A 72089-nucleotide genomic window follows, 5' to 3' on the forward strand; every position below is an offset into this window, starting at 1 on the left:
TGTCCGACAATAAAAGCTGAGCAACATCTGAAAAGCAACCTCACAATAGAGATTTCAAATATTAATGCCATTAAAGTGAATGGTGCAAGAGCAAACAAAGTTAACAAAGCCTTTATCCTGTTTCAGAAACATTTACAGTCTTAGAAGATGCTTTTATGAGTACGAATTATTGTTAAATATCATTTTACTGCAAAACAGGCATATGACAATGTGTACAGCACAATACTGAGACCAAGCAGAGCTATGCAAAATAACCATAGAATTCAAATAAAGCATCCTTTGCATCTTCTTGTTCAGGCTATTCTTGTTCAATATGGAAAATTAACAATTTTGCTGAACCATAAAATACTGTTTCTTATAATGATTAGTCTTCTAAATTTTTAACATTTATTTTACTTCTATTCAAGTTTTTTGAAATCACATATTTAAATTGCAAAAATTATAATACAATTATTATTAAAAATTATTTTATAAATAAAATATGCTATACACATGGTAAATGATTATTGTATTTATATAAATAACAATAATTGTGATGATTATTATTGCTACTATTTTTCTTATGCTTTAATTATTATTATTTTCTAATTCATCTTCTGCTTCACTAATGCGGTAGATAAGCAGTGTTCCCAAATCTTCATCTAGCCTCTCTTGAATCTGTTGAATTCCATGTTTGGCTGTACATACTGCAGTGCCTGACCATCTTTGAAACACATTTGCTCTCATACGCTCCTCCCCCTCATTGCTTTCCCTGCTTTAACTACAAGCGAGTTGCTTGGACATTCCAGCAATGACTAATATTTTTCTGGCTCAGAGAAGTGAAGCCCATTGGAAAAGAAATAGTGGAGCCGCCATTTAAAGAAACCTTGTTATTCAGCCTAATAAATATACTGTATGTATACAATACACCTTAACTGCCACAACCCTTTCTGGGTTTGAAGTAGATGTCAAACTTATATGACTCTGTCTGTACAGACGTCATTAACACTAGTGACAATAATAGGTGTGAGTTACTGTGTGTGTTACAGTCGTGCTGAGGAGTCCAATTAAGCACTCATAGTCTATGAACTTTCCCATCCTGTCCAACCATTTAAACAGTGGGTGGGCTGTAACAGACCTCAGGAGTTTATTACACTGAAGAAAACAAACATGCTTGCACATCAGTTATCATTACTGAGTTTCTATTTACACTTTTTACACCTTTACTGGTGATTTTGTGAGTTTATGTGCATGTGTGAGCCTCGGTTTCCATGTATTCATCAACATAACAGTGCCACTTGCAGTTTACTGACAATAGAATATTACTGTAAACTACACAGAAATATCCTGTAGCCAATAACAACTGATGCTTTTAATCAGTGTGGGATACCTGTTTAGCTGTCTAGCCTACAGCCAGATAAAAAAACACCATTATTAATGATCAAAAGCTTGAAAGCATATGCATTTTACTCATTTTTTGCAGTGTTCCTATTGGTAGTAATTTTAGATTGGAAGAAAATTTAGATTGAATAAGATTGAAACACACACTTGTAGACACAGTAAATGTATGTTTTGGTGAACATACCATAGGGTTTGTGCGCTTTCAAGCTCCACATTCTGCAGAGGACTAAGTGGTGGATTCTGGCTGCAGACATGTCTGGTCCTGTGGCCAGAGCTGTACTGAGGAAAGCAGGATCTGAAATTAGATCTCATAGACTGTCCTTGGACTTCTGTCTAAAAGTGAGCAAAATTGTCTCTCAGAAGAGTTTGAACAATAAAGAAAAAAGCCTGGGGCTAGCCAGTTGGTCTTTAATGTATGGGTAAATGACAAATAAGAATGATAAAAAATGGAAATCCTTACTTTAAAAAATCTACCAATAGGTTAAGGTTAAAGTTTTCAAACATAATGTTCCAACATATTAGACAAAACCTGACTCTTCATAAAAATGACAAAAAAATTTAATATTTTAAAGTCATTTTTAAGTCATGAGGGTCTAAAGGGGTCGTCACTGTTTTTCTTGTCACATGACAACAAAATGGCTTCCTGCATGTCAGTTATGCCACACTGACTTTTTCACACTGATTTGCAAGAGAAATTTTTATTTTATTATTCGTAATATTTTAACAAATTGCTCCACTGCTTATTTTTTTTATAAATAATAACTCAACAATAAATCAATCCCAAATGTCAAACAATGTAAAATTTTGTACTTTTTCTCTGTCTTTTTTTTTTTTTTTTTTACCATTTCAGTATTTTTTATTTATTATTGTCCTATTATTATTGTTTTTAAATGTCTTACTTTTTTTTTTTAATGTCTGGACAGTTACACGACCCGGACTTATATTAAGCCCCACAAAGAAACATTCATCACTGAAATAGTCATTTCTGTCTGAATTCCATGAATGTAATTCTTAATAACGTCATAGATCCAGGGGAAAAAGATCGTCACATCATTGACCCATACAGCCTAACAGTACACTGTATGGTTTAGTAGAGCTTTACTTTAGACAAAGTCAAAATTAATTGCAGGCTATGGCAGTCTGCATAGTGCACACATTAAACGAAAAAAAAGTGAGGATTTCAGTGTGGTATCTGTATGCAGAGCAGATCAATTTAATGCATAATGAAAGGGAAAAAGATGCCAGAGTTCCGTTCAAACTCTTGCGCGTAATGGTGACCTGATCATACAGTGATGCGCGTTTTTACATTTCAAATCGATATGCCGAAGCCTGCATATAGCGAGTTTTCTTCAGTTAGATATCTCTCCGTGAATCCGGGGTCAGGAGCGCATTGTGAAGATGCGTCAAATGCGCAAAACGTGCCATAAGTGTCCGCTGGACGCGCTCGGGCCCATCCGTTCCACATGAGCTATAAGCCCCATTGAAAAGCCTGAGAAAAACGGTAAGCTTTTCTCTTATAAAGATCGACCATGTCCACGTCCTCAAAAGAATGGATCTAATTAAAACGTTGTACTCGTCATCATTGTCTGAGCATTGCCAAAGTCTGAGAGAGAGGCAGAGATGAGGGCAGTGCTAGGATGAGAGTCATATAGAGTCTCTCTCTCCCATTGGTTTGGGGGCTCACTCTGGACACGCAGTCAAGGGAACCTCCTGCCATATAAATAAGGCTGGTTGGTCTTTATTATTCTAGCATCAAGGCAGCAGGTTCCTGCTAAGTTTGGAGTTTATACCACAACTGTATGCCTGCTTGAAGTGGTTAAACCAGGGCACTGCAGCACAAGGAGTCTGCATGTCGGTTTAGACATGCTCAGCTTTGTGGATACCCGGATTCTGTTGCTGCTTGCAGTGACTTCGTACCTAGCATCATGTCAATGTAAGTTTGAAATATGCTTTTTTGTCTAACCAAGGATCTTAAGGCTTTTTCTTTCTTCTACTGGATTTGCTGCGCTTGCTTGGTTGAACCTTGCTGGGAAATTACCTCAAGGAAAGCTAGAACTGCATCTGAAGAATTGAGGCGTTTCCTTTTGGCTTGCCACTGTAAAATCCAGCGGATCTTTTTAATGGATTCTTCGTGGTCTTGGATATTTTCATCTGTTGCAATTGAGAAACGGAAACATATGGCATAGTTATTAAAAAGTATTAGCAAAAAAGTACAAAAATATAGACAAATTACGGACAGCTGGTTAAATGTCTTTATTTTTAAAGTCTAGGTTAGGGCGCTGTACCTCATCATTGTCCCAGACTCCAGGAGTGTGTTTTTTTTTTTTATGGGGGGGGGTCTGTAAAATCCGCCCCCTGCTGGCTAAAGTCTGTAAAATCTTCTTTTAAGCAACGTCCTATAAAACTGTTAATCTTATTTAAATTAAGTGCTTTCAGTATAAATAATAAAAGAGTTACTATAAATAATACCTATAGTTAAACAAAAACTTCACATTTAGGCCTAGCATAAATTTGATGTTATGCCTCTAAAACATAAATGCATTTTAGAAAAAAAAAGATTTGATAAAACAGATTTTCCTTAAATTTTTTTAGCTGATTTTAGAAAACAGAATTGGCATTAGGTCATCGCCCAGCAATCAAATGCGCCACCTGGTGGAGAATAAGTGACATGACACGTAGCTGCTCCTACTGGATGAAAACTATTTAGTTCAAGTGGGAGTCATACCTGGCATGGCAACCGGAAGGCCTAAACATGTAAACAATTACTGATAACTTCTACAGGGTTAGTAGTAGCTGACAACCACTGCCTGTGACTCATTTGCTATAATAAATCAATAAATAAATTCAGCCTAGGACAATATTATATATGTACTATGCAACAGGATATATTTAAAACTATATATATATAATCAAAAGATTTTATATTTGTTCATCCACCTGTAAGAAATTATATTTTGAGAAAAACATTACTATGATTTTTCACACATTAATTAGACTCAATAAAGTAATTCAAACAAATAAAAAGCTGATTAGTACATTTAAGTACATAAGTATATAAATTAGGATTTCGAGATAATATTTTCAGCAAATGCACTATACTACAGTTTTCCATTCTTGCAGATGCTCAATCATAAAATCAAATTTAACCCTAAGTTATTAATCTAGACACACTTTATTGTTTTTCAGCAAGACATAATTAAAATTCATAATCCAGGCCTACTAAAATCTGGTCTTCTTATTTTGGCAACAATGCAAAAAATTTAAATAAAACGAAGACAACTCCTGTGCATAATTTTTCTTTTTAACACACAAATATTTGCATGAGGGGACTGTATTTTTTTCTGTTCAGATTCTTCTGAAATGCTTAGACTGAGTAAATATTAGCCTAGAATAATGAATAGTAGACTTTTATAAATGTTTTTTTAGAACTGTTACGTATTTCAACATATGGATTGCATAACTAATCGATCATCTCTGTCTGTCTCTCTCTCCTTCTCTCTCTTTCTGTTTTCTTCCTCCACCCCCATCTTCATCATACAGCGGTCAGTACACTTGCATGAAGTTATTTCAATTGTATTAATAGAGAAATTTACCTTATCTGATCCCAAATCTCCAAATGGATGATGATATTCGGTGAGAAGATCCTTTGGTCAATCTCAAATATGCCAGAGCATTTCGGACTATCAGAATTTCTGGGGTTTTTCCTTCTTGCCTGTGACGGGAAGGAGGAAAGCGCCATTGGCTCGAGCAAATGTCAGTGAAACTAGAGACCACCCTATCCTGCCTACCAGACAACCTGGGCACAATGGATCTTTTTAGATGGCCTGCTGAAGAGGTGTACTCAAAGTAACAAAATCAACATGCCGCAGAAATTCCTCCAGCCTGGTGGATTTCGCCCAGCAGTTCCCTCAAGTGGACATGCATAGCATAGATTATTAAAATTGGCATAAATATTGAATGTTATTTGGGATTGAATCAAATTGCTCACCTGAATATCACACAAATCACTAATAACAGAAGGTGCTTAAAGGAACGTAATGAGAAACAGCAAATTTTGGTCAGTGGGACAGGTTCAGTGTCCTGTCCGTGCGATGTAAACTAGGCCTCTGAGCTCCTTAAAGTACCTTGGTTGAATGTGGCATCACATGACTAGTGCATTGCTACCTTCATTAATATCTAATTAAGTTGCATGCATGACGTTAGTGGTAGTTAGTGATACATACTGCACTGTGCATGTTATAATAGTTTTGCAAGATTAATTTGCATGTTTGTAGTTTTAAGAATACAAGAAATGCTTTTGATATGAGCTATTGCATATCAAATGACATAAGAATCTTAGAAAGGTGGAATAAATAAATCCTGTATTTATTTATTCACTTTTCTATGTCCAATTATATGAAGATAAGCATTGCTTCTAATGTTCATGTTTATGACTGTGCACCGCACATGTAAATGTGACTTAAATCTGGAAAACATCTTTTTTTTTTTCTTTTTTTTTGCTATAACCCTGAACATGCATATAAAAAAGCAAGTGGTCTTCATATGAAGGAGTATTAATATACAGTTGGACTTTAAAACAGTTGTCTGGTTATACTTTTCTGTAAATAGAGCCCCAGGGGACCAAAAGGACCCAGAGGTGAGAGGGTAAGTTTATCCCGTCATTTTTCAGCAATATAGTCATATTTAATATAGGCCAAAGAGATTATTATAAGGTGTTTAACTTAACCATCATCTATAATAGCATGGATAGGAAAAAGCTATTCTGTATATTTTTGGTATCAGTTTCATTAGGTTAGCATGGTGGCTAGTTTACATCAACACAACAGATTAAACTCACATTTTAAAACAATAGAACAATCACAACTAGCTTAATTTTGTTATTTGTTCTTGTTCTCCATAGGGTCCTAAAGGACCAGATGGAAAGCCCGGCAGACCTGGACTTCAAGGGCCTCCCGGCCCCCCTGGCCCCCCTGGTCTTGGTGGAGTAAGTTTCCATTTCGAACAAAAACCTTTTCCATAGACCTAAACCTGTGCATTGCATAGCGAAAGCTTGCGGGTAGTTATAGTTGAATCTCATGATCCTCCTATTACCCCTTGACCCAGTCATTTGACCTATTTAACATTTGACCTTTAACCTTTGCCCTGAACCTTGGCTTCAAAATGGCTTCCAAAAGTGTGAGCTGTATTTATTTTCAATACAAGCCTAGAAACAGCTTTCCATTTTTTTTCTGAATGTTTTAAATGATATTGGAAATATAAAGTTAATATTAAAATATTGTATTATTGAAATAAAAGAAAACAATAATCACTCAAAAAAAATAATGTATTATTATTGCTCAATATTTTTTATTTATGCTAAATATTTTGCGTAATTTCTTCTGTAGAACTTTGCTGCTCAATATGATGGCGCTAAAGGACCTGACGCTGGCCCTGGACCTATGGTGAGCTCATGTGATTTAATATCAGCTTCTTTTCTGTTCAGTTTCATTTCAGTTGATGTGAATCCTCTCTGCTATTAAATATATTAACATCACATTTATATTAAGAGTATATTAAAAACTTGAACAGTTTACTACTCAAGTATGATGACATCCAAAACTGATTTTTCTTGCCATAATTTGTTACTATTGATCTATATTATTTCATATTTTATAAACTATTAATTAATTGAGTCCTCAGGCCACTCATTTTTACTTTCACTTTCTCTTTTTCAGGGTTTGGTGGGACCTAGAGGCCCAGCTGGACCTCCCGGTGCCCCTGTGAGTATTTGTTTAACCATCTGATTGAAGTATTGATTCCTTTTCAATAAAATTTGGAAATAAAAATGTGTTTATGGCTCTAAAAAAATAAATGTAACATTTCTTCCTTTTTCTGTGAATATATAGGGATCTCAAGGATTCCAAGGACATGCTGGTGAGCCTGGAGAGCCCGGACAGGCTGTAAGTACTCTTGGTCAACACAGTTTTTTTTTTCCTTCACACAGTTTGGAAATGACTTTTCAACTTTAATGTTGATTTCTCTCTCTATCATCTCATTACAGGGAGCTGTTGGTGCTCGTGGACCTCCTGGACCTCCTGGCAAAAATGGTGAAGATGTGAGTACTATAAAACATATACTAAAACTGAGCTTCTAACTCGACCATGCATTGCCCCGTTTATAAACGCTGTGTCTTGACATCCTCTTTTATATTCTTCTCAAAGGGTAACAATGGCAGACCTGGAAAACCTGGAGACAGAGGAGTCCCTGGAGTACAGGTAAGGGCATCAAAATGCACTCTTTTGTTCAAATCAAGGATGTTTGTATCTACCTCAGTCATTTTTCTTACAAGGAACATCATCTTTGCTCTTTCTTCTACAGGGCGCCCGTGGTTTCCCCGGAACTCCTGGACTTCCTGGCATGAAGGGACACAGAGTAAGTGCTTAGTATTGAGGACTCATGAGAAGACATTAATTCCAAAAAACAACATTTCTCATAGAAGATGAGACTTAACATGTCGTTTCAATTGCTTACCAAGTAAATCTCCTAAGTAACCATGATCTTAATTTCTTGTTCCTCAGGGTTACACCGGTCTTGATGGACGCAAAGGAGAGCCTGGTGCCGCTGGTCTTAAGGTAGTAATCAAAGGTTTACATCTTAAAACATCTCAGACTATAAAGAAATGCGCCTGCCACTGTAAAAATACATAAAACAATACCCTTTGGTGAAATCAAAGTGCAATTGAAAAGACCCAACTGCACTTGCTGATGCTTCACATAAATACTCTGACTTGTGAAGCTGCATTATGTGTATTAAGGTGCTGTACAAATAAAATACATTATTATTACTATTAGTACTGATTTTATTACTCATAAAGTACAGCACACTTACCACATTTTATAATGCATAAAATGAATCCAGTCAAATATATTTTGTCATATTTTAAAGGCTTATGTTTGTCTTTTTTCAACAGGGTGAGAATGGTGCTGCTGGATCAAATGGAACCCCTGGACAGAGAGTAAGTCAAACATTAAAATTTTTGAAAGTGTCTTCAGTGTACTGTATATCCCAATTCTACCTCCAGCACAAATGACTCAATCAGCTCAAATGGCCTTAAATACATACCTACTTCAACTCTTTATATTAAGTACATATGTCATTCCTCTTGTTGCACAGGGTGGTCGTGGTCTTCCTGGTGAGAGAGGTCGTGTTGGTCCTTCTGGCCCAGCTGGTGCTCGCGGTGCTGATGGCAACACTGGTCCTGCTGGCCCTGCTGTGAGTGGACTAGCTGCCCTCTGACCTCTCTGTCTCCTAAAATGTGCCTTATGGCATAGTCCTAATGTAGACACATTTTTTCTCCCTTTAGGGTCCTTTGGGAGCAGCTGGTCCTCCCGGTTTCCCTGGTGCCCCTGGACCTAAGGTATGAGTGACAGCTGGTGAAATCAAAACTGAATAAATTCGACTAAATCTGACACCTGCCTGGCACCTCTGCATAAAACAATGTGCCAGAAGATTAATAGGCATGCTAGCCAATAATGCCAGTTCATTTGATTAGATCTCATGCTCTACATATACAATACCTTTCCTTAATTCATCATAGCAACCTTTTCTCTTTTGCCATCAGAAATTTACAGTGTCTATAATATTTGACAGGGAGAAATTGGACCCGCTGGTCCCACTGGCCCATCTGGACCTCAGGGACAAAGAGGAGAGCCAGGCACGAACGGTGCTGTGGGCCCAGTTGGACCCCCTGTAAGTGCATTTTAAATATTTGCAGATAAATTAATCTGATTTTCTTGAATAAAAATAATAATAATATATCTCTCTTTGAACTTTTACAGGGTAACCCTGGTGCTAATGGTATCAACGGTGCTAAGGGAGCAGCTGTAAGTTTCCATATTATTCATACTAAATAATTGAACTGAAAATAAAATAAAATAATTGAATTTTAAAGTAAAATTGCATTGGAATTGTAGGAAATAACTGCCTAATAGTTGTGAAACAAATCATGTCTGTATTTTAATACTATATATATATATTATTTTTAATTTTTTTACCTTTTTTCATTTATTTTTCATTTTTACACAGCAGTTACTATACATTGCAATCACAAATCACAATCAACTAGCTGAAGTTTCAAAATTACTTTTAAAACAGATCACTTTACAGTTACTTTACCATCTTGAATCACTGAAAGCTGTATGCTTTATCTTAAAGTAACACTTCTATAAATTCAATTTTTGTGTGAAAGTGTATGTTCTTCTTAGTTTTTTTTTTTTTTCAAATGTATTTTTGGTGTATTCCACAGGGCCTCCCTGGAATTGCTGGTGCCCCTGGTTTCCCTGGCCCTAGAGGCGGCCCTGGCCCCCAGGGACCTTCTGGAGCCTCTGGTCCTAGAGGTCTTGCTGTAAGTACCATCTGATTAGTCTTAGTTGCCATTTTTGGGTTTGTGGCTGAAAGAAAAAACAGGCAGGAAAGTTTTATAGAAACCGTTACCTTTAACAGATTCATTATCAGAAAGGTTGACATCATAAAACCAGCTTTGAGTGAAGTAATCCAGGTTTAATTAGATGTCATTTAAACTCTGGCCAGAAAAGAGGTCACGTTTTCAGTTGAAGAGACAATGCCATTGCACAACAGTCATGATATGGAAGTATTTTACAGTCAACTTAATATTATATATATCAATACTAACATTATTACTTAAGTTGGACAGTTAAACAATATCTTAAAAAGATATTTAAACAATAGTAGTTAAACAATATCTTAAAAAGTAGTTCAAAAGTTAAAAGAGTTAAAAAGAGCCTAGATTTTAATGAGAAGTAACACCAGCTAAGGGAAAAACTTTAAGTTTTGTATTTAACTTTAAGTATTATGTATTTTACAGAAAAAAGGAAGTACGTTATTCTATTAAATTCTATTAAGTTATTTTATTAAATTATTCCAAGCACAACATAATTTAATATTTTCTGTTTTATTTTTCATTTTGGTGCATGACTCTATTTATGTGCATATTCTTTTTTTATACATTTTTAATAGGGAATTTCAGATATGTACATCTTATAAAATGGTCTAACCTTTGAACTGCTTTGATGCTCAGGGTGACCCTGGACCCGTAGGAGTGAAGGGAGATACTGGTGTCAAGGGTGAGCCTGTGAGTATACACGCTGACATCCATCTCAACAATTTATAAAGCATATAGTCTGTGCTATGGCTGAATGTCCTTGTTCACTTCCTTCTTCTCCTTTTCCTATACAGGGTAGTGCTGGTCCTCAGGGACTCCCTGGTCCTTCTGGTGAAGAGGGCAAGAGAGGCTCAACTGGTGAGCAGGGAGCTACTGGACCTGCTGGATTGCGTGGACCTAGAGTAAGTTTGATCTTATTAATAAAATGTTAATTTCAATATGTTAGGGGCATCTCCATTTTAATTGGTAAGTGTCAGAGAGAGAATGGAATCTTCACTTATAAGAGCCTCCCACTCCCACAAATAAATACAAACGTATGATCACCACTTTTAGTTGGTTAGTGGGCCAAGGATTTGAAAGAAAAAGTACAAGATGTACAGAACAACAGTACAAAATATTGAAAAAAAAGTAAAAATCCAGTGGACTATGTGAGGGGTCTTGCTGTAAGAATAATACTAAACATTTATAAAGCACAATACAATGGTTCATTTTTCTGCATTATGGTTATGTTTTTTTATTATTTATTTTTGCTATGTTTACTGATGTTTCTTGCAGGGAGCTGCTGGTACTCGTGGTCTGCCTGGTCTGGCTGGCAGATCGGGCCCAATGGTAAGATTCAAGTGATTTAAAAAGATCTCTTTTGTACTGAAAGGAGCTATGGAGTGTATATAGAATGTGACAGTGGTTTAGCTGCTTTGGATAAATAAAAAAATATGTATAAATATACAGTTTATGATAGTTTTTCTGCTAAATCCATGCAATTATACATTGTTCTGATGCTTTATTGAAGACACTGATCTATGAATCTTGTACCTTAGGGCATGCCTGGTGCCCGTGGTGCTACTGGTGCCTCTGGAGCCCGTGGACCTCCTGGAGATGCCGGTCGTGCTGGTGAGCCTGGTCTTGTTGGAGCTAGAGTGAGTATCGGCCTCTTACTACTTTATATCTGTCCAGTCCACTATGACAAAATCTGTAAATCATGAAGCAAGAAACATGTCAAATTTCTCCTATTTTACAAGTATGAATTGAGATCAATTACTCTTGACATGTGACCATATGAACAAGAACATCACTTTATATCTTTTCAGGGTCTCCCTGGTAGCCCTGGCAGTTCTGGACCCCCTGGAAAGGAAGGGCCTGCTGTGAGTACACAGTTTTTATATTCATACTATTATACACATAGTTTACCCAGAAAAAGGTTACTAATCCATGAGCATTGTGTACACTCATCACCACTTTATATGCTGTTCTCTAGGGTGCCACTGGTCAAGATGGCCGCAGCGGCCCCCCTGGCCCAACTGGACCCAGAGGCCAGCCCGGTAATATTGGATTTCCCGGTCCTAAGGGACCCTCTGTAAGTATTGACTGTATTTTATACATTTCATCTTTATTTAGATATTCAATATATAATGATGTATCAATGAGCTTATCAATGAACCTTGTTGCAGGGCGAGTCTGGCAAGCCTGGTGAGAAGGGACCTGCTGGCCCCACTGGACTGAGAGTAAGTATTTCAGAGAGAGAAATATCCATTATAAAAATTCTTCAGTATCCAGTCTCAAGGAGTGAGTTATTAGTTATTGTGCTGCTCTGATTCCGTTCCTATTTTCACTTAGGGTCTTCCTGGTCCTGACGGTAACAACGGCCCTGCTGGTCCTGTCGGACTTGCTGTAAGTAGACCATCTGAAATTTTCTGAAAAGACTGTCTATGTGGATTAGTACATGACCTTTCACTGTTTCTCAGTGGTAACGGATTGTTGTCTTCTCATTTAGGGTGCCCCAGGTGAGAAGGGAGAGCAGGGACCCTCTGGTGCTCCTGGTTTCCAGGTCAGTGTCATACTTTTACAAACCTTCTTTCAAGATTATACAGTCTTCATTTAAGCTTGAAGAGTGAAGTTAAATATAAAAAGTGTTTCCCAACCGTCTTGGGAGCCCATGTGTAGGGCTCAAGTACCAAATGCGGCCACAAATAGTTTCCTTTAATCAATACAGTGAGTGAAAATGGGCTAATCAAGTAGCTCAAGCTTATTTGTATTTTACAAGCTTTGACAGTTCAGGGGTAGTTTTGAAGAAATCCAGACAAAATAGCAAAATCGCAAGGTTTCCAAGTTCTCCCTAGGTGTATCCATGGTTGGGAATCACTGTCATAGTCAAACAGAATAAGATCAAGTTGTACTAGTCTTGTAGGAATTCTTCCTGTTTATGTAGTGTTTGAATCTTAAACTTAAACTTGTGTCTCCTGCTCAACCTTTAACAGGGTCTTCCTGGCCCCGCTGGACCTGTTGGTGAGGCCGGCAAGCCCGGAGATAGAGTAAGTTTTCATGGCTTAGATGTTATGCAGCTTATGCTGTTTTTGGTTCACTTGTATAATACTAGATGCATAATGTCATGCAAATCATTACATTTATTTCTTATCTCTCAACAGGGTATCCATGGAGATCAAGGTGTATCAGGACCTGCTGGTGTGAAGGTGACTTACCTTTCTCTGATTTCTTGTTCTGTCTTTATTCTCACATGAGTATGTGCATGAGAAGAAATGAGCCTATCTTACAGTTCTTCTGTCCTTTTATGACTGTTTAGGGAGAGCGTGGTAACCCTGGACCCGCTGGTGCTGCTGGCGCTCAGGGACCCATTGGTGCTCGTGGACCTGCTGGTACTCCTGGCCCTGATGGAAACAAGGTATGTACACCGGTCACCACACATGTCATCTAGACAGATCTTTTTTATGAGTGTTAACTGACAAAAATCTGTATTCTTCAGGGAGAGCCTGGTGCAGTTGGAGCTGCTGGTGCCCCTGGACACCAGGGAGCTGCTGGTATGCCTGGTGAGCGTGGTGGCGCTGGAACTCCTGGACCTAAAGGAGAGAAGGTACTTTTGAAGCAATGCTCATGGCACTCTATAGTGATTATGTTGACAAATCTGTATGTCTCTTACAGCTGACTAAATAATTTCTCTTATACACAGGGTGAGCAAGGATACAGAGGACTGGAGGGCAATGTTGGAAGAGATGGTGCCCGTGTAAGTATACCAAATGCCTTTATCTCATTTCATACAAAATTGCACAAATGTTTTGTAGCCGTGATTTTATGGTACTTCTTCCTCAATTTGCAGGGTGCTCCTGGACCCAGTGGACCCCCTGGACCTGCTGGTGCTAATGGTGACAAGGTAAAGAGCATTCTCTCAACTGCGATGTCAGATCAATGCAAAGAATTGTTGCTATCAATCTAAATCATTGAAATATTTACACCAGTCCAAAGGGCTTTTCTTTTTATTCCTTATCAATCTTGCGTGATGAATCACACATTATAATTATTATAATTAATTCTTAGATCACACTGGCACACCACTAACAAAATGTATTAAGATTCTTACGAAAAATTAGATTCCTTGGTCCATTGCTTGAAGAAGAAACCCTGCTGACAACTGTCAGAATCACTGCTGCCCTCTGCTGGAAAATTCAAACAATATTTCGTTATTCAAAAACGCTAGGGTCAAGTTAAAGCCATGCCAAGATTTGATTAATTTTCAGTGTTTTAAATTTTTTATTTGATTATCCTCTGCAGTAACAATCAACAACAACAAACAATAAACAACAATCAAACATTGCTACATTATTTTAAATTTGGTTCAGATAAAACTTTTTTTCTTCTTTTTTACAATGTGACTTCAGTGTAAATACAGTAGGTTGGAATTTATGCAATTTTAAGACAATTTAATTCTACATATGCTATAATTGAGTTTTATTTACCCTTGACTTATAAAATTATTAAATCATTATCTTCTAATCTAAATCATTAAATTGCACTATATAAAGCATTGCCTAAGTTCAAGTCCCAAATGTGGTGACTTTGAACAGTGAAAACAACTGAAATGCTGATACACTGATTTAAAACTGGAAATGATCGCAATTAATTACATCCAAAATAAAAGGGATGTGTTTTGTTTACATAATATATATGTGTGTACTTTGTATATTTGTTATGTATAAATATGCACACATACAGTAATTTAAAAATATGTACATGTATTTACATGTATATATTTATATTCATATAATTTATATATAAATATATTTAATATATAAACATAACATACCTTTCTGAAATATATACATGCATTTGTGTGTATTTATATATAAATAATAAATATACACAGTACACACATACAATGTACACAAAAACTTTTATTTTGGATGCGATTAATCGTTTGACAGCACTACTGGAAATCCAATGGTCTTCTAATTTTTTATAACAAAATATATTAAATGTGAAATACAAATTTGTTCAGCATGCTAAGGTAAGATGTGGAATGTCATACAAGGAAAGAGTGAATGTAGAGTGAATGCAGAGTGAATGTATCCAAACTGTTCTGAGGGATCTCCAAATGATTAAAGGTGCTTTCTTGAGACTTTCTGCAGGCGAAAAGAAAGTCATAACCTACAAATAATTAACTTGGAAGACTGGCAAAAGTACTTACATCAGATAGCTGTAAAGACCATTCTGATCAAACCAATCTCTGTGTTCTCTTCCAGGGAGAGACTGGCTCTTTCGGCCCTGCTGGACCTGCTGGTTCTCGTGGTGCTCCTGTGAGTATGATCAGTTCTTTACTACACACTGATAGAATAATTATTACATTATTTAATGATTTATGATTGTTCAATATTAAGGAACTAAAACAAGAACTGTGCATAAACTATAATTCACTTCAGAATCAAGCATTCATGCTCAAATCTTAACATGTATTTTAGGGTGAACGTGGTGAGTCTGGCCCTGCTGGACCTTCTGGATTTGCTGGACCCCCTGTAAGTCCATGTGAATTCTCCTGAAGTCTGCTACTAAAGAATGCATCTTTGTGATTCATACATTCAATTTTAGACTTCAAAACTGCTGTGTGTTTTAAAAAATCTGAGAGTTTTTTTTTTTTAACTCTGAACACACATGCACTAAAAACTGACAGGGACACAATGTGTCTTGTAGGGTGCTGATGGCCAGACTGGACAAAGAGGCGAGAAAGGACCTGCTGGTGGAAAGGGTGATGTTGGACCCCCCGGCCCTGCTGGCCCTGCTGGCAATACTGGACCCCTCGTAAGTTTGAGACTACATTTAAAAAAAAGTCATAGATTGTTGAAGAAACATATCTTAATGAAAATTTACTTCTGAAAAGTAGGCTATTGTAGTTTTGACATTCACCTCATGTCTCAGTCAAGGATACACTGGATAACACATCCAATGTATCTTTATGATTTTGAACTTTTTTCAATTTCTTGTGCATCTTTAGGGTCCTTCTGGTCCTGCTGGCCCACCTGGTGCCCGTGGTGACTCCGGTCCCCCTGTAAGTATGCTTTTATGGATTTATATATTCATTTATTTTGCTTGTTTAGTTGTGCGACATTTCCTATAATGTGACCCATGAATTTCTGGCTCTATTCTAGGGTCTGACTGGTTTCCCTGGTGCTGCTGGCAGAGTTGGACCTCCTGGCCCTGCTGTGAGTAATATTAGATAACTTTTAATGGAGTTGTCCAGACCTAATGCTTCATGCTAGCCCTTGCTTCATTTCAGGATATATCTTTATAGTCTCACATATAATCTGATTTTCCTTCCACCCATTAGGGTATTGTTGGACCTGCTGGTCCCACTGGTGCTCCTGGAAAGGATGGCCCACGTGGTTCTCGTGGTGATGTTGGCTCTGCTGGTCCCCCAGGAGAGAATGGACTGATTGGACCACCTGGTCTGGCTGGCGAGAAGGGATCTCCTGGAGAGGGTGGCTCACCTGTAAGTACAAGCTGAACACGTCAGACCATGTTAAATGCAAAGTATTACGTAGTATATATTTCGTCTCATGATAAACTTTTTTCTTTTTAAAAATCAGGGAGCACCTGGATCTGCTGGGCCTCAGGGTCAGCTGGGATCTCAGGGATTCAATGGTCTTCCTGGCTCCAGAGGTGACCGTGGTCTTCCTGGTGGCCCCGGTTCTGTTGTAAGTGCACTGACCCCGGGTGTGTCCAAACTGGTCAAAATTAACTTGCTACAGGGTAAATCCTCATCTGTTTTTTGTGTGTTCTTTAGGGTGAGCCTGGAAGAGTTGGCCCTTCTGGTGCCCCTGGTCCCCGTGGTCCCCTTGGCAACATTGGCATGCCCGGTATGACTGGTGCTCAGGGTGAGGCTGGACGTGAGGTGAGTATCAATTGTACTTCATTTTAAGACACACAATTTGTAGGGTTTTTTCATACAATATTCATATATGCCACTGTGTTGTTTTGTAGGGCAGCCCTGGTAATGATGGACCTCCTGGCCGTCCTGGTGCTGCTGGCCTTAAGGTATACAGCCCTGATATGACTTCAGACTATGCATTTCTTCATATTTGACAATCACTAACTTTATCCTAAAACTGTAGTCTTGAAATAAATCCTAAAGTTTCAATTACCAGACCAGAGTGTGTTATATAAATTAAAAAAGTAATTGAACTGGACTATTTCAACTACCAGGGAGACCGTGGTGAGCCTGGTTCCTCTGGACCTTCTGGATCTGTCGGTGCTCCTGGACCCAATGGACCATCAGGCGCTGCTGGCAGACCCGGAAACCGTGGTGAATCTGTACGTGTCACTGAACTAAGCCACAGCATTTACTAAATTATGCATATAAATTAAAGAGACTACCACACATGTAATCAATTCATTCTCTCATTTACACCCCCTTTAGGGAGCTCCTGGATCTGCTGGCCCTGTTGGACCTGCTGGAGCAAGAGGTGCACCTGTAAGTGTGTCAGACATAATCTTTCTTACATAAGACATAAGGCATTTTAATTGAAGGATAATGGCTTCTATGGATATTTCTTACTTTCAATGTTTCCTTTGATTAACAGGGCCCTTCTGGATCTCGTGGTGAGAAAGGTGTTGCTGGAGACAAAGGAGAAAGGGGCATGAAGGGACTTCGTGGACATCCTGGTCTGCAGGGAATGCCCGGACCCAACGTAAGTGGCACAACTTTAATAATAAGCTTCAACATCTTTTTCCTGTGAAAACAGTTTGAACAGTTTGTTTAGTTCTCATACAGATTAGTAAAATGATTCAGCATAAAAGATTGCAGAACAAGAACAAATGACACTGTCTTACAGGGTCCTTCTGGTGACAGCGGCCCTGCTGGTGTGGCTGGTCCTGCTGGTCCAAGAGTAAGTAACTTTCTCATTCTTAAGACTTGGCACACAGGATTTTGTAATAAAAGTGTGGAAATGTTCATAATGGTTGTCTGCATTTTGTCTTTAGGGCCCAGCTGGTCCTAATGGCCCTCCTGGTAAGGACGGTTCAAATGGCATGCCTGGTGCTATTGGACCCCCTGGACACCGTGGTCCTGCTGGACATGTTGGACCTTCTGTAAGTAAACATACATTTGAGAATTACTCTTGACACAGATGGAAAGAAAACAGAAAATATATATTGTAAAATATATTATAGAAAGTACAGTATCTTACCTTGAGATGAAATGTAGAGAAGACATCCCAGTTGAACATGACGTGTGGTTAATCTATAATGTGTTTAACTCTAGGGTCCTCCTGGATCTCCTGGTCTTCCCGGACCCCCTGGTGCAGCTGGTGGTGGATATGACACATCTGGAGGATATGATGAGTACAGAGCTGACCAGGCCTCTCTCAGGGCTAAGGATTATGAGGTGGATGCCACCATCAAGTCCTTGAACTCTCAGATTGATAATCTGCTTTCCCCTGAGGGCTCAAAGAAGAACCCTGCTCGTACTTGCCGTGATATCAGGCTCAGCCACCCTGAATGGAGCAGCGGTGAGTGAATCTTTCTTCTTCCAGTAGAGCTAACCCATCTTCCAATAGTTCTTACTTCCTATGACCTTCCCTAATGATCTGTATTGTTTTCTTCCCCTGTAGGTTTCTACTGGATCGACCCCAACCAGGGCTGCACCATGGATGCCATCAAGGCCTACTGCGACTTCTCTACTGGCCAGACCTGCATCCACCCCCACCCAGAGAGCATCCCACGCAAAAACTGGTACAGAGGCTCCCAGGAGAAGAAACACATTTGGTTCGGCGAGACCATCAATGGTGGTACTGAGGTAAGTTGAAGAATTTCACAAAAGTTGTAGATGTCAGAAAGGACTAAATTAATTACTGTACTGACTTTTCAAGATTGATCAAGAGAAAGCAGTCTGAAGGTTGTCTTTTTCCATTCCCTTTCCAGTTTGGTTACAATGATGAGACCCTGAGCCCACAGTCCATGGCTACTCAGCTGGCCTTCATGCGTTTGCTGGCCAACCAGGCAGTTCAGAACATCACCTACCACTGCAAGAACAGCATCGCCTACATGGATGCCGAGAATGGAAACCTGAAGAAGGCTGTGTTGTTGCAGGGCTCCAATGATGTGGAGCTCAGGGCGGAGGGCAACAGCCGCTTCACTTTCAGCGTCCTAGAGGATGGCTGCAGTGTAAGTTCTCTTTTTGCACTTTGATTATACAGACAAAATCTTCATCCAGTTAGCATGATATGTACAAGATAAGAGGTTAAGAGCTTATAGTCACAGAGGATAGTGTTCGACATGCATATGAGATAGACTGTCACAATTACATAAGTCTATACATGTTTACACCTTGGCATGATTGATGTTTGTCAAAAAAGAAGTCACGTAACATGTTTTGTCTTTTTGTTGCGTCCCTGCAGAGACACACTGGCCAGTGGAGCAAGACAGTCATTGAATACAGAACAAATAAACCATCTCGCCTTCCCATCCTCGACATTGCACCTTTGGACATTGGTGGCGCAGATCAAGAGTTTGGTTTGGACATTGGCCCAGTCTGTTTCAAATAAATAGACTCATGATAAATTAAACGAGAGAAAGAAAGAAAAAAGAAAAATCTCTGCCCTTCTGTCTGTGTTTTTTTATACTGAATGCTGATTTTTTTCTGCAAATCCACTTGCTTAAGCTGGGCTCTATCGGAGAGGACCAATGGACTGAACGGAGCATTGCGCAATGCAAATTAATACAGCAGCCCAAAGAGACACGGGATAACACCATGTTATGGGACATGTCATCATTTTGTAAAAATAAAAGAAGTGTAATAAAAACAATGAAAGTATACATCACTTTGTGGTCTTTGTATATCTTCCAAAGAGGAAGTTTAAAACCACAATTTCCGTAAGGTTTAAACTACCTCATGTGTAAAGGAAAATATTAATCAACATCCTAGTTGTCACTAGTTGGTACTAAGGCTTCAAGTTCTGTCCTGTTTCAAAGGTGCTCCAATACTTGAAGCAGTGATATATGGTGCTATACATGCAGCTGTGGAGGAAACCACTGTTACTGTATTACTTTGTATTGTCTCTGAGGAATATTGCACAGGTCCCCCTGATAACCCCAATTTTAAGCAGGTGGAATATTCCTAAACCTGATGTTTGTCTGGTTTTTACTTTTAGTTTTGTTTGTTTTTGTTTCTCAGAGTTTTGTTCAGATTTTTTTGTTTTGTTTTGTTCAGGCATTACATTTTTTTCCGCCCCCCCAGTGTTAATACTGACAGCACAGTTCTCCATTTTAAAGGGTTGCAGAGGCCTCTCTCAAAACAAACCACAAAGTTTATTGTACCTATTTTGTATATGTGAGATGTTTAAATAAATTGTGAAAAGTTCTGAAAATAAAGCATGTCCAATGTTCCGAAACACATTATTCCACGAGTTAAGTGCTTTAATGTTGGGGAAAAGATGTCTGACTTAAGTGGCCATTTTGAATATCTGCCTGATTTTAAATTAGTAAATTCACAAGCAAACAACATCAATGTGTTTAGTTTCAAAACATGAAATGAGTTTTCTATTCTATGCAATGAACTGGTGTTTTGTTTCTTAGCAAATAATACTTTGAGCCTATTGCCAAATAGAGTTCATTTTCCTCTGTTTATAGTTATGACATGCTTTTAAGATGGCAAAATCTTTCTCACTTTTGAATCAAATAAAAAGGCAGTTACTGCAGCTTGGCATGTTTGTATTTGTAGAGAATCCAAACATGTATATCTTTACACTGAAACGATAGCATTAAATGCTACATATTGTGTGTCCAATCTTTTTTTATGTTTAACCAACATTCCCACTACTAACCAGGCAGCAGAATTGATCACAGGATCCATATTTAATACGGGTCCCTTTACTATTAACTAAAATTGATTTCTTTTTAAATATCCCTCTCTGAAATATTTGGGGGTTAGTTTTTTGTCTGACACAGAAAAGTAAAAAAGTTGCCAGGTTTTGAATATTTAATATATTGGTAGAACCTGGTGAGGTTCAAGAGTGCAAACATTCAGCTGTTGCTACTGTACATTTTTTGTGAACGCACACAATTCTGACCCAGAAATTAGCCCTGTGCCGACCAATCCCAGACTCCCCTACCATAGATCTGTGCTGTGTCCAAAATTTTTCACTTATCCAATCCCATAATGCACCTCATTAATGTCCCAAACTTGAGGTCTTGGCCATTTGAGAGTGTGTGCACACGACAGGAAGTGCATGCGCAAGACTGTCCCATTTATGTCTAATATTTGGCAAAGCTCAGTGCCCTTAATGTGCACTAAATCCACATCTGATAGCACTTCAGAGCAGCATCTGAGTCTTCTATACCTATCATTTTCACTATACTGAAAATGCAATATGTCAAGGAAAACATTCCAGTATAAGTTTAATTAAATATTAAATGCAATTTGGTAGAAAAATGTAAAATGTTGCACATTTTATTGGTACAGAGATTATTTTTTATTTTGTAAAATGTTTGCAGCCTTTTTGTGTTGTCTGTTCGAATCTCTTCTAATACATTAGAAGCCCCCCTTAAATTGAAAAATGTTAGAAAAAAACGTACTGAGCCATGGTACAACAATCATACCCATTCTCTCAAGAAAGACACTCGTAATAGTAATTTCCAAATGGAGAAAAACTAACTTGGAAGTTTTTAGAATTGCGTGGAAAAACACAGTGGCTAGATTAACAAATAAACACACGCCACCTGATCTAAATATTCCCTCACAGTTTAATAGTAATGACTTTATGAATTTCTTTACTGATAAAATAGATAACATCAGAAATACAATAACAAATGTATATTCTACTGCGCCTAGTATTTCAGCTTCATTCATCGCACCCAAAGAAAAACTGCAGTGCTGTACAACTATAGGACAGGAAGAGCTAAATAAACTTATCAGTGCATCTAAACCAACAACATGTTTATTAGATCCTGTACCCACTAAACCACTGAAAGAGTTGTTACCTGTAGCAGAAGAACCACTTCTCAATATTATTAACGCATCGTTATCTTTAGGTCACGTCCCAAAACCATTCAAGCTGGCGGTTATTAAGCCTCTTATTAAGAAACCACAACTAGATTCTAATGAACTGGCAAATTACAGACCCATTTCAAATCTTCTGTTTATGTCTAAAATTTTAGAAAAAGTTGTGTCTGCTCAATTGTGCTCCTTCTTGCAAAAATCTCTATGAAGAATTTCAGTCAGGTTTCAGGCCTCACCATAGCACAGAAACGGCACTTGTTAAAATTACAAATAACTTGCTTCTTGCTTCAGACCAAGGCTGCATCTCATTGCTAGTATTACTTGATCTTAGTGCTGTGTTCGACACTATAGACCATGACATACTCATAGATCGATTACAAAACTATACTGGTATTCAAGGGCAGGCTTTAAGATGGTTTAGATCCTACCTGTCCGATCGCTGCCACTTTGTTCATTTAAATGGGCAGTCATCTCAATTATCACCAGTAAAGTATGGAGTACCACAAGGATCTGTCCTAGGTCCTCTGCTATTTTCAATATACATGTTGCCCCATGGTAATATTATTAGAAAATACGGGATTAGTTTTCATTGTTATGCTGATGATACTCAACTATATATCTCAACAAGACCAGATGAAACTTCTAAACTATCTAAGCTAATAGATTGTGTAAAAAATGTAAAAGATTGGAAGACCAATAATTTCCTCCTATTAAATTCAGATAAAACAGAGATATTACTTATTGGACCAAAAAACGGTACACAAAATCTCTTGGATTACAATTTGCAACTAGACGAATGCACTGTTACATCCTCTAAAGTCAAAAATCTGGGTGTTATTTTAGACAGCAACATGTCCTTTGAAAATCATATTTCCCATGTTACAAAAACAGCATTCTTCCATCTTAGAAACATTGCCAAGCTTTGAAATATGCTACCTGTTTCTGATGCAGAAAAGCTAGTTCATGCATTCATGACCTCTAGACTGGACTATTGTAATGCACTGCTAGCTGGTTGTCCTGCATCTTCAATAAACAAGCTACAGATAGTCCAAAATGCAGCGGCTAGAGTTCTTACCAGGTCAAGAAAATATGATCATATTACCCCAATTTTACAGTCTCTGCACTGGCTACCTATTAAGTTCTGTATCATTTACAAGATATAACAACTTGCCTATAAGGCCCTGTACATTATTATTATTCTTTAGCTTGGGTTGAACAAATCATTTTTGCTTAGATGGAACAGCAGCTACGCTAATTATGTCTCTATTTGTTTCTCTGTTTCTGCCATGGGATTAACATCCAATGGTAACTAGGAATTACAGAAGCTTCAGTCTGGATCCAACTCTTAAATGATCTGACATGACCGAACACTTGGGCCAAATACAGGAATACACCATATAAGTACATTACATTACATTTACATTTAGTCATTTAGAAGATGCCTTTATCCAAAGCAACTTACAAATGATGACAATAGAAGCATTCAAAACCAACAAAAGAGCTATAATATGCAAGTGCTATGACAAGTCTTGGTTAGCCCAACGCAGTACGCGTAGCAAGGTTTATATGTATATTCATACTTACATATACACATATATATATATATATATATATATATATATATGCACACACACACACAGTGGCTAAAATAAGTATTGAACACGTCACCATTTTTCTCAGTGCATGCATTTCTAAAGATGCTGTTGACGTGCAATATTCACCAGATTTCAGTAACAATCCAAGTAATCCAAACATGCAAAGAAAGCTAAAGAAATAAGTTCTGTGTAATAAAATGGAATGACACAGGGAAATCTAACCCGCTGAAATCTATCATTAATTAGAGAGAAATCCTGCCTCTTGTAAATGGAAATTAATATTAGCTGGTTCAGTCTCAACTGATGGCCTATAAAAAGGTGTCTCATGATCGTGTCACACAAAAAACATTTCATGATGGGTAAAAGCAAAAGCGTTCCCTAAGACCTTTGCAACCTTGTTGTTGCAAAACATACTGATGGCATTGGTTACAGAAGGATTTCTATACCTCTGAATGTTCAAGTGAGCACTGTTGGGGCCATAATCTGGAAGTGGAAAGAGCATCATTTCACCATAAACCGGCCATGACCAGGTGCTCCTCGCAAGATTTCTGACAGAGGAGTGAAAAGAATTATCAGAAGAATTGTCCAAGAGCCAAGGACCACTTGTGGAGAGCTTCAGAAAGACCTGGAATTAGCATGTAGAATTGTTTCAAAGAAAACAATAAATATTGCACTCAACCGCAGTGGCCTGTATGCATGCTCACTACGCAAGGTTCTATTGCTGAAGAAAATGCCCATTGAAGCTTGTTTAAAGTTTGCTGCACAATATTTAGACAAGACTGCGAAATACCGGGAGAATATAGTCTGGTCAGATGAGAAAAAAAATGTACTCTTTGGATACCATAATACACACCATCACCCCAAAACATCATGGTGTAGCACTGGCCAAATTCATATAATTGAAGGAAGAATGAATGGAAAAATGTACCGAGACATTCGTGATAAATATTTGCTGCCATCTAACAGGATGATTAAGATGAAATGAGGGTGGACATTTCAGCGAGACAATGATCCCAAAATCACAGCCAAGGAAATTCAATTTGTTTCAGAGAAAGAAAGTAAAGATGCTAGAATGGCTCAACCATTTTATGGAATCTATGGAAAGAACTAAAGATCAGAGTTCATAGACGAGGCCCATGGAACCTTTATGATTTGAAGACTGTTTGTGTGGAAGAATGGGCCAAAATCACACCTGAGCAATGCATGCAACTAGTTTCTCCATGCAGGAGGCATCTTGAAGCTGTCATTACAAAGGCTTTAGTACGAAGTATTAAATAAATTTCAGTAAGCGTGTTCAATACTTTTTCCCTGGGTCTTTCCATTTTATTACACAGAACTTAATTCCTGAACTTATTTGTATTGTTTTCTTTGTATTTATGTATTACTTTGGTTGTTACCAACATCTGGTGAAAATTTCATGTCAAAAGCACCTTTAGAAATATATTTACTGAGAAAAATGGTGATGTGTTCAATACTTATTTTACCCGCTGTGTGTGTGTGTGTATATATATATACATATATATGTATGTATGTGTGTGTGTGTGTGTGTGTGTATGTGTGTGTGTGTGTGTGTGTGTGTGTGTGAGAGAGAGAGACCCTGGACCACAAAACCAGTCATAAGTAGCATGGGTATATTTGTAGCAATAGCCAAAAATACATTGTATGAGTCAAAATGATACATTTTTATTTTATGCCAAAAATCATTAGGATATTAAGTAAAGATCACGTTCCATAAAGATATTTACTAAATTTCCTACCATAAATATATCAAAACTTAATTTTTGATTAGTAATATGCATTGCTAAGAACTTAATTTGGACAACTTTAAAGGCAATTTTCTCAATATTTAGATTTTTTTTGCACCCTCTGATTCCAGATTTTCGAACAGTTGTATCTCAGCCAAATGTTATGTTACCCTATCCTATAACACATCCTATAAATCAATGGAAAGCTTATTTATTCAGCTTTCAGATTATGTATAAATCCCAATTTAAAAAATGACCCTTATGACTGGTTTTGTGGTCCAGGATCACATACATCAGTGTGGAAGAACTTGATTGGTCTGCAGAAAGCCAAGTCCTGATCCCAGCTGAACACCTCTGGTGTGACTTTAAATGCAGACCAAAAACTCATCACCAAACACCAATGACTTGTACATAAGGGTACTGTCATTTTAGACACGTCCAAAACTGTTGCAACAGAGATGGAAATACAATTTTTAAATACATGAATTATGTTTCCATCTTTGTTGCCACAGTTAGTGCCTTTTTCTGTTCTAAAGTGTCCCAACACTTTTGTCCATATAGTGTCTATACAAGTCATTGGTGTTTGGTGATGAGTTTTTGGCTGAAGGTCTGCATATAAAGTCATACCAGAGGAGTTTTAGGATCAGGACTTGGCTTTCTGCGGACCAGTCAAGTTCTTCCACACTGACTGAATCAATCATGTCTTTTTGAACCTTGCCTTATACACAGAGGCACTGTCATGTTAGAATAGAAAAGGGTCCTGTCCAAACTGTTGCTATAAAATTAGAAGCACACAATTCCATAGAATATCATTATATGCTTTAACATTAAGATTTGTACTCATAGAAATTACTAAAGTAGTCAAACATGTTCATTAGAAGGGGGTGACTCAATACTTTTTAATGTTTTTTAATGAAACAATTAATGTAAAAGTTGGTGAAAGTGATTTTGTGCCGCTTTGCGATGGCACAATAATGCACTGTTCACTTACAGAACGCAACCTTCTAGAGCAGTGGTTCTCAAACTTTTTACACCAAGTACCACCTCAGAAAATATTTGGCTTTCCAAGTACCACCATTATGACCGACATTAAAATACTATGGAAGCCTGTTCCCGCCACCTTAAGAAAAAATATAATTCAGTAAGTCATAATAATGAGATACTTTCTCATTATGACTTAGTATCTCGTTATATTGAGAAACTTTCTCGTAATAATGAGAAACTTTCTCATAATAATGACTTATTTTCTCGAAATAATGACTTATTTTCTCATAATAATTACTTATTTTCTCGAAATAACGAGAAACTTTCTCATAATAATGAGATACTCCTAAAAAAAAAAAAAAAAAATGAGTTACTCTACGCATGCGCAATGCATGAGTGGCGGCACTCTAGCGACATCTGCTGGTCAAAGTCATACAGGAACACCGCAAACATCGCTTGTTCTGTAATCTAAAGCTGTATAATCTATCATTAAATAACGAGTTCAGATAAATTATCTGCATGTAGTCTTTTGTTACTCTGCCAGACAATGAAGTTCATGGCTTCAGATATAGAGGAATATATTCCAACAAAAATCACACGCATTTTATGAAGAAATGAAAGCCATTACACATAAACTTAACGAATAGATGTTCATTTCGATGATTTGTTAGTTTTTATTAGCAGTCACTTTCATGCATTACATAAGCCCACAATGTTTATACAGTAGCCCAATCTCCTCTCGCTAGCACAAAGCATCATTGTTCGTTACCATGGCAACCGCTTGGTCTTCAGCATCCCACACCGCTTCTTGCAGGACACGTGAACGTGAAAAATGCTTAATGTGGCTTAAAGTACAATGACTAATTCAGGATACAGTATTATTGATCATGCATACAGGCAAGCACAAGAACCCAGAATTTGAACACAACACCCAAAGTTGTATGTTAAGCGTTTTCCTATAGAAAACCGTTATAGAAAATGCTGCATAAGAGTTGCTGTTTTGCGTTGCATTCATATTTTGGGTCCACCTGAATGCCTGTATATAGCTACAGTATGCATGATCATTAAGTTATGTACTGAATTTGGTTCAATCTGTCTTTGTACTTCAAGCCACGTTAAGCATTTTTCACGTTAAGCGTTTGTCCTGCAAAAAGCGGTGTGGGATGCTGAAGACATTTACATTTATTAATTTAGCTGACGCTTTTATCCAAAGCGACTTACAATTTCTATATATGTCAGAGGTCGCACGCCTCTGGAGCACCCACATGGAAAGAACCTATATGAGGATATATGCGCATATATGAAACCTATATGCAGCATATATGCACATATATGATAACATATATGCTGCATATATGCGTATATATGCCACATATAGGCAAAATTGAGGTGCATATATGTGCATATAAAGGCCATATAGGTCTCCTGTATTGCTTCTTTATATCCACATATAAGCCCTATATGTACATGTAAATGTAAATTTCGACATTTTGGGCTTTTATTTATGTTGTCTAGCAGCTATGGATTTTAATAATTTTACTAATATATAGGTAAACATATAGGTGCATATATGCACACATATATATACATGCATATATGTACCTATATTATAGGAAAACTGCCAATTTTATATATGTCACATATATTAAAAACATATATCAAAACCTATATTAAAACATATATGTTTATATAGGTTATTTCCGTGTGGGCAACTAGGGATTAAGTGTCTTGCTTAGGGACACATTGGTGTCTCACAGTGGATTCGAACCCGGGTCTCTCACACCAAAGGCATGTGTCTTATCCACTGCGCCATCACCACCCCAAAAAGACCAAGCGGTTGCCGTGGTAACAAACAATGATGCTTTGTGCTTTTGAAATGAGATGGCTTACTGTATGAAGCATGTGATGCATGAAAGGGACAGCTAATAAAACTAATAGATTAATGAAATAGACATCTATAAATTAAGTTTATATGTATAATGGCTTTCATTTCTTCATAAAATGCCTGTATTTCATAAATTAAATATTAGTCTGAAATATTTGAAGCCGTAACTGTCTGGCAGAGTAACTTGCTGGTACGTGCTACAAATTAACAAGACTACATGCAGATAATTGATCTGAAATCGTTATTTAATGATAGAAGATTATACAGCTTTCGATTACAGAATCCTGTAGCTCAAATAGTAGAGCATGGCGCTAACAACGCCAAGGTCATGGGTTCGATTCCCAGGGAAAGCAAGAGCTGATAAAATGTAAAAACTGTAACTTGAGTGCAATGTAAGTCTCTTTGAATAAAAGCGTCTGCTAATTGCACGAATGTAAGCGATGTTTCCTGCAGGGGTCGCTAGCGTGCCGCCACGCATGCGCGGAGTAAGTCTTTATTACCAGAAAGTTTCTCAATATAACGAGATAGTCATAATTATGAGAAAGTATCTCATTATTATGACTTACAGAATTATATTTTTTCTTAACCCTCTAAGCGCCAAAGTCGCAAAATTGCGACAAGACGTCATACTTCATGAAATGGGCTGTAGTTCCTAATCTGGTGTAATGGCTCATTTGTATTCCCTTCCACTAGATGGCAGACATGTAGTACTTCGATTCTAGACCAAAATTGTTCGAGGAAATAGCATAGTAAGTGAGCTATCGTGTCATTAATGCGGAAGCAATTCAGTTCATAGCGTCTGAGTAAATTGTGAGATTTGTGAGAGAAAATCGCCAAACGGCTAATAAAAAGTTGTACTGTGAGGATGTGTTGCAAATGTTATTGGCCGATTCTGACTCTGAAGGGGAATATTTGCCTTTTGGAAATGACGATCGGCCGTCTAATGATCGCGCTTCTCCCGGTACACCTTTTCTGCGCAATTGTGCCGCTGCGCAAGGCGCGATCGTTCACAAAGCACAAACAAGTGATCATTTCAACACTTTGCCCAATGGGGATGGGGGTGGCAGGGGTGGACGTGGTCTTAGTGTCCATAGGAGAGCTGTTTCTCTCTGATGATCGGCCAGATTGCGCTGTTTGTTCTGATCGCGCGCGCTCTAAGTGCCGCCGGCAGACAGTACAGGTGCGGTGTGTGGGGTCGGTCTGTGCGCTGTGCCATGCAATGAGAGGTACCATACTCTCAAGAACTATAAACTGTCACATAGATACCTGATTGGACAGATAGCTGGTCAACTGATCAAAAAATAGGCACATGTATTTTACTATGGCACAGTAATATAGTAATAATTTACTACTTTCTCCTGTTTTACTGTTGATTTCCTCTTTTCCTGATCATTTGGAATGAGGATAAAAAGACAAAAAAACAACAACAACATGCAAATAAGTTCAACCATCCATTCAATATCTATTATTTCCTGAATATTACTGATGAACTGATCAAAAAGTAGGCTACTGCTCACATGCGTTTTACTACTATATAGTAATAGGCACATGTATTTTACTATGGCACAGTAATATAGTAATAATTTACTACTTTCTCCTGTTTTATTGTTGGTTTCCTCTTTTCTGATCATTTGGAATGAGGAGAAAAAGACAAAAAAAACAAACAAAAAAATCAAACATCAATTCAATATCTACTATTTCCTAAATATTATGAAATTCAAGCCCTGATGACGTCATAATATGCAAATTAGATGAGTATATTTACACCCCACATAAACTTTCGGTCATGCCCAACATTTTTTTAATTTACAGTAGATCTCTATCTTTAAGCCCTTTCAAGCCACAAGCTTTTGAAATCTTGATGTCAAAATCCAGCATTTTTTCCAAAAAACCCTGGCGCCTAAAGGGTTAAGATGGCGGGAACGGGCTTCCATAAAATGCAGCACTATGCACAGTTAAAAAAACAAAACAAAACCCAGTCAGTTTTATTCCTAATAAGAATATTTATTATTGTCCTGTCAGCCAATTAAAACAATGTAAATACACAGCTTGAACATTAACACTGCATCTTGCTTCCAGGTAAATAAAAAGCTTAATTATTAAATTAAAATATATTGTACCTAAAAGTTAAATAAAAACTGTACTGTAATTCAATGTAAAAAAAACTGTACTTAAAGACTAAATGAAAATGTATTGTACTTAACATTTAAGTACAGTAGCAGTTTTTATTTAACTTTTAAATAAAATATAGTACTTGATTAAAAAAAATAACACAGGCTGAACATGTACCTGCAAGTACAAGTAACTACAATCAGGCCACGTGTCCACCAAAGCCAGCTGTGAGCGCTTGAGAGGGCAGCTTATTTTTGTTTTTTTCAGTTGAGACGTTGTGGTTGCTATGATATGGAATATCCGCTGAAGTAATATGCAGACCCATCGCGAATGAAATATTTCTCCAACTATTATTTTTCATAACAATATTATGGTACTCATCAGAAGTGAATCAGGTGCCCTTATCAGACACACCTGATTCAACTCATCAGCTTGTTAGTAGAGACTGCAAGACCTGAATCGGGTGTGTCTGACAAGGGAGGCATACAAAATGTGCAGGGCAGGGGTGCTTGTAGGACAGGTTTGAAAACCACTGCTCTAGAGGAAGCTCACATACCACTAGTGAAGAACCACTGTTCTAAAGAGATGGTCCTCACTGCAGAACACAAGATCCAGGGGGCGGGGTTGGTTCCAGAGAAACCATGACACGAAGTGGGCTGATGGCATAATACGGCTGCATGCCTTGTCCTATTTGCCAAGTTCATAAAAAAGGTCTATAAAAAAAGACTAGTACTGTAAAAAAAAGTTTTCAAAACTTTCGTTAGGGCAGTATGTCATATTTTAAGTCCTTAGGTCTCCTTAACGCATACTCTATGACGATCAAGAAAGCACACAATTAAATGGGCTGATGCACAATAGGTGTCTCAGTGTGCATAGTCCTGTATGCTAAGTTTAAAGGTTTCCCATTTTTCTTTAAATGTTTTTCTTTTTTCCACATATTTTTCCAGACCTGCAAATTACTAAAATCAAATTTCATACTTTTCCAAACCGCATGCCCTGGCATTAAATGTTAAAATGAGATGGTCTAGTAGGTACACATGTAAGAACACGAAAGGTTTCCCGTTCGTCAGTTCAGCTTTAAGAAGAGTGCTCACGAACACCCATTTTGTGGCCACTACACCCTTGTGTGCACTTCTGCCGAACCTGTTCTGAGGCAAGCTCTGCAGCAGACTTCTACTCGACAGTCAAAGCAGCATTACGTCATGAATGTGTGGAGTGGTACAGGGGCATTGAAATCAGCTAAAATCTGATTGGCTGCCTTAGTGAATTTGTTATCTAATATTCAATTATCTAAGACTTCAATATCAATTGGTGGCTGGGAGCCACATAAATTCATTCTTAGTACCTGAAGGTTTCTTTGGTCTTGTCTTTAAGAACTGTGGTTCTAACACTTTTTGACTGTTCAATATCAATGTTATTAAATAGAAATGGGAGTCATATAAGATTTGCTAGTGATAAACTACGCCGGTTAGTATCATAAAGAATGTCAAGGCAGTGGTTGTTTGTTCGCATACCTGATGAATTGAACTCTCCCAATATTTATTTTTATAATTTCTCACACTGTTTAGTCCCAACCAGAACAACTTGACGTGCAAGATACCAAGTGAAGCATAGGCTAATGTTCATTGTTGAGGAAGGCATGTCTAATTCAGCAAAGCATTTAAACGGCTGTGTGTTTTGAACAAACAAATTATATTATTTGAGGCGGTTCAGGAAATAGAGGGAAACAAGTTTTGGTTTCCTCCAGTTTGACAAGTGGGTAGGACAGTGAAAAAAAAGACAGAACAAAACTTAAGGAGTAGTTTGGGAAAGTCGGTGAGATTTCTTTAAAGCGTTGGAAGGCAGAAGAAAGCAATCAGGGGACAGTAAAACCTGATGTAGATATGATAGTTGAGGCAACCGCAGCAGAAGGAGCGCAACCGAACTCCAACCAGCCTGCTCTGCTCAAGACCACCGCTGAAACTGAAGCGCACGCGGAATGCGAGCACGCGCCGCTCGGATCCGACTCAGTCAGCTTTGCCGCAGATCGTCTGTCTGCGTGTTGTCATGGAGGAGCCAAGATGGCGGTCCTGGCCTATAGCCTAGGCAAACGGGAAATAAATCAATATTTCAGCATCAAAAATGCTAAATTGCTGTCTGTCGCCGCTGTCGTGCTTCTCACGGTGTTTCACACGGCTTTTCGACATTATGGAGGTGAGTGTTTGTGTGGCGGTTTGTGAGAAAGACCTGCGTGTTTGCGTTAGCGTCTATGCTAATGCTGTCACTCAATGTTTTCAGGGAGCGTGTGCGCGTGTCTGTCACCGCTAGATAACAGCTGCAGCTTTGCTCGTGAAAACACTAGTAAACTGTGACCGCTTTGTTAAAACGGAAGTCTATTTGGCGTAATTTTATCACTAAGCACAGCATTTACCTGTTAAAATTTTTTAGCTAATCAATAACAGATCAAATCTAAACCCAGTGTTATCAGGGTTGTATTTCCAGTTCAGTTAGACTTCATTCTTTGACGCATAGCGCCCAGTAGGCCGTATCTTAAAAACAGGTGCCAGGTAGTATTTTGGAGGGGCATTATTATAGGCGTGTCTGTTGCCCCAAAATAGATAGGCTAAGTTAAGTACTTAACTACATTTTGAAATCCAGCCAAACGCATGTAGTATATTTAAGGTCTATTAACTTACATGTAACATTCATCTAGTCCTGCTTGCGTTGCCTGAAATTGAAGCATAATATTGTTATTGGTCATATCTTGATGTTTAGGCATGTTCAGGTGATATTGTCCTTAATACTATTAGGATTGCGCAATGAACATATCTCCTTTTATAATCAGTGATAAGCCCACTTAAAACTGAATATTTTAGTTTACATAATTTACTTGCTATGCTGAAAATGATTTGAAATGTATAGATATGGTCTAAATATGTAATGTCAGCAAACATTCTATTCTCCTTCCCATGCTGGCGAAGAAGCTGTATGAGAGGCTCATGGAGGAACAAAATATTGAAACGGAAAAGCCTTTATACACTTCTACATTTTTAAATCTTCGTTTATGTTGTACACTTATCAGATGGACATATTTTGGCTATTGTGGTTTTGCTGTATTCACATAAACCTTGTAATGCTGATTTGGTGCTCATTTATATAATCAGAGATAATTGCGCTGTTTAATATTTTATGGAAAATGTGATGCATTCTTTTTCATAATTTTTTGGTGAATAAAACGGAACAACATTTATTTGGAATAGAAATTTTATTTAACAGTGTAAAAGTCTTTACTGCACCCTTGCTTAATAACAGAATAATAATACTTAAAAAAAAAAAAAAATCTTACTAACCCCTACCATGATTATATTAGTCTTGAATTTGGTTTATTCACTATAATTATGCATTGTTTCTTTCAGGCAATGACACATGTGACTGGCTTTTATCCAGTGGACGTTTTTTAGGGGACAATGTATGGCAGCCCTATGGCTGCATGCTACACAAGTACAAAAGCCCGTAAGTCATGTTGTGATTGTGAATGTGCCTCAGTGACGCATGTGGGATAGAAATGTGGGCTGGAATTTACAGTCCTTTTTATTGTCTTTCAGTGAAGCAAATTTTTGCCTCAGAGAGAAGAGAATAGCATTTGTAGGAGACTCTAGAATACGTCAGCTCTTCTATTCTTTCATCAAAATGATGAAGCCTGAGGTGAAAGAAGTTGGGAACAAGGTTTGTTGTTGCTATTCATTTCAGTAAGCCTTTTTTGGTTAACTGATATAATGTGTTTCAGACCACATTACTTCAAAGTCTTTACTTCAAAGTTGTATTTTGTTCAATGTAGGATGGCCCCAAAGCAAATTGCAACTTTAATAAATGTACCATTAAAGGATGCAGTTAAATTAAAAAGGAAAGGGTGTAATTGTTCCTGTTTATCAGAATGTTACTGCTGGTATTTCAAAATATGCCCCCTGAACAAAAGCAGTTGTTCATAGACACTAACCTGAGCACAGGAATTTTTGTGTGTGTGGCAGACCTTTTTTATGTATTTATAAAACATGAAAACCACTTCTCATTCATTATGTGACTTTAAGTCCTTTTTCTACAATCTGATGAATTCCACATGAACAAAGTCAAGTCCCACGCTAGTTGTTTTTTTCTCTTTCGATAGCTGTTTCACTTGTATGTAAATCAAAATAGTGAAGGAAAGGTAGTCACTATTTCTGCTTTAACATGCCAACTTTAATTTTTCAATGCTTAAAATGGGTCCACACTGATTTTCATAGACCGAAATTGCATGTCACCCTCCACAGATATGATTTCAGCATGGCAATTTAAAATGTCCTTTATTGTCACCATGTCTCTCAAACACAGTCACAAACATCATATTGTACCTCTTGAGCTGTGATTTCTCTACACTGGGTTGAATGTTATTTTATGAAAACACATTTTATTTTAAAGTTTGTGTTAGTTTAAAATAATATGTTTTAAAGTTGGCATGAAAAAGAAGTTGCAGTTGTCTTTTTCCCCTGTTGTGACACATATCCAGGTGAAATGGCTTCTCAGATGAGAAAATAAGTGACCGAGGCAAAATTAAAAAGAACAATAGATTTTATAAAGATATAATTTATTTTGTGTAAAGTTAATTATATGTTTTTATTTCTTGCTCTTCTCAATTGTTCCACCAGCATGAAAACATCCCTTTTGTAGATGGTGATTCCACTGTGGTAAGTATTATTAATTAGTTGTGTCCTGTACAGTAGAGAATTTCCTTTTATTTGAGCCATGATCCTTCACAGTTATTAATTGTTATATAACAACTCAGAATATGTTTACATTTTAGGACTTCCTGTGGTATGCTGAAGTGAACAATTCCTTAAAGGAGCAGTTGATGTTATGGACGGAGGTAAAAACAATTAAATTGTACTGGAAAGAAAGCAGAAAAGTCATTAAATCACAGGCTTAAGAATCTGGTCTCATTTCTCAATAATTCTAGGGATCTGCTTCAAAACCACATGTCATCATCATCGGTGCTGCTACAGTGAGTTCCTGTTTGCAGTCATTATGCATTCAGGTGCTGTTTTTGAAAATCTTTCTAATGTCTGATGTTTGTGGTTTCCAACAGTGGTCCATTAAGTTGCACAACGGCAAGAGTGAGGCTCTCTTTCAGTACAAAGCGAACCTCACGGCCATATCAGACACACTGGAAAAACTAGCAGAGGACAGTGAAGTCTATTGGGTTCTACAAGGTGAGTTTTGAAATTCAGAACCTCTGGAATGATGGCTTTACATTAGGGGTGGGCGATATGGCAAAAATATCATATCACGGTTTTTATTTTAGAAATATCACGATTTTATTGCGATTCTTTGTCATGTTGGTTTTACTATTTTGTCTGAGCAGTACAGCCAAACTAATTTCCCTGTTATAAAGACAAATCATTTCAAGGTAACAAAATATAAAAAAGAATGGTGGATATTTAGGCCAAAGTGGGCCTAAAGTGGACCAATCTTTGTCATTATTTTATCTTTGTTATTAAAAAATAAGAACAAAGATACACATTACAAATACACATAATATACAAATAAAACAAACAATGTTTAATTTTCAGGTACAATAGGCTTATTTAGCAGGAGCATTCAAGAAATTGAATGAACAAATATAAAAAGAAAACACTTTTTAGCAGGGCTTTAATTTTGTAATGCAACATCAGATCATCTTGAAACTGTTTGAGTGACACGCTGGGTTAGTGGACTATTAATCTGAATTGATACTGGTCTGTGGAAACAGGGAGTTGCCTTGTTAGAGCTACCTAAAATCAAAGACAAAACTGCTCATATATGAGATTTTGTAGGGCTTTATTTTTGTAATGCAACATCAGATCGTCTTGAAACTGGTTGGGGGACACCCTGGGGTAGTGGACTATTAATCTGAATTGAAATTGTTCTGTAGAAACAGGGAGTTTCCTTTTTAGAGCTACCTAAAATCAAAGACAAAACTGGTCATATGAGATTTTGGAGAGCTTTTATTTTGTAATAGAAAATCAGACCGTCCTGACATTGGGCAAATGACATTCTGGAGTGGTGTACTGTTAATCAAAAGTGAAACTTTTTTGTGGAAACAGGGAGTTTTCTTTTTATAACTATGTGAATTTACAGATAAATATGGTTATATGCAAGTTCATGAAAGGCTTTTATTTTGTTATTTCTCATCAGTTATTTTCATATTATTTGGAAATTCTACATTTAATATTACTCAACATTTGAAGTCATTTTCATTTTATCAGACCGTTTTTTTAAACATTTGTATTATTTAAAATGTATTTATTTATTCGTTCGTTCATTCATTTATTTATTCATTATTGACAGAGAAGCTGTCTTAAATGAATGGCAGATATCGCTTTTCCTTTGATCTGAGTTTTTACACGCTATTACCGCAACGCCTAGTATATGCGCGCACCACAAAATAACGTGGCTGCTAGAATGACCGTGTTTTTCAAATTGGAGGCTGGCCTGACCGCAGTGATCAACTCGGGTATTGCACACAATGTTAAATAGTCGGGTCGGGTCCCGGGTCCTCGGGTCTCGGGTCGTCCGTGAAGACCTCTAGATACTACGATATTTCTTCAAAAGCAGATCGTGGAGACATTTCTATCGTACCATATCGCACAGCCCTAACTTTACATTTTTGTCTCATGTTTTTGTCTTGCCTGTTTGTATAGATCCTGTATATGAGGATGTGCTAAGTGACAGTCGAAAGATGATCACAAATGGGCAGATAAATCTGTACAACGAGGCAGTGGTTAGTATTCTGAATACCAGCAAAAAGAAGGTCAAGTTCTTAGAGGCCTCTCGACAAGCTGCTATGGAGACCATTTCCCAGTCTGTGGATGGCTTGCACCTTCCTGAGAGCACAAGAGATGTTGTAAGCCTCTGGTTGAGACTAGTTTTGCAATTAATAATTCAGTTTTATTCTTTTTACTTTTATGACTAACATTTACCCACTTCTCAGGGCGCCATGGTTCTCATGAACTCCATGTGCAACAAGATCCTGAAGCCCATTGACGGCTCTTGCTGTCAGAGTGCTCCTCCCCTAAGCGCCCTTCAGAAGATAGCTGCTGGTTTCTTCCTGCTGTCCATCATCATCTTCCTCATCCTGGGCTATAGTAGACATCGTAAGAGTAGACATGTTCCTGATGTGGAGAGCGGAGAGGAGAAGAAACCCCCTGTTGTTTTGGGTCAACTCAATCCAAAGGGACCTTTACTGGCCATCTGCAAAATGAGCCTTATCATGCTGTACTTCTACCTGTGTGACAGGGCAGACATTTTTATGAAGGAACAGAAATTCTATACACATTCTACCTTTTTCATCCCTCTCATCTACATCTTCGTTCTGGGCATCTTCTACAGTGAGAACAACAAAGAGGTAGCGCAGGCTCTTGGGAAACTGTTCTAGTCTGAAAGAGAACTGAAATGCTGTTTAGATGTTCATATTGATATTCTTGTACAATTTTCATTTCTCTTTCCAGACGAAACTCCTGAACAGAGAGCAAACGGATGAATGGAAGGGCTGGATGCAGCTGGTTATCCTTATTTACCACTTTTCTGGAGCTAGCACTGTACGGTTATTAATAGCATTGGATTACTTTGCTTTACTCTGGTATTACTAGTGACTGCAACTCTCCTTTGTTTTCTCAGTTTATACCTGTGTACATGCATGTCCGTGTCCTGGTAGCTGCGTATCTCTTCCAAACAGGATATGGACACTTCTCTTTCTTCTGGCTGAAGGGAGACTTTGGACTTTACAGAGTGTGTCAGGTACTTGTTGCCAGGCTCTGCTTATCTTGCGTTTCCATATGCAAGCAGTGACTGACACATGGTCTTCTTCTACAATGAGAAGGCAAAGTCCTCTGTCTGTTTTTTTTTTTTTTTTTTTTGACCAATGTAAACATGTTTATATTTCATTTGACGTTTCAAAAAAAAGTTATACTTAATTTAATAATTTCAAAAGAAATTTCTACTTTTATTCAGTGAATGTGCATAAATGTTTTTAAATAAATAATGCAGCTTTGCTAAGCATAAGAGATTTCTTACAAAAATATAAAAACAATTCTATTGACCCTGAACTTCCAAACAGTATATTATTATTATATTTATTAAAGTCAAACTCACAATATGACATAATTTATTGATATTATACAGTATTATGAAAAATGGTGTGATAAAATATTAACTATTTAAAAATATATATATTTTTTTTTACATTTATTCAAAAAATATTAACTATAATAATAGTTACTTGAGACTTATTTTTAATAATTATGAACTGTCATTTATTTTTTTTCCATATGGATTATTGCTAGATTAGTCTAGTGATAGTTTTCACTAGATAATAGTTTTGCTGACTTTCTTTTATTGTGCAATTTCGAAAATTGTTGTTACAAAGTACCAAATTGCTTATCAATGTAAATATTAATAATGTCAAGTATGGCAACATTTAGAGGACAATGCTTTATAATAATAATGCATAACTGCACAGTATGATAGAAATAATGTGCCCTCTCTGTCTGTCTTTTAGGTTCTCTTCAGGCTTAACTTCCTTGTGGTGGTGCTGTGTCTGGTTATGGACAGGCCTTATCAGTTTTATTACTTTGTGCCTCTTGTCACCTTTTGGTTTGCAGTTATTTATGCTACAATGGCATTGTGGCCACAGATTCTTCAGAAGCAAGCCAATGGTAATTGAAGTCATACAACAGTATTTGCTGTTAATCATTTAATAGACACAGAAAAAATCCTAAAATAACTTTTTAAACATATATAATAAATCAAGCCTTGAAACATAATTTTCCATTTTAATTATGTACAGGTAGTGCATTCTGGAATCTGGCACAATTGTTGAAACTTCTGGGTTTGCTTCTTTTCATCTGCTTTTTTGCATACTCACAGGTGAGTTTCTCTCTTACAGTAGGACTGTTAAGACTAGTTTTGATATAAATACATGCATTTTAATCTTTCACATTTGTTGCAGGAACTATTTGAGGCTCTTTTTTCTTTGTGGCCTGTTTCAAAGCTCTTTGAGCTGCAAGGTAGCATCCATGAGTGGTGGTTCAGATGGAAACTAGATCGATTTGTATGTAAAACATCCTTTCTTTTGAATTAATAAGAACTGTAAAACATTTGCCAGTTTCACATTGTGACGTAGGCCTAACAGATTTCTGCTCTTTTGGATGCTAGGCTGTGATCAATGGGATGCTCTTTGCCTTCGTGTACCTGCTGCTGCAGAAATGTCAGCTGCTGTCTGAAGGCAAAGGAGAGCCTCTCTTCTCCAACAACATTTCCAACTGTCTGCTCTTTGTCTCTGTGGTGTCTTTTATGGTAAGACTTCTTCTATTTCTCTCTGAAAATAGCAATCTGACTTCTTTACAATTGATTCTTTTGTTCCCAGACATACTCCATTTGGGCCAGTGGGTGCAAAAACAAGTCTGAGTGTAATGAGATGCATCCATACATTTCAGTCGTCCAGGCAAGTAACCATTCTACTATGTGCTCTATATTATAATGTTCTCTTGCACACTTTTAACTATGGATGATTTAACCAAAACATTAAAAAATGAAATAATAATAATAAATATGACTTCATAACCACACTAACCTTTATCACAGCTGATTCTTTTGTGGGACCAGAAAGAACATTTGTAACCTAAAATAATGGATCCCTTTCAATGGGCTTTTTGTTTCGTTCTGTTGTGCCTATGAGACTGCTGACTTTATCACTGTGCTTTTTCTGCCCACAGATTCTGGCTTTCATTTTGATCCGGAATATTCCTGGTTATGCTCGCTCTTTGTACAGCTCGTTCTTTGCATGGTTTGGAAAGATCTCCCTAGAGGTGAGACAGTACAAGCTTTACTGCAAACAAACTTTTAAAAGCTTTATTGCAAATGTCATGTTTATGGATATTTTTAGTGTACTGTCTATTAGGATTGAAATTTCCAACTCATCCCTCTTTGATTAAGATTAGGGGTATGATTCTCGCTTCGGTGTGAGAGATCCCGGACGAGCCCCCAATTTCATGTTACACCCATGTTATGTAAACAAAAATTCTTTTTGAAAAGCGAATAAGCAATGTTTTAGTGAGCACAATAGTTTTACAATACAATTGGGGGAATTTAGGGGGTTGTGGATGGGGTCTTTAAAACCGTGTTATCAGCACATGTTGAAGTAGATTTGTCTCTGAGAGAATATGCGCTTTTAATGCAGCGTTAAAAAACTCCATCAGTTTTTTTACTTTCACTTTCTGTATGACTGAAGTTAAGACGTTCACCGGCATAACTATTGTGCAAAGTTGCTTTTGTGATATCCATTGGCTCGCCTTCATGGTTTAACAGAAATATTTCCGGTATTGCGACGTAACCACAACCCCCCATGCATATGTATCTTAAATGCAGGGATACATGAAAGAGAAATCAAATCAGTATGCCACGCTGTCTGAAACACGTCTTTATTCTTGTGCGTCCAAAAACAGCGCGCAAGTAACGAATTGAGTTCTGTTTCGTTTCTTCTTCTTCTTTATAGCTTGAACGTGTAAATTGGCAAATTAATCTGTGAATCTCATGCCAAACGGTGGAGTCTGGACCTGGTCACAGATCAACTGCGATCCGTTTAAAGCCCTAGCCATGACAGATCAGATCAATCTTTTATTTACTAATTTAACATGAAATCGTCAAATTGCTACTCTATCAATCGCATACAACGAAAATACTGAATAATTATAAAAAATTATTTACGCACAATAAATAACAGAGCGTCATATCTATACACATTTTCCCCAGAACGTTCTCGTGACCCAGTAGGAATTCTTCCACAGCCCGGTAGTGGGTTGCGACCTGGTGGTTGAGGCCCTCTGCTCTAGATCCCTATTATTTCCCTACCTCCCTATCCAAAAAACATTCAAAGGTTCCAACAAAAAAGGTGTCTCCCTTCCTCTTCAAAATATTATGTACAATTATTTACAACATTGCGCTAATAGGTCCAAACGGGCAATCCTGAATCAATAAACGTGTGGTAGTCGGTATTACAAATTTGGCTAAGCAAACTAACAAACAAACAAACAGTCTCGCACAGGCAAACACTCAAATGAACACACAGTGATACTCTCAGTATTACTAACATGGTCTGTAACTAACTAGCAACGTCGAGCAGAGTAAACACAGCGAATGAGCACTAGGCTGATGCAGGAAGTAATGAAGGAGGCTTTTATAGACAGCTAGGAGGCAGCTGACTGGGCATGGCATGACATCAATAAGACTGCAGGAACCCATTGGTCTTCTTCATGGACAGAAACACACAAACACCTCCCACAACAAAAGAAAACACAGAAATAGAACAAAAGGGACGTGTATTTACAGTAATATAAGTAATATTAGTCCAATGCAAATACATGTTTAAAAAAATTCTGGAAATAAACTTCCACCGTTTTGAAACCATTCTAACATGCTTCCTTTTTTTCTCCACCAGCTCTTCATATGCCAGTATCATATTTGGCTGGCAGCGGACACCAAGGGCATCCTGGTCCTCATTCCTGGAAACCCCACTTTAAACATTATCGTCAGCACATTCATCTTTGTCTGTGTAGCTCATGAGATTTCTCAGATCACCAATGACTTGGCCCAGTTGACCATTCCTAAAGAGAGCGGGCCTCTACTGAGGAGACTGCTGGGAGCAGGAGTCTTTCTAATGCTGGTACTGATACTGTCCCAGAATTAATAATCCAGGGCAATCAGAGACAGTAGCACACCTTGTCCGCTGAGGATCCTAATGGAGCTGTCTGTATAAAATAAAGAAACTTGACCACCCTAGACAATTTTTTCCCTAGGATTTGATCCAGGAAATTCTTACGGCATGGGTCTGTATACAAAACTCAAGCTGGAACTGAAGCCAAGGACCTTGGAGCAGAAGCAATTCAAATCAAACAAGGATTCTTAAAGCAGGATGTTTGCAGTAGACAAATAACACGTACACCTGTGCTCTGTCCTCTCTCATAGCTCTGAGATGTGTTTTATGGACAGTATTTAATAATTTATGTTTATATTTTATACAGGGGTATGTGTTTGTGTCCTCATTGTCTCCCAGTTCTGTTTTTGTACAGGATGCCCATGACTGCAAAATGTGAAGGAGTAATACATTCCTGCCTCTCACCTTGTAAATTTGACAGAACTACATTGGCTTGTGCACTAAATGTTTTCATACAAACCATAATTTACATTCATATCACACCAGCAACCTCTTGTGAAAATGAAACCTTTGGATTATCGAAACGTAAACATCCATTTATGTGCCGTCATAAACTCAATGGCCGTGAATTTGTTCACACTACTAATGGAATCCATAAGCATGTGCTGCTTCCATCAGAATGTTTTCCAGTAGTCAATTGTTTGCTCAGTTAATTTTGGGTGGATGCTGGAGGAACAGCTTTTGATGTAAAAGATAAACTTGAACAATCAAGACAAAAGTCATTCGCTTTGATCATAACACAATGCCCTCTTTACCCTGCAGACTTTGAGTCATTTGAGCCAGTTATCGTTCGGTTTTCTTACCACATGGGTTTACTCAGTTCATAAAAATACAGCTTAATGTTAGAGCCAGCTTTGTCTATGATCAGTGACCTCATAATGTATTGTTTAATGTATGTCTTCATATCCTCTCAGACTGTTTGAAATGCAACCTGATGTTCATGTTCAACTTCATTTAAAAAAACGGAGTGTCTATTTACACTAAGTGCAAATAGCCCATCTTGTTGGCAAAGGCTATTTACACTTATTCCGCCCACTAACGTGTGATTGCATTAGTCAACATTAAGACAAGAAGCTAGTTCAACATTAGTTTCAGTGGCGTAGATGGTAAGGCGCATGCTTTTTGACGCGAGTTCGAGCCCACCTTTTGCCAAACATTTTTTTCTCCCTTTTCAAATCTCATATCGCATCAGAAAGGCATTTATTTTCAATAAAAATGAAGGAAATAATCAAAAAGTTGAAAATAAAGTATCGGGTAGGTGTAGGGAGGGCTTTATTGTCCCAATAAGGTGGCATCCATTGAATAAATTTGAATTAAAATTATAATTTACACTCAGTATGTTATTATTGCGTACTGTTTTATTATGTACTACAATACTGAGGTGCAGATAATTGCCACTATTTGCAATAAGTAGTATAAATAGCAGAAAATCTTGCTATTTTAACATAGTGTAAATAGAATCCATCGCTATTTGCACTTGGTGTAAATAGCATCTGTCACTAAAAAAATATGCTATTTGCACTTGGTGAAATATGCTATTTGCACACCGAGTGTAAATAGCATCTATATAAATACTGTTCAATTTAATTATCAGTTTACTGATAATGCTGTAAATAGATCCTTCTTTATGTGCCATTGAGAGACAAAGGCGTGTTTCAATAGTGGTACTCCATTCTAGTTACTGACATTTTGGCAGAAAAATTGCATTTACTATGAAACTATCACATTTTTAAAGCTGTTTTTCATAGCAGTTCAATATATGTGAATTTAAAAGCAACTGCAAGGTATATTCATACTTTTTTCCATCAGTGAACATGCTTTCTTTTAAGCAAAGCAAAATTTGTACAGTGTGCCATAAACTGGTACATCCATGTAACTGTTTTTTTTTTTTTTTTCAAACTCCTTGTCTATGTTCATAAATCAAATTATTTGTATAGTTTGCTATAAGTTTTATTTAAAGAAACCCGAAGGCCTCAAATGAGTTGTGTATACAGTTATGTTGAAATGAGAAAATCATTTAATTTGGAAATGCCTTCATCATATTGTATCAATGTTGACGATAAACCCCTTCTCAAAAATGTGATTTTATTCATCTTCATTTCTGTTGAAATGTCTTCCACTCACATCCCCAGAACAAACATATGCCAGTGTTGTTATTTAGTGGCAAGTGTATTAATTTATTTATCAAAACACATTTGCTCATACAAGAACAAAGCAGACAATATCAACTTGTTCAGATCCCAGTAAATGTGCCTCCATTAGTGGTTCATACTAAAAAATTGAACATTTGACAACTGTTTAATCTGGATAGTATTTTAAAGTATTCTTTTAGTGTGCCCATTTCAACATTAGTTCCAGCACTGAATAATGTTTAGATATTGCACTTTTAGACATGTGCATGAGAACACAAAGGCATTGAGCTTGAAGCTACAGCTACACATGTACATTTGGCAAGATTAAACGGGTACAAAAGTGAAGCCACGTGTGATCACAGGTTTAGAGCTTCGGCCACCTTTCTCTCCTCAGGAATACCATTTACCTACAATGAGAGGAACATTTTAGAAATGTGAAATAGTTGTTCTTTTTTAAAAAAAAACACACATTATCGCAGCTGCAAAGAGTAATACTTGCCTCTAGCCTCCGAAAAGTCGACATACAATAATTATCTCCTTTGTTAGCATGAATGAATGAACAGCATGTTAGACAGGAAGAGATTTCACAGCCGTTTGATGGTAGTTCATTATGTGTACACTGGGGTTCACCAGAGAGCAATGAAAGACACTGACTTTCCTCTGAGAGGAAAATGACCACAGCCCTCAGTTTTTATGGATAATTTAGGAAAATGTTTAAATCTATTTCTGTGCTATCTGGTATCTGGTGCTGATTGTATCAATGGGATGAAAAGCTTAGACATCAGTTTTCAATGCTTCACTTACCAGAGGGCTGCTGCTGTGGTATTTGGATCTGATTTTGAAGATTTCTGTAAATAAAGACAAAGATTTGGCCAAGATGCTCATCACTACCACTCTTTTAGGTTTAGGAAAGGAGAAGTGATTTTATTAAGAAAAAATAGCATAGTGAGGGTCTTGTATAAACTATAAAAAAAAACAAAAAAAGTTTTATGTACTTACTCTGCAACAGTGCAAAAGAAACATCGTGATCAGTGTCCGACTCCTGAACTAATGGCTCTAATGAGTTGATTCTTATCAGTGAATCGAAAAAATACTCAATACAAGCCAACTCAACCAGTGCATGAATGAATATCTGTGATTAAGTCTGTTCTTTTTAAGTAATCGAACATAAGCTTACATCCTAAAGAGATGTAAACGTTTCCCAAACGTGAAAAAATTCCATCATCATTTTCTCACCCACAAGGTGTTCCAAACCTGTATGAGTTTCTTTCTTCTGTTGAACACAAAAAAAGCTATTTTGAAGACTGTGGGTAACCTACAGTAACAGTTACTGGTAGCCATTTACTTTCGTAGAAAATACTTAATTCATACAGGTTTGGAACAACAAGAGGGTGAGTAAATGATGACAAAACGTTCATTTTGGGTTCACTCTAGTACTTTAAATTGATATAGTTACTGACAGAGAAATGGATGTACATAGTTACTGTATTAAGATACAAATGAATGTCTTTTGTCAGTAGAATTTTATTTTTTTAACGTTTTCACATTTTTGTTTGATTCTGTTTTTTAATATAAAATTACAGTCAATTATTGGATTGCATTTGTGCGAACATCTTTTGCGAGGACTGTTTTAAAATGATTATTAATAGAATCAAATAATAGAATTATTAAAATGATCTATTACACACTTGAAAAATATCAAAATATTCTTTAAAAGTACGAAAAAATCATTTAGGCTTTTTCTTCTCATCACATCATTTTAGGTCAGTCGTACTGATGATAATACTCATATGTTGTGATGTTTGATCTGCTTTAATCTCTCCAAGTCATCAGTGATTTAATACCAGGGCACTGGGAGATTCAAGCTTGTTTTTAAAGAACACTGGATTAAAGTAACCTACTTTCTCAACTCTTCTTAAACCAGATCCACCATTTCCAAACTCAAATTATACCTTACTTTCCACCCAGAAACTCTTGATTAAAGCAAAAGTAACAGACTCACGTCTGCGTCTGCATGAGCGGCATGCTGGTGGTCTCGTAATTGTCGGGATGGATGGGCGGCACCACCTCCCCGCTCACAGGATGGAAGACCGGCAGTGTCGAGAGAGGCCACGAAATCTCCCGGTTCTTAGACATGCTGCGAAGCTCCTTAGTAGACTTCTGAATGGAGCTGTGGTGAACCAGCTGAATACTGGGAATGGAAGAAGCAACTAAATGAAGATTTAAAGCAAACACATGCATAACAAGCATAATATAGAATATCTGAAGTTCTAGGCATAACGTTGGGTTATTTGTCTACTTTGCAAGGGGCTATTTGATGAATATTTGTCTTTTGCCACACTACCTCATACAATTATAATAATCATATATCTCTGTCACTGAAGCAGCTGCCCATTGATGACACCATGGAGACACAGAGGCGATTGTATGAATGAGATGGAAATGAACATGTCACCATGATGAAGGATTTGAGATAACAAAACATAGTAAAGAAAAAAACAAGGGGAACCTATCCAAGGAAATTAAAAAAGGTCTGAAAAGGAGAAAGAATAAGCCAAGACCACAGGAGAGGGAACACTTACTCTGGTGTTTGCATGTTTCTTTTTTCCCTAGAAACAAAACAAAATGACTGAATTAAATTCTAATATTAATAGTTAAAGACAACCACACAAAAGCCAGTGGAGGGAGAGTCAGGAAGGGAATGGAGGGGTGTGAATGGATCAACTGAAGTCTGGTGATGCAGGGGTCTCCTTCAGGCTGTGGTGGTAGCTCTAATGGTGGGTGACATCATCAGGAAACACACTGGGATTGGCTGATAATGAAGAGGAAACATCTGCCGGAATGGCTCTAAATACAACAGATGGAACCTTTGGACTGAGTGTGTTTCAGTTAATGATTAAATGGTGAAAAAAACTGATGCTTGATGAAGATGGTAAGCTGCTTTTTGGCAGGGTTGCGACCCCATCTTTCAGACTTTGACATTCTAGAAAAGCCCTCAAGATCTTCACTTAACTGTTTTAAAAGATTCTGTACTGGCACTACATGATTTATTATGATCAAAAAGTAATATATCGTTTAAATTGTGATCATTAAACAATGGCCATTAATTACAAGTATTAAGTACATATAAGAGGAGATTTGCTCTTGCTTTTGTGTCTCGCTTTCACCAAGGGTGTAGCACAGCAAACTTACACCCCTTCCCGTCGGCAGTACATGGAGTAGGCGAGGATGATGAAGAGGACTAGGGCGACAGCTGAGGGCACCGCCAGGGTGATCAGGAAGTCAGCGAAATAGTCTCTACTTTTCAGTGACTCAGAAGGCGGGTTGTACTCGCCGATGTCCGGCAGCACACCTGTGCCCGGGTCTGGACGGTTTCTGTGCACAGGAACAACCTTAGTGATGTCCACCTTCAAGAACAAAGACAAACTGGGCTCAGCATAAAAAAACACGTAACATGGTTAGAGAATAACTATATTGCATTTTCTGTTAAATTTGAGTGCAAATGTGTTCTAAAATATATATAATTCTAATATATATATTTAACTGTAGGTACACTACAGTTCAAAAGTTTGGGGTGGGTAAGATTTTTTAATGTTTTTAAAGCAGAAGTCTCTTATACTCACCACAGCTGCATTTATTTGATAAAAAAAAACTGTAATATTGTGACATTTTTACAACTTAAAATAAAAAAATTACTTTTAAATTTTAATATATTATATATTAATTTTAAATGAATTATTAATTAATAATTATTTTATTCATGTGATGCCAAAGCCGAATTTTCAGCAGCCATTACTTAAGTCTTTAGTGTCACATGACCCTTCACCAATTATCTAATATGCTGATTTGTTGCTTAAGAAGACCATCTTATTATTAGCAATGTTGTAAACAGCTGTGTCGGCTAATATTTTTGTGGAAACCATAATACGTTTTTCAGGATTCTTTGATGAGTAGAAAGTTCCACAGAACATTTATTTGAAATAGAATTTCAAATTATAAATGTCTTTAATATCTAATTTGACCAATTTAATGTGCTGAAAAAAGTACTAATTTCTTAAATGTCCAATATTTTGCTGACTATGGTTTGATGTCTGATATTAAGCTTATATTTACTTTATCTCTAGCTTTATCTCAACTTTTATGAAATTATAATTAATATAATTAGACTTCTGCTTTAAATATTGTGAAAATAATCATATTCAATAATGAAAAAAAGTCTGACTTCTATTAAATGCTCATTTAAATGATATGATGTTGCTTTTCTCATTAAGTCTGCTAACAGTTTCTTAAACCAAATGACGGCTATTGTTGGATTAGGTTGCAAGTAAAGTTGGAATAATATCTGCTTTAAGATAATGGAAAAATTAAATAAAATTGTAAAAATAAACATGCATACTGTACATACAAAAACAACGTAAATGTCACGTTAACTTGCACACAACAGCGGCCTCTCATGGTGGATCTCATTCCAGATCAGAGCCAGAGATCTGGCACTCACCAGAGAGATCTTGCACCAATCGATGTGAAACTGAGCTCTGAACTTCTTATCGCAGCTGATGACGGGCTCCATCTCCTGACTGCAGCGCAGCTGGTTCTGTGGGGTCTCCACCTCTCGAAGGCACGATGAGAACTGCACGTCTGCTCCCACCATCACATACACACTGCAAACATCACAGAAGCTCCAGGTTTTTTGCATGATGTTTATACATTTTTAAGCTGAGTTTGACAGTGAATTAGCACTTGACATAACCATGCTGTGCAGAAATACAGCATAAAGGCTTTGACGACAATAGCACTAGATAGACAATATACATCTTCTGTCTGTCAATATGAGTGTTCTCTGCTCTAACCGAGAGCTCCTAAAATGCTTTATCTGGAACATTTTATCTTCTGAAAGAGGACATGAATATTTGATGAACAACTTATGCCAACGTATGAGGGAATTCCTCTAAAGAAATGTGAACCGAGAAGGGCAGCCTCTTGCGTAAATTCACAGGCCAATACACACTGTTCTTCTGCCTTCTGGGACAAAATGTTCTCCCTTTTTTTTCAAGAATGAATTCATTTGAATAATACTGCAATTTATACAGTTACTAAACCACTTGTTAGCATAATTAAGATTAGCCAGAAGATACACTACTGCTACTTCATATTTGTTGATTTATAACAAAAGTTCTGTGCCACTAATAAAAATTTTTTCAGTGTATATTTAGATCTCACCCCTCTTTCAGGTCATTGATGGGTAATGGCACTCGTCCGCCCCGGTCCAATGCTGAAGTGATGTTGATGGCGTTGAGTCTCTCCGGTTGCCAAACGTTCTTGACCGCACCGAGAAAATCTCCCAGCACCTCACTGGCCAACATCTCCTCAACGTTCATGTTCTTGATGAAGAACTCAGCCTGATAAGGCAGAGGAAATTCTGCCAGAAAGCAAGAGAGGAAAGACATGAACATATCTTGTGTATGCAATTAGAAGTAATCCAAACTAGGTTACATAACAGTTGGATAATAAGGCTGTCATGTTGAAGTGTCTCTTTATGGCAGATGGGGGATTGCGTCACAGTAAGGTCACATCTGCACTGAAACAGTTGCTCATCTTAAAGCTAAACACAGATCAGGAATCCCATAGCATTTAATATAAACATAAAGCACATCTGCCTTAGCGAATATTTTGCTACATATTATGTGGTGAATACACTAAATAAGCTGTTAAATTAAATAACACTATTACCTGTTTAAAATATCCTCAACTAATAAGAGTATTACAAAAAAAACGTCTGGCTGGGTAGAGTCATGAATCTTAAAATGACATGTTTTCCATACTTTAGGATTATTCTCCATATTAAGGTTTTCAGTCAAACAACAGAGTCTTTCTTTGAGCGTATGGCTGTATGTTATAATAAGATTTGCGAAATCAAAACTGTTCTTGGCTCTCACCTTCTGTAGACATGATGTTTATGACCAAGTTGTGCCTGGCAGTTTCAAAAGTGCGTTTATTATACGCGGTAATCTGCAACACGCAAGAGGGAAAGTTTAAGCCTGGCTCAGGGCAGCTTTACATTCATGCCATGCAGAGGATGTCAGAACCAGATGCAAACACATACAGTTTCTCAAGGGTAAAGAAGAAAACAAAGCCAAATCCTTACATGAATCTAAAGCCTGAACAATACACAAAGAGAAGATAAGCATAGTTTTGCATACAAATTCAACTTTGCCCTGTCACCTTCTACTTTCCTAGCAAAAAATTATTAGATTTATTTCTACGAAAATAAAAACTATACACTACTATCCAAAAGCTGGGTCGGTATGATTTTTTTTAAATGTTTTTGAAAAGCATTTATTGGAAATATTTTTTGGCAACATTATAAATGGCTTTACTGTCAAATTAATGCATCCTTGCTGAATAAAAGTATTAATTTCTTTCCAAGAAAACATTACTGACCCCAAACTTTTACACGGTAGTGTACGAGATCAGGTGTGTTTATACATAACACACCTCGATGATGGTCGGCTTGCCCACATGTTCAGCAGTTGGTGAGCCATAGAGGACGCCATCACTATGAGGGGTTCTCTGAATGTAACGCAGCCATCCAGGCCTGTCTGGATAGCCTTTGAGGTTGGTGTTAAATGTGATTGGGTCGTTACTTGAATCACCTGAAATGAAGAATAATTTCTTTATTTAAGCAATAAGGTATGACAGCCTGTGCCAAATAATAAAAATATTATGGAGAGAAATGTACTTTATATTTATCATGTGCCATGTTTCCTTAGAAGATGGCTTAGAAGACATGTAAACTGACATTAATATGTTTGGTGTGCAGTGTTTTACAAAGTAGTTTCCAAGGTAATCAGGTGTTTCATAAACATTAATATAGCGAAACCTTTATTCTGTATAGGCATATTATTAAGTAGTAAGTAGTGGAGTAAATATACCTGCTTTTGGATATGGTGGGAACTCTCCTTTAAAGTATTCCCTCTCTAGCACATGAACGAAAAGCACTCCAGCAGAAGGATAAACATTGCGGTCGGCGTGCGACTTAGAGAGGATGGTGACCACTGGTGCGGATAGAAATGACAAATTAATTAAATGCAGTGTAATGCGGCAGATAAAATTACTTTACTGTAAACAGTAAAACATCTGCACAGACAAAACAAAATAGCTATTAGAAAACAATCAAATATATACACACCAGTGCTGTCAAACGATTAATTGCAATTAATGGCATCAAAAATAAAAGTCTTTTATTTACATAATATGTGTGTGCACTATATATTTAGTATGTATATAAATACACATACATGCATGTATTTAAGAAAAATATGTTTATTAAGTATTATTATTAATAATTTATTACTAATTATTTGTTACTATTACTTGTTACTAATAATATACAATAATTAAGTATATTTATATATAATATTATATGACTATAAATATCATATACATGTAAATAAGATTTTGTTGTTTCATAATAGACAGACATAACAAATAATGTTATAATTTATGGATATCATTTAGAAAAGCTTAACAGTGATTATCTTTGCATTCATAATTTGTTGTCCTTTTCCAGTACTTTTAATGTCAACTCTCTATTTTAACTTGTATTTATTTTTTTATTTCTGATATTTATGCGTTTATATAACAGGGTGTTTCTTTCTTCTAAAAATCATCTGTGTGGGAGAATGTGTTTTGTGAGCGAGTGGGTAAGTGTGTCTTGGGTATCAGACGGTAGTACAGTGAATCACTATCTCAAACGCTCAACACCCCTCTCACACGCCATCCCCCCATCCCTCGCTATGCACATTAAACCCCTTTCTCTGGTGCAACACATACTCCCCGTTCAAGCATTATTTAAAAGAAAAGCTCTCAGTGGTTCATAATAGATACTGGAGAGATGGTTGCCAGCATGCTTTTACAGTCTCTTTCTTTTCTCACTTGAAGTCAGCTGGGAGGAAGCTGGTTTTAAATCTCCAAAGGGAAGTGTGCTACACTGGGAGAAATCTACTGCAGTGATGCACTACAGAAACACCAGATCTCTTCAAGCTTTCAGATACAAACTGCTTCTAGAACATCACTCAAGCCAGCGCATGTGCTTACATGGAGGCTGAAGGTTGCTCAAACACATTAAGCAGGTCAGAAACAGCAACAACTGGATTACACAAAGAGAGCTGACATAAATATGAACACATAAAGATAAAATAATCTTTTGATACATCAACAAAGAAAACTGTGGATTAAAACCAGCTTACCCCATAAATTCTCTCTCACACACACACACACACACACACACACACACACACACACACACAAGCATGCATAATGCATAATATATGAGTATATAATGTGTATCAAAGGATAAATATATTTCAATATATTTTAATATAAATATTTGTATTTACATTTATGTAAATTATTTACATTTGTTTAAATGAACAAAATACGGTCAAAATAAAATAAAGACAAGCGGTGAAGACTTTTAGCATTTTATATTTTAGTATTATTTATCAAAATATATTTGTAAAAATATTTAAATATTATTATTGCTGTTATTATATGCATATTACTGTATTTACATTTGTATTTAAATTAATAAAATATTTTTTTATATTTTGTTCTTGTAAATTTCGCCTTATTCAAAAAAGTGAGCACAATTAATGTTATGATATTATTGGTGCAAAGGGAGCTGGCTGTAAACGCAATGTTTATGCACATTTTCTAGCGATTACTGATGTAGCAAATGATCAAATAATGATCAATTTATATTTATAATGGGATATTACAACAGGGTACAGGCTATATTAAAAAAAGCGGCGCAGACTAACGCACTTTTACAATTTTAAAAAGCTGATTCAGGCGAAACTGCGTCATGCAACCTGCATTATACAGATTTTTTTTTGGCATTTTTGTGTTACCTCATTTGAATAAATTCTTTAGTTAACTTATTACTAAAGAAATGTGGCGAGTGTATGCAAATAAACACTATAAGGAAGCATAATTCATAATTTAACGAGTTACGTAATTATACTTTAAGTTGAATGAATGGCTGTTTATGCATCTGTTCAGGCCAACACAACTATTCATGTAAAGGTGTCCTATTCTGTTTCCCGTCACTCTGAGAAGTAAACCATCCAACCAATAAGACTTCACTCACTTCTGGTCACCTATGCAGAATTGTGACAAAACTGTGCTCAAAACAGACTATTTTGATACACAACAGCAAATACCAGAGGAAGAGCCTGAACCCGTCTCTTTCTGTACTTGTGGGTTCAGTGTTGTTTGATTTCTCCGTACATTCATTTTGGTGTGAACAGGCTTTAAAACTATGCAAAGATCTACTTTAATGCGCAGAGATTACAGAAATCCAGACTGAAGGCAAACATTCATGCACTGTAGGGGCTTGTTGAACAGCTGTGTCATTACTAACGGTTTTATCCACGGTAGAGGTATTGATCTGTTTCTGGGGTGTTGATGGCTGTGGTTTTGTGCACATGGGGTCACAGATGCATGCTTTGAATAATTGGAGTGCCAGATGGTTTATTCTGTCACCCTGGGGGCGACCTTAGCCCAGAGCCTGATATAAACCCAACTGCAACAAAACCACATCCCAGGGTCTATAAAATGATTTGAATATTGTGTGAACTCAAGGCAAACTGAAGGTGATGCACAACACTATATGCTAATGGATAAACCATTAATGGTTAATGCCAAACTTTGTGACACTAGTAATGACAGAGTGAACACGCACATGTGCAAACACACGCACAAATTACAGACGGGCCCTGCAGTGGAAATGGTTAATCCTGGTTTATGATTTTATGGGCTGACCTTAGGTGGGTCAAATCAAGATATTCATCATGTGCCACACTTTTTCTTTCGCTCCCTCCCTTTCCATGACATAGCCAGAGATGTCCTACTGAACTGTCGAATCAGCGCTGTGCTGACTTCTTTTTTCCGGTCAAGGGGGAATTCATGCACTTCACGATTCATTGGGAAGAAAAAAAAACAGTGCAGACTAATTGCAGGACTGAGAAGACGTCAAACTGTTCAAAGTACTGCGCCTGGAAGTCAATGTTATGCACAAAACTGGATCAGCCTGTCATGACTAAGCTGTAGCCGGGAACACACTCAAGGTGAAGCGAGTGAATGCTTTTCTCAAGCCGTCTATTTATCAGGTAACACAGATTTTCATTTTAATACATTTGAAGAAGTGGATAATGGTTTTAAAATCAATGCATTCATTTATAATGGACATAAAATGCAAAATGTATTATGCAAATCAAAAAGTTTATGTGAAACTGTAAGCATTTAAAAAAACATGTTATATATTAAAGGTTGAATAAGTGGGCTACTGCACGTTATAATACACAAAAAGTAGTTTTGTTAAAGAAGTAGCCTAGTTCTTCCCCTTCTACTTCAAAAGAGTCAAGAGGAAGGTGAATTATATAGGTTGGCGATTCAGCAGGTTGGCAGGTGTTAAGCCCAAAAAGCTTTGCACGGCAAAGTAATGTGCGTGTGTTATGATCGCTTCAAACACATCGGCTTTGTCTCAAAATCTAGTGAGCTGCCAACCTAGTCAGCATTTCTAGCATTTCTATGCACCGCTTTGGGTATCTGGCTATGCATGCCATAATGCCCAAAGCTACTGTATAAGCAGTTCATGAATGAACCAATGTGCTGAATGAATATTTTAAGAGAATGAATGACTCTAGTTCACATGACTCATATGCTGTACATCCCTCCTTTTTAAAGTGCTTTTGTTGATTATTATTGCTATATATCTTCAGCAATTCACAGTTGTCACAGTTTTTTCTGGGGTCTCCCTGTTAATTTGTTACTGTAAACAAAAATGAAAACATTAATTATGTAGCATAACCTCCTGCAGAACCGATTCAAAAGATTCGAGTCACTGGGATGAATCACAATCCGCTACTAGGCAGTCAGCATGCTAGTGTTTGAGACACAGCCATTCTTCGCAATCACTCACCGCCTCTCTGAAACACAGATCTCTGTTTGGAGTCGATTAAAGCCCGGGTTTGTCCGTCTATGCCACTGACAGAACCAACTATTATGGCTTTTACAACGGACAAAACAGGAATAATAGAAGGAAAAAATGTCATAAAGCCATTTACTAAGAAAAACGGCATCGTAATCTTACAACACATTCCCGTTATTCATGCAAAAGAACCAAGTGTATTAATGTAGCTGGCATTTAGCTATAGTATGTATAAAATAATATATTATTAGTGGAATCTCCTATTAAAGTCTCTTTCACGTGGTACAGTTGATATACCGTCTCTGCAGCTTTGAATAACGATTAACCGCCAGTCAGTTTATCCATATAATGTAACGAGAACGAGAGCTATTCCGTTAGCCAGCAGGCTAATTTACGTTAGCTATCATCCAACGGAAGAGAGGGAGTATTTCTCCCACTGTCGTCGTCTCATGTCTTTATACGTACCCACTACGAGCCCCACGAAAACGCCAACCGAGACCATCGTTCATTCGACGCAGTAGCTCTTAACATCACACATTTGAAGTGTCGCTGGTGGTCCTCGGGATGTGACAGCCATAAGCATCATCCTCCGCTGCTCGGATTCCTCCCACTCACTGAAGCTGATGGGCGCTGGTTGACTGAAAACATCTGGCGCAGATGCTGGAAAAAATCACAAGCTATATTTACAGGGGGGCCCAGTCAAGACGGAATGGAAAACATATGTACCATATACCATACAATCATTATTTTGTAAAATGCAAACCCAATTGTGCAAGTATTTATTATTATTATGTTATTATTTTGGTTTATGATGCAGCCTATAAATGCTAAATGCAACAAATTTATATAATATATCAAACTAGCTACCAAATGAGAACTTTTGCTCATGTTTTCTACTTATGTGTATTCTGTAAAATGTTTTCATTAGATATACAGGCCTATCAATTTAAGTTATTTCTTTTTCTTTCTTTCTTCTTCAGTAGTAATTTCTTTCAGTATTTTTTTTTTGCAATTTTTAATTAACTTCTTTTTTTTTCTTCTAAATTTCTTAACACTTTGCTTAGATTTGAAGGTTGTCTTGCTGAAATTTCCCATACTTATCTTACATCGTATCTTGAGGTGTCCTTTGTTTAGTTGTTTGTATTTCTACCCTTTAATTTTATTCATTCATTCATTCATTCATTCATTCATTTATATTTCAATGTTCATTATTTGTAATTAAAAAGATGTTCAGTGGAAAAAAAAAGTTTATAGAATTAAATATAATTTTACAGTAACGATAGTAATAATATTAGCAATAATAATATGCCAATTTTAATAATATGCAAATTTCCTACCGTAAATATATCAAAACTTAATTTTTTATTAGCAATATGCATTGCTAGGACTTCATTTGGACAACTTTAAAGGCGATTTTCTCAATATTTTCACCACTTTAATTTTACTTTCAATTTTAAAATTGGTGACTTATGTACAAAGTAGCATGACCACTGAAATGCGATTTATTTATTTATTTGGTTTTAGCATGTAGTGCAAATGCAGTGCTGTACGAACACAACCCCTCTCTAAGGATAATGCACAGGAGGCTCCTCCCTCCCCCATCCATCATGCCCCATAAGCTCTAAAGATGACAATGAGATAAGGTCTATTAAAATGCATTCAACCCCCCCTGGAGAGGCTGAGCAGGCAGATGGTCATGGCCCTTTTCACTGTGCACAACTGGACAGCCTATAGTGAGCACCATGAGTGATACAAACCTTTTGTTGGGTCTTTATTATTTTTTTACCTCACAAACAAAAGTGCTACTAGGCTGCATCCTGTGCCATCAAGATTTTAGGTTGCTAAGCAACATCTCCAGACATCCACTGACAGGAATACAAGGGGATCAAGTGTTATGCAATGAATAGTAGCCTACTAAAAAAAGAGGGTGTAACAGAATATTTCTGTGTCTATTATGCTACCCACAACTCAGTTCAGCAGTTTCATTAAATTTGCTTGGCAGTCTTTGGGTTAAAGGCACAAAACCAAAGAAATAGGATTGGGATTCAACATGGCTCAATGAAACAAAAAAGTAAACAAAATCAATTTGGGTCTAGTAAATATCACTAAACCTTGTAAAACAATTTAGAATATTAGAAATCCTGTTTTTCCTCATTCTCTTAATAGTTCATTATTTTTAAATTCATACTTGTATGACTTTATGTCACTATCCTTACGCTGCAAAGGCTACACAGATGCTGTATCTGAATTAAAAAAATGCATAATGCATTAATGAAAAAGTGAATGTTGTGAATATGAATTATTACTGAATGAATTTTGTTTATATAAATTAATGGTAAATATTAGAAACATGAAATAATGAATGCAAACATGAAATATGTAAAAAATATATATAATTATATACATATTTATATACATATTCCTTGAATTCCGAATGCTCCCAAATTCCATGTAAAAACTCAATGCCAACAGTCTAATTGTTGGCTATTTTGGTCAGATGATCACATTATAGATTATAGTATTGAATTGTCCGTCTTGTCACCACGTGGCCTCTAACGCAAACACTGTAGATATTATGCTGCGATTTTAATGACTCACTTTCCTTTGGCAGGCTGCATTTGCTCGTTCCCTCTCTACACAGATTATTGGACCAAACCAAACCATTCTTGAAAATTAAGGTTACACACCTGTCACGCTGTTGAAGCTCGCATAAAAATAGCACAGTCAAGTAACCCAATTAGTTTCGGTAAATAAATTTAGAAATACGGAACTGGTTTGGTTTGAGTGATAGTCGGACACTGAATGGTGCAATGTTTCCCCACTAAGGGAATTGCGGCATCACCCCTCGCCTGCAATGGCATTGTCTAGTTTCGCGCTCGTGTGTGTGCGTGTATGTGTTTGTGTGTGTGTAAAGCCCAGCTTGTATGTCATATTGTGTCAATTGTCTGGTGAAGTCCAGCATGGCAGCTGGATGCTAATAGAGGAGCTGAATTAAAATGTTGTTCAGCATCATTCCCCGTTGGTTAATGATTTAAAGCGAGGACACATTTATTCTTGGGCTAACTGGCATTACATTTGAAGGCGTAGGTAAGTGACTCTTTTGTTTTGGAGCAACAACAAGGGAGTTAAGCAATACTTGTGTCACTTCTGCTTCGTGTACGATGTTTCGCTAGCTGTGGCTAAATACACTCGCAGGAATGAGCTAGGTTTGTATTTTTTGAGTGCTTCTGAATGCTGGGTTTGTAGGCTGGAGCTGTCAGTGATGCAGGCGATGTGATGTGATGCGCGTAAGGGTTGGTTGTTCCTCATCTTTGAATAGCGCAATGGTCGCACTTTTGCTAAATGCATGTTTACATTTGCCACATATGTGTTTCCCATTTATTTGCGTTATGCATGTTGTGAGAGTTAAATGTGCGCTGTTATTTAACCAACAACTGCTTTACATCATGCAGGTCGTGCGCAGAGTTATATTTTGTCCTTGTGTTGGTCTGAAATGTGCATCTGCCTTTCCGTGCTTTTATTATCGACATAAAATATTAATTCATGAGACGCGGGGTTGATTTTTAAACACCTCTTGGCAGCGGCTGTCTGCGGTACACGATGGGTGATGGAAGGCGAATCTAATCTGTGAATCATATCGAGATCTGCGTCGAAAAGCATCAACAACATCGCGCTGAAATTGAGTGCTCCGTCGGCCCTTATGGCAAAGTGATGATCACGCATAATGTTCAAGAACCAAGGCGTTGGACACTTAGCGCCAGTGCAAAGGCATCCTCCAGCATCCGAGCCCCTTTTGAGCTGTTGTTTACAAACTGATGTGCAGAGTTGCTTTAGAGATCTTGTTGTTTTCATCTGTCGTGCTGCTGTTCAGTAGGCTATTGTAACATCGAATTTGGGGAAGTGACTCCATTAAGTCTACCCAAAACTAAGTTTGAAAGGTTTTTGTGTAGATATGTGAGCAGAATTACAGTAAAGTGGGAGATTCATGCCTCATCAAAACACTGACGAAATTTAATTGCAAAATAATACAAAGTGGGCTTATAAGGTGTGTGCCCACCTGTATACCAAATAAGCCCACTACACATTTCCAATGCAAATGCTTCACATCATATTAGACAATTGGATTTAGATTAATTTTTGATTAGTCAGCATGACAAATTAAAGAGCTGCTGATCAAACTGGAGTATCTGAGCATCCATTCAACAAAATCCAAACAATCCCAATCTGGATACTGCTTGAATTTTACCATGGTACCTCAAATCTGTTCTTCTGTATCTTGAGCTTTCTGTCTCAGGTCATTCTATCAACTTCATATTTCTTTGCCAAGGCTGCAGCTTGTTGCGAGACATATTTTTAGACTCTATAGTCCTTAATTTTTTTTTTCTCAGTGTGTCTCCACAATACAATGTAAGTGGGTAAAGTTCCTGAAATAAAAGGATGTGTTTTGAGCACAGTGAATTCAGCTTTTTATAAGAAGTTCTGTACTGTTCTTATCTTAGCGATCTTATTAGAAACAGTAGGGGTGAATGGAGTAGTTCCTAATAATCTGGCTTGCCAAAACAGTTATATTTCTGTGATTATACTCACAGGCAGATCATTAGATATTTTATTGGCTTAAGAAGCTTCTATATATATTTTGTGTATATTCTGAAAGGATGGTGTGACACTGAAGAATGGAGTAATGACTGCTAAAAATTCAGCGTTGCCATCACAGGAATAAATTACATTTGAAAATATACAGTATTAAAATAGTAACCTTTTTTTTAAATTACAATAATATTTCACAGTATTACTGCTTTTTACAGTATTTTTGATCAAATAAATACAGACTTGATGAACACGAGACTACTTTCAAAAACGTGTTGCCTAATTTAATTTACTCTATAGGGTCACAATGACAAGTTTCCACTTTTTACAGAGTGTAATTGTGTTCTGTGCACAAATAATTGCATAACTTGTAAACAAACAAGCTACTTATAACATTTGTGTAAATGTTTTCAGGAATCCCCAACAAAATGTGATTGCACCCAACAAACAACCTGAAGGAATGTTACTGTATATTTGAGAAGACCTCCATTGTCGAGGCTAAGATGTTGAAGACAGAGGCCTCGGCAGAGAGGAATACCCTGAGGAGCGCTTCCCCGCACCGGAATGCCTACAGGACAGAGTTCCAGGCTCTAAAGAAGGCGTTTGACCAACCGAGACAAGATGGAGACCCCAAACTCAAGGACCAGGAGGGAGTCAGGCAGCCTCGAGGGCGGCAATATGGGGCCCATGTCAGTCGCATCAAGAACATGTTCATGCAAATGGGGACTGAGAGCACTGGGTCCAACAGACGATCAAGGGAAGAGACCTCCCCACAGAAACTCAACAAGCCAACAAACTTCATCAACAGGGCAGATGGGTCAGTGGTCAAGTTCCAGCAAGGGAATGGGGACCGGACTGCCGGTGGCCCACATAACTCAAAATTCTCAGAAACAAGAAAACTCTTTGAGCAGACCTCCAGAGATGCTTCACAGTCGCCCGTGTACTCTCACGGCCGGGACAAGAGGGGTTCTCACGAGCATTTGGATGACTGGCGTGGGGCGCGTTCAAACCGAGGCAGTACAGACTCTTTGGATAGTCTTTGCTCCAGGACAGAGGCCTCATCTCCCACTGTGAGTCAGCTCAGTGCTGTGTTCGAAAATATAGACCAACAGGGCCCCGGTGCTACTGTCAGAAGAGGCCACGGAGGCGGAAGAGGGCTGTACTCCCCAGATGGCTTACAGAGACACGGGGAGGCCAGCGAGGACGATACCAGTGCGCGACAGTCTCCGTCATGTGGTTTTTACAGGACACGAGTGGGTAGCAAGCACAATCTGCCGGTTTCTTCATCTTCAGAAGATCTTCTCAGTCCTCTGTCTGAGGCCGTGGACCAGGTGAAACCTGATAAGAAGGCCCAGGAAACCCCTGAGTTTGTTGATGGATCCAGTGAACCCAAACCAAAAGATGAGGTCAACTCATCCAAGGCCATAGACGGTTCTTCAGCAGAGACTCAAGTCAATGACGCTGCAGGAAATTCACATGAGTCTACAACTACCAAGGTCCACGAGGACACAGACGGTCATGTGAAAGAGGAGTCTAGCCGGATTACAAAGGATCAAATTGAAGAACCAAATGAGGAATACTGTGGCAGTGAGAGAGTTATTTTCAGTGCCGATGGAGATGCTTGTTACCAGGGCTGGGGGGAGAGCTGCACCGACCCTGAGGATGACCTATATGATGATGACCTTTCCTATGACCCAGGATCAGAGATTACGGAGATTTCCGGTCTTCCAGAGGAGGAAAAGGAGGATATTCCACAAAAAAGGAAAATTCGATTCAGCTCTGCTCCCATAAAAGTAAGTTGATTGCTGGTCTTGATGTGACATTTAAAGTCGGCATGAAATGGAAATTCACCCTGACTGTATTCCAAAAGCATTTTATTATTCATAGAAGAATTCATTCACGCATATTTTTCATTTTTAAATAAAACGTCAAAAACTCAATCTTACAGTGAAGCATACTGACGTATCACAGACTTCCCCAATTATGCTGTCTGTTTAAATCTCTGCCTCCATCCAGTCAACAATCAATGGCTAGAAAAAGTTCCCACCCTACATTTTTTTTTCACCTGCATCTTGTTATTGAGTTCCTGTTGTTCATCTTGTCTCATAGCATAGTCATAGTTGAATCTATAGAGGCCATTGATGCCTTTTTTTATTGATTTTCTGCAAATCTAGCGAGAGCAATTCTCTGTTTTGCCTGCCTATGTTAGTGCTATTTAGATAATGAGCAGACAACCTTAAACTGACATGCAGAGGCCCACTCATGCCTGCAGGGAGATGAACACATATAGCTCCTGTCCTCACATGCCTCGCTGGCTCTCCTTGCTTTAACTTTTCACACCACCACTGTCTGTCCCCACGCTGGTCAATCCCTGCTCCTCTAGACTATGATCAAGTCATGCTCCCATGAGAACATGGATAACCGCTGTGTTCGCAACTTTTACCAAGGTGAAGCATGAAGGTAATTACAGTCTGTCTATCGATGTCTTGTGTTTGGAAGGAGGCTACAGATTCACATTGTTTGAGAGGGGATTTTTACGATGTTAACTTCTCAGTAATGCTTTTTACAGCCAATTAGAGTTCAGATAAATTCACTTAGCCAGCATTTAAATCAATTATCTTTGATTTGGCCATATAATAGCACAGCTGTGGACCAGGACTGTTGTCATTGATTAGTTGCAATATCATGAAAATCACTGCTGAATGTTTGAGCTGCTGAAAATGTGTTTACAGCTCTGGCTATTAACTCTGATCGGAAGCTGGATGGAGATGTGGAAGATGCTTGAAAACAAACATTCTCCTGGTTGGATCAGTCCCATTAATACTCCCCTCCTTCTCTCAATGGGTAAACGTGATGTTTGCTTGCTAATCTCCCTCACACGAGCTGAATTTCATTGAGCGGTCGTGTGCTGGGATTAACTGAATTAAAAGGTGCATTACGCCCAGTTTGTATACCTTTTTGCGCTTTAATTATTGTATTCTTAGAGTCCCTTAATCAGATCACATCCCAAGGCTACTCTCCGTTTGAAATCTTGGATCCGGCTGCTAATTATAAACGTGAAATATAGGTCTTCACAGCTGCCGAATGACAAACGTGTGACGATGCTTTTGAATGTGGTTCGAAACTGGTATTTAGATCAATCTGGTAAAACAAAAGTGTCCTTTAGCTGTGTTCTTTCATAAATAGTCATGAACTAAATATTATTAAATAATGCATGGTACTGTAACACGTGGACCAACCAGAAAATGCCAGGCTTTTGTAAAATGGCATTGTGCCGGCTGGGTTAACTGTCAACTCGACTGAACTGCCCTGGTCGTTAGCTTGACAAAGAAAGACTTTTTCATGAGTCAGGGAATTCTGAACCCAGGCCACATGGTTTGAGACATGGAGGAAATAACAGTCTGTGCTCTGTGTTCAGATGTGAGAAAGGGACTGATTTGTGGTAAAACATTGTCCATTCACCAGACTAGACTAGCTGGTCGTTGAATAGAAGTGTCAGTCATTAATCACACTGAATATTTTCTCTCTTGCTCATAATATTTCTTAGTTGCTCATTAAGTGGATTGTTTCCATATTAAAGCGTTTTAAAGCGTAATTAATGTAGAGTTGCTGTAAGAGGCTCTTGTGTGAGCAGCTCTAGTGGCTGTGTGGAATAACAGCACTCTCAAAGACCCTTCCCTCCATTTACTTTGACGATTACAGGTTCATCAGTTTCAAAATAATCACAGCATTATTCCCTGATTCATCTTTTTCAGTTTCATGCAATGAATTAGGCTTGTATTATGTATTCTTTGATTTTTTTGATTAATGACTTAGCATCGTGCTTGCCAAACGGGTCTGTTTAGATGGGGTTCATCACCTAAATTCAGGTAATAAAATGCAAAAAATAATGCTTATTTAGCATAGCAAAATGAATAGGCTTGACTTTTTAACTTTTAAAAGGACGGTCAGTCAGTGCCAGTTGCCTCATGGGCAGCGCACCGACATGCAGCACCATTGCGCTATGGGACTCCCAAGTTCAAATCCCGGCTAGAGAACCTTTCCCGATCCTACCCCGCTTTCTCTGTCCCACTTCACTTCCTGTCATGTCTACACTGTCCTATCATAATAAATATAAAAAAGGAAGTTCAAAAAATATTGGTAATGTTCAAGTCTGTACATCTGTGTGCAAGTTGCATAACATCCCCACCTTATTCAGTGCCATATATTTGACAGAAATGAAAATGAGGCTTTTTAAAAGATAGAAGTACAGTGTGTCTGAAGTATGTTTCTGTGTTTATTAACATACTGATTGTTCGGCTGATGAAACATCTTTCTGACAAAAACCTTCATAAGATTAAAACCCCATACTGTTTTGTGTGCTGTGAAATCATCTACCTTTACAGTGCATGCCATTGTAAAGACTGCAAGTCGATCTCTCACAGCCTCGTTTTTATCCGTGCTAAATTCAGTATGGTGTCTAACCTGAATTAGGTCTTTGGTGGGTGTGTGCAGTGTCTGGTAGCAGTTTTTAATGGTTGATGAAAGGGATATTTTACTGAAAAATGAAATGTTTTCACCCTCATGTTGTTTCAAACCTGATTGACTTTTCCTCCCGTGAAACACTAAAGGAGAATTCAAGTATGAAAACGTTCTTATCATTACACAAAATGTGGATTTGAAGCTTTCAAACTTCAAAAAGGATGTGAAAGCACCATAAAAATAGCATAAAAGTAGTATATTGTGGGCTTTTCTGAAGTCATATCAGCTTTGGGTGTGAAATTTGAGAATTTAACTTGAAATTTCCCTTTTTGTGTTCCAAAGAATTTCATACAGGCTTGAAATAACACAAGGTGGAGTAAATGATGACAGAATTTTCATTTTGGGGTTAATACTGTGATGGGTCACCACATGATGTCCAATATAGAAATTAGGATCTTAAAGCAAATAAATCTCACTGACCTAGCTGATTTATTCCACAGGGGTTGTTTTGTAACCACTGGAGGCAGTGGATGGCACTTCAAGTCAGTTTCATTGACCTGACTCAATGTCCACCTCCTGTTAGTCTAGCTCTGATAATGAGGACATGGCATCCAGTAGCCAAGTCCTTTGCCTGTCCTTTTTTTGTAGACAATTGCACTTTTGCAGCTTTTCACCCATTATGTTACGAAAGCATGTGCCTTACCACTGCAAAACAAGAAACGAAACAAGAAAAAAAATGTTGCATTATCATGAGAAAGTGTGACACCAATGTCTAATGTAAACTCAGGCATGTTTATGTTCACTGGTTTTGTTGTCACAACATTCAGCAACTGTAGACTTTGAACATGATCTTCTTGCATGGTTGTGTAGTTGAGTAATATCTGTTTAGAAGATCATTTTATACATATTTTCTACTACTAGATTTAATTGAGAGCAAAGTAACCAGTTCCCATTGGAAGAAGCATCAAACACGTGCCTGATGCAGGAGCGACTGTCTGTTTTACAATCAATTCTAGTGTTTGTTTAGGTGTGCCCTTTGTTACATCCATCCTGTCATCATCCACCTACATACCTACAGCCACAGCCATATCACCCTGCAGCCAAAGACCGGTTGCCCACTGAAGCTAAGCAGGGTTGAGCCTGGTCAGTACCTGGATGGAAGACCTCCGGTGAAACCTAGGTTGCTGTTGGAAGAGGTGTTAGTGAGGCCAGCAGGGAGTGCTCACCCTGTGGTCTGTGTGGGTCCTAACGCCCCAGTATAGTGACGGGGACACTATACTGCCAAAAAGCACCGTCTTTCGGATGAGACGTTAAACCGAGGTCCTGACTCTCTGTGGTCATTAAAAATCCCATGGCACTTCTCGTAAAGAGTAGGGGTGTAACCTGGCCAAATTCCCTCTCCTGGCCCTTGTCTATCATGGCCTCCTAATAATCCCCATACACTTGATTGGCTCTATGACTCTCTCTCCTCTCCACCTGTAGCTGGTGTGTGGTGAGTGCACTGGCGCCGTTGTAGTGTGGCTGCCGTTGCATCATCCAAGTGGATGCTGCACACTGGTGGTGGTTGAGGAGACCCCCCCCCCCCCCCCCCCCACCACCACCACCACATGATTGTAAAGCGCTTTGGGTGTACAGCAATACACAATAAAGCGCTATATAAATGCATCATTCATTCATTCATACATAAACTGCACTTACAGGCTGAATGAAATATGACATTAGCTCTGCTAATCTCAGCCTGTTGTTATGGCATATTTATTCCTTCTTGATTCACTAATGGATTTGAAAGACTGCGCAGCAATTGAATGCCTGATGAAATGATTCAGTGATTATACTCTCCATTCTGTGCTTAGATGCACATACTATATATAGACTAGACCACACGGCTCTCTCTGAATCAATCCTGCCTTTTTCTAGATCAACTCAGTCCTGTAATTCAGTTAAAAGGGTGGATGGCCATAGTCTATTTAGAAGTCGTATTTTAGGGTTATATTAAATATTGTGGTGGGAGGAGCATACGACAGACACAGTGGGTGTGGCGTCAGCCTCGGAGAGGTCTTTATTAAACAAAATAATCAAATAAAGTGTCCAAAATAAACAGGGGGGTCTGGTGTCCTCGTCGTGCTGTGGGGTTCGTGCAGGAGGGCAGTGTTCGGAAAGGAAGGGTCCGGGTAAGGGGCGGAGTCCGGTGGCCGCACACGCTCCCCTCTCGGGGCTGGGGCGCGAGTGGCGGCGGCTTCGTCCATCCTCTGTCCGCGGCACTTCCGGGGGATTCGATGGCCCGGCATCCTGGCCCGTCAGCCGTCTCACGTGTGCGGTGGTCCATCCGCTCTCAACGCTCCCTTCCTGGACCCACGAGGACACCAGCATGCATGCACGGGGAAGAGACCGGTCTCCCAAGGAGAGGCGCGCTCGGCATTTAAACAGCGGCGGCGATGAGGCTCTATTCACATCAGGTGCGCCTCATCACATGCTGCCAGCCCTAGCTGTTTCAGCTCCCCTCCTCTCTCACACACCCACTCCCGTCGGGAGCCTGGTGAAGGGCGGCGAATACGGGACGGGGTGGTGATGATAATAAGGGGGGAGGCAGCCGACTCGTCACAATATATATAAACATACTTACAGGAAAGTAGATAAGAAAAATCTTTTAGGTGAGTGAACTGAGCAGAGGATGTATTATTCGTTTTCATTTTATTTGAAAGAATCTCCAGTAGATCATGGTATTTTTGAAGTAGTAGTTCTGACTGGAGTAGATTAAAGAGGCTTTATGTACTTGGAAAAAGGCTATTTTAACCTTATAGCATGGATAAAAGATGTCTCAGGTGGCGATTTCATGATGACTTAGATGGTTGCTTATCATCCAACAAGCACAGTTTTCCAATTAGTTGTTTTTCTGTTTAAATAGGAAGTTTGGGTGTAACGTTTTGAAGTGCCAATCCATTAAAAAAAATAATAAAAAGGCCAGGGTTTAGTTGGCTGCATAACAGCTATAATTTGCTACTTTCTGTTTCGCTGAAGTGGGTGTTAGGGGCAGGAAATTGAAATTGTAGAGAGCATCTGATTGGACAAAAATTAGTGCAGGATGTGTCATCAATATTTGTGTCCCTTTTCCAAGATAAAAGCTGTGTTTTAAATGTTTTGTGCATTACTTTTGTAGACATGTCTATATTTTGGTCTGTTTACAGGGGTTATGTAGTCAGTGGGAAACTCATTTGTTGAATTTGTTGCACAGAACAAACTTGTTGTCATGAGATATCAGTGTGTACTTTGGGTTCAGGAAAAAATAGGCTATAAAGCAATTGTCTTGTTCTCATGACAGCGATTTTGAAGCTGTAGTCATTGGTAAAGATCGGTCTCGCAGTGCATTATGACTGATGTGGTATTTTTTGTTTGCTTGTTTCTCTGATATCTGACCCCTTCTGGAGATGAATTTTTAATGACTGTGGAAACAGAAGACAGGCCTGTGGTTCTGACGCTGCGCCGTTCCAGCTGTCCGTGTCAGGCGCTTATTCTCCACAACTCTCCTTCCACCTCCCGTCACAGGCCGTCACTGAATCTATCAGAGAGTGTAGTTCCTGCTTTTTTCCATGCTGGAAACAAGGAGGTGTTCAATGCTGACACAGTGTCCTGTATTGTTGTGAAACTCGTTGTGTGTTCATCCAGATGTGAAGAGTGCCATTTTCCCTTCATTGTATACAGGAATATCTACGACGACAACAACAATAATAATAATAATTTTGAAAATAATTTTGAAAAAGAAAATAAGATCATTTAGAAAAAATATATAGAACATGCATATACCCTCTCTCTCTCTCAATCCAATTCAATTCAATTGAGATTATCTTTATTGGCATGACTCTGGAATAGCACAATGTTGCCAAAGCAATTAAACAACGAACAAGTTATACAGACATATAGTTTAAAAAAAACTTATTCGTGGCCATATTGTACTAGTGCTGTCAAACGATTAATCGCATCCAAAATAAAAGTTTTTGTTTGCATAATATATGTGTATATTTTGTGTATATTTATTATGTACATATAAATACACACACATACAATATATATTTTGAAAATATTTACATGTTTATAGTTATATTCATATAATATATATTATAAATAAATATATTTAATATATAAACATAACATATTTTTCTTAAATATATACATGCATGTGTGTGTATTAAAGGGGTCATATGATGCTCTTTTAAAGATCATTATTTTGTGTATTTGGTGTAACAGAATATGTTGACATGTTTTAATGTTCAAAAAGCACATTATTTTTCAAATATTGTACATTATTGTAAGTCCTCTATGCCCCGCCTCTCTCAAACGCTTCGTTTTCTATAAAGTCCCTCCTTCCGACAAGCGCAGTCTGCTCTGATTGGCCAACTGACCCAGTGCATTGTGATTGGCCGAACACCACAAGCCGCGTGGGAAATGTAATGCCCCCTTCCATATTCGCCAGCTTTAGCTTTCAAAATTATAGTAAAGACAGTAAATAATGTCCTTAGTTTTACCATCAGTTCAAGCCTGAGAGGGGAACAGAGTCACGTGACAGACACAGTGATGAAGCTCATATGTGTTTGCACACAAGCCACGATTGTGTGCAAACAAATACTTAAACTAATAACAAAACACAGTCGCTGATTCAGAAGCGCCAGATTGTAATAGCAAAGTCAGAATTACCTCCTCTCCTAGGTTCACGAAACGGTCGTCCATAAAATGCGTTTCTGTTCTGTTGTAAGTAATATTAATGATTCCTAAATGCATCTACTTTCAGAAGGTCAAATAAAGTGCGTTTGCTTTCACCTACAGGGCTCGCAAAATTTCAAAATCCCAGGTACTCTTCAGATTTTGGTAGCGCGAAAATTTATTTAACTATAGCTCAAATAAAAAAGATAATTTTTTAAATATAGAAAATCAGATAAGTCTAAATGTCAATCAAAAACATTTTCAATGCACAAATATCAACAAATACCAATGAAATAATTTTATTTCACTATTTACAGGGTATCTGCTGAATTTTTAAAAATCAATTTAAGGCAATATATGAACCGTTTTTAGAGCTACATCGCGGTTCTTGTCTTTCCATCCCCAACTGCAAGACCTCTTGAAATTGTAATTAAGACTTTTCTTATACCATTTTACGTATTTAAACCTTTGTATGGCCTTAAATTTTATACAACTAAATTGAGAGTTTTAAGGGCCTGCAGGAGCCCTGTATTTTAAGGTGGCCCGTCGGGCAGGGCAGTGATACATTTTAATAGCCCGACTGGAAAACACAATAGCCCCGGGACGTCGGGCTAGCGATTTTGCGAGCCCTGACCTAGAAACACACAGCGTCTCCCTGTCATGGCTTCATCAACACTACTGCGGTTACTGAAACCACACCTTCTATCTTTGCGTGAACAGTTGGGCTGCATTATGCAAATATTTCCACATCTTGACGTCAACATGTGGGGGCGTGTTTGAACGAGCCGTTTTAGGGGGGCATGGCAGAGTCTTAACTTTGATAAAGAATATCTCTTCGGTTTTGAGACTTTAGTCTTTGCAACTTATCTATGCACAATCAGCTTGTAACACTCCAAAGAGAAAGGAAAACTTGACCCCTTTAATATATTCATAATAAATATACACAGTACACATACATATTTTATGTAAACAAAAACTTTTATTTTGGATGCGATTAATCGTTTGACAGCACTATTACATATATTATCACATATAACACACACACACACACACACAAAAGTAAATAAAAACTTTCTCTCTCTCTCTATATATATATTTGTATTGCCTTTAATTTTGTAAATGATTTACAAGAGGTAAACAAACAAACAAACATTATATAGTGCATTTAATTTTTGTAAATGATTTACAAGAGGTAAACAAACAAACAAACATTATATAGTGCATTTAATTTTTGTAAATGATTTACAAAAGGTAAACAAACATGTATTTATTGCAAGCAAATATTGGGCATCATATATGGGGATGGATTAATTAAAATGTTTATACAGAATAATTCATTAATATGTGCTTTATAAGTACTAATAAACAGCCAATATGCTAGTAATGTGCATGGTAATAAGCAACTAGTCAATCCTGAAAATTGTTACCATATAGCAAAGCAAATATTGTATATTTATTATGAATATATTGTGGTTGAATTGTCTATATATTATATTATTACAATCAGCCAACATTTTCAATATTTTACTAATATTCCAAAATATGTTTAAAATATATTATATTCTTTATTTTTTATGTATCTATTTTTTTTTTAACACAATCTGATTATTACTATATTTTTATTAGACCTATATTTTAGTAGTTTTTTCTCCATAGTGTAATTGTTTAATAACTGATTATTAGGAGCTATGGTTGGCAAATCTTTCATAGAATCTTTGATTAAAAAAAATCTTTCTGTGAGGTAAGGGTGAATACAAAGTTCAAAGCATTATTAAATGCATATGTGTTTAGTTTAGGCTAATAGCTGGAACTAGTTTGCACGAACACGTTGCCTGTAAATGTAACACTTTCACCTACTCATGTGGTCAGTTGATGAATTATGTATTCATCAGACCATGTTACTGATCATGTGAGAAGACTCAGCCAACACATGAGAATGAAGCATAAAGTAAGCAATTGTTTGTGTCTTGTTTATCCCCTTATGCTAGTAGCTCCCCCTCACTGTGCTAGTGTGCTACGTGTTGGCGGGTGGCGGGGCCCCCAGAGGTATTTTCACAAACACAGGATTAAAAAGAGGGCGAAATTACATTCCAGGCCAGATAAACTGAAAAAAAGAGTCAAGAGGAAGAACATAACCATGCGTTTTGAAAAAGCTGTGGTCTTGACATAGAGCAAAAGGCAAATTATGCTGGAGAGTTTCATATCACCTGACTCATCAGTTCACGACTCCTTCATGGCCAAAGTGTTTTTTTTTATATTTGAAAAATAAAAAGGCCTTTAAAGTAATGCTGGGGCTCACAGAATGCTTTCTCTGAAAAGGCTTTTACCACACAGATGAAAGGCTTTTAATAGCTTTCAGCATTAGCAAATATTCAAATAGTTTCATGAAACTGGTGATTCATATGTGACCCTGGACCTCAAAACCAGTCTTAAGTCGCTGGAGTATATTTGTAGCAGTAGCCAAAAATACACTGTATGGGTCAAAATTATTGATTTTTCTTTTATGCCAAAAATCATTAGGATATTATGTAAAGATCATGTTCCATGAAGATATTTTGTAAATTTCTTACCGTAAATATATAAAAACTTCATTTTTGATTAGTAATATGCATTGCTAAAAACTTCATTTGGAGAACTTTATAAGCGATTTTCTCAATATTTAGTTTTTTTTTAGGTTTTTGCATGCATTATTTAGGTTTGCACCCTCAGATTCCAGATTTTCAAATAGTTGTATCTCTACCAAATATCCTAACAAACCATACATCAATGAAAAGCTTATTTATTCAGCTTTCAGATGATGTATAAATCTCAATTTCGAAAAACTGACACTTAAGACTGGTTTTGTGGTCCAGGGTCACATATATTCTATGTTTTGTCCACTACAGACACTTTTATGTCAATTTTTATTCAACAGAAGTCTGCAATATTGCAATGTTTTATAGATTTAGATTTTATTGGTTTAATCTTTTGGCAGACCCAGATTTCCATTATAAGAAATGAGTTATAAGTAAGCCTCTTACTGTATGCTCACCGAGACTGAATTTATTTGATCAAAAATGACGGGCCTTGAAAAACTGTAAGCATTGAAGAATGAAAAATTGTAAAAAAAAATAAAAATAAATAAATAATAAAAAAAAAGTACAATTTGAAATCACTGTTTTCTATGTGAATATATTTTAAAATGCAATTTGTTCCTGTGATGATAAAGCTAAATTTTCAGCAGGCATCGCTAACAGTTCTTATTATCATCAATGTTGAAAACTTTGTATATTTTTGTAGAAACCAGGATATGGTGTTTTTTCCCTTCATGTTTGATCAACTCAA

At 37.5% G+C, this 72089-nt stretch overlaps 4 protein-coding genes across 8 annotated transcripts in view; 3 read left to right on the forward strand and 1 right to left on the reverse strand.

Moving 5' to 3' along the window:
* Positions 1-3119: 3119 nt before the first annotated feature.
* col1a2 (collagen, type I, alpha 2) lies at positions 3120-20601 on the forward strand. Its single transcript, XM_079441952.1, has 49 exons — positions 3120-3317; positions 5991-6024; positions 6281-6364; positions 6765-6821; positions 7095-7139; positions 7266-7319; positions 7421-7474; positions 7581-7634; positions 7738-7791; positions 7938-7991; positions 8330-8374; positions 8533-8631; positions 8723-8776; positions 9010-9108; positions 9198-9242; positions 9665-9763; positions 10457-10510; positions 10615-10722; positions 11096-11149; positions 11359-11457; positions 11629-11682; positions 11796-11894; positions 11989-12042; positions 12155-12208; positions 12312-12365; positions 12796-12849; positions 12964-13008; positions 13119-13217; positions 13299-13406; positions 13503-13556; positions 13650-13703; positions 15070-15123; positions 15286-15339; positions 15515-15622; positions 15816-15869; positions 15970-16023; positions 16149-16310; positions 16408-16515; positions 16605-16712; positions 16802-16855; positions 17024-17131; positions 17238-17291; positions 17401-17508; positions 17653-17706; positions 17801-17908; positions 18081-18327; positions 18430-18614; positions 18740-18982; positions 19216-20601. The coding sequence occupies exons 1-49, from the start codon at positions 3244-3246 to the stop codon at positions 19360-19362; spliced, it is 4059 nt and encodes a 1352-aa protein (XP_079298078.1). The 5' UTR covers positions 3120-3243; the 3' UTR covers positions 19363-20601.
* An 11159-nt stretch (positions 20602-31760) lies between these two features.
* LOC306885442 (N-acetylneuraminate (7)9-O-acetyltransferase-like) lies at positions 31761-43979 on the forward strand. The gene is made up of 18 exons (XM_079441957.1): positions 31761-32329; positions 33532-33628; positions 33721-33841; positions 34798-34836; positions 34953-35015; positions 35106-35150; positions 35235-35358; positions 36829-37031; positions 37119-37532; positions 37636-37725; positions 37805-37924; positions 38685-38841; positions 38973-39052; positions 39135-39236; positions 39341-39481; positions 39552-39629; positions 39901-39993; positions 41622-43979. The coding sequence occupies exons 1-18, from the start codon at positions 32020-32022 to the stop codon at positions 41868-41870; spliced, it is 2526 nt and encodes an 841-aa protein (XP_079298083.1). The 5' UTR covers positions 31761-32019; the 3' UTR covers positions 41871-43979.
* On the reverse strand, positions 43831-55675 carry LOC306885449 (epsilon-sarcoglycan-like). 5 transcript variants are annotated; one of them, XM_079441970.1, is made up of 13 exons: positions 55488-55638; positions 55014-55100; positions 50962-51084; positions 50525-50682; positions 49966-50038; positions 49250-49448; positions 48528-48690; positions 47222-47436; positions 46612-46638; positions 46032-46220; positions 44834-44877; positions 44529-44566; positions 44057-44436 (listed from the first exon to the last, which is right to left on the reverse strand). In XM_079441970.1, exons 1-13 carry the CDS (start codon positions 55522-55524, stop codon positions 44386-44388), a joined length of 1404 nt encoding a protein of 467 aa, XP_079298096.1. In that variant the 5' UTR covers positions 55525-55638; the 3' UTR covers positions 44057-44385. The 5 variants fall into 5 exon arrangements, with proteins under 5 accessions (XP_079298094.1, XP_079298095.1, XP_079298096.1 ...); XM_079441966.1 differs by lacking the exon at positions 55014-55100 and having other exon boundaries at positions 55488-55662; XM_079441968.1 differs by lacking the exons at positions 44529-44566; positions 55014-55100 and having other exon boundaries at positions 43831-44436; positions 55488-55675.
* A 2231-nt stretch (positions 55676-57906) lies between these two features.
* Positions 57907-72089, forward strand: part of LOC306885439 (neurabin-1-like) — a 52614-nt gene continuing 38431 nt past the window's right edge. Inside the window, exons 1-2 of the mRNA XM_079441953.1 lie at positions 57907-58109; positions 60024-61402. Coding sequence (XP_079298079.1) covers positions 60113-61402 — 1290 coding nt within the window. The 5' untranslated portion in view covers positions 57907-58109; positions 60024-60112. The remainder of the gene's footprint in view (positions 58110-60023; positions 61403-72089) is intronic.

The sequence above is a fragment of the Barbus barbus genome (genome assembly GCF_936440315.1).
Source record: "Barbus barbus genome assembly, chromosome: 19".
NCBI classification, from domain to species: domain Eukaryota; kingdom Metazoa; phylum Chordata; class Actinopteri; order Cypriniformes; family Cyprinidae; genus Barbus; species Barbus barbus.

Bases quoted from the DNA above. Each gene is read 5' to 3' on its own strand.
- col1a2 (XM_079441952.1), top strand. From the start codon at position 3,244: ATGCTCAGCTTTGTGGATACCCGGATTCTGTTGCTGCTTGCAGTGACT. The intron at 7,635-7,737 runs GTAAGGGCATCA...TTTCTTCTACAG, and splicing joins GAGGAGTCCCTGGAGTACAG to GGCGCCCGTGGTTTCCCCGG. The intron at 8,777-9,009 runs GTATGAGTGACA...AATATTTGACAG, and splicing joins CTGGTGCCCCTGGACCTAAG to GGAGAAATTGGACCCGCTGG.
- LOC306885442 (XM_079441957.1), top strand. From the start codon at position 32,020: ATGATAGTTGAGGCAACCGCAGCAGAAGGAGCGCAACCGAACTCCAAC. The intron at 37,726-37,804 runs GTACGGTTATTA...TTGTTTTCTCAG, and splicing joins ACTTTTCTGGAGCTAGCACT to TTTATACCTGTGTACATGCA. The intron at 39,237-39,340 runs GTATGTAAAACA...TTTGGATGCTAG, and splicing joins GATGGAAACTAGATCGATTT to GCTGTGATCAATGGGATGCT.
- LOC306885449 (XM_079441970.1), bottom strand. From the start codon at position 55,524: ATGGTCTCGGTTGGCGTTTTCGTGGGGCTCGTAGTGG. The intron at 55,101-55,487 runs GTACGTATAAAG...CCGTTGTAAAAG, and splicing joins TTTCGTGGGGCTCGTAGTGG to CCATAATAGTTGGTTCTGTC. The intron at 44,437-44,528 runs GCAAGTATTACT...CTCTCATTGTAG, and splicing joins CGACTTTTCGGAGGCTAGAG to GTAAATGGTATTCCTGAGGA.